The sequence below is a fragment of the Meles meles genome (genome assembly GCF_922984935.1).
Source record: "Meles meles chromosome X unlocalized genomic scaffold, mMelMel3.1 paternal haplotype SUPER_X_unloc_1, whole genome shotgun sequence".
Taxonomy (NCBI): domain Eukaryota; kingdom Metazoa; phylum Chordata; class Mammalia; order Carnivora; family Mustelidae; genus Meles; species Meles meles.
In genome coordinates, this window is record NW_025721105.1 from 5,091 (window position 1) to 77,179 (window position 72,089).

Consider the following 72,089-nt stretch of genomic DNA (forward strand, 5'->3'; position numbering starts at 1 on the left):
GGACTGGCATGATATATTTAAGGTGCTAACTGAGAAAAATATGCATCCAGGAATACTTTATCCAGCAAGCCTATCATTCAGAATAGAAGAGATTAAGAGTTTCCGGGACAAACAAAAGCTAAGGGGATTTGTGATCACTAAAACAACCCTGCACAAAATATTAAAAGGGATCCTTTGAGAGGAGAGAGAGCCCAGAAGTAACAAAGACCACAAAGGAACAGGGACAATCTACAGAAACAGCAACATTACAAGTAATTCAATTGCACTAAGTTCATATCTTTCTATAATTACTCTGAATGTAAATGGACTAAATGCTCAATCAAAAGGCAGACTGGATAAAAAAGAAAGACTCATTTGTATACTGTCTACGAGAGCCTCATTTAAGATCCAAAGAGACCTCCAGATTGCATGTGAGGGAGTGGGAATCATTTATCATGCTAACGGACATCAAAATTAAGGTGGGGTATCAATTCTTCTACCAGACAATCAAAAGACACAGACTGGATGAAAAAGCAAGACCTATCCAAATACTTTCTACAGAAGACTCATTTTAACTGACTGAGCCACCCAGGTGGCCCCAGGAGACTCATTTTAGATCCAAAGAGACCTCAAGATTGGAAGTGAGGGTGTGGGAACCATTTATCATGTTAATGGATGTCAGGAGAAAGATGGGGTAGCAATCCTTATATCAGACAAACTAGATTTTAAACCAAAGACTGTAATAAGAAGTGTAGAATATGATATAATATTATCTATATATTCTATATCTATATGATATATATATCATATATCATATATCATACTATATGATAATAAATGGGTCTATCCAACAAGAAGACCTAACAATTGTAAATATTAAGTCCCTAAAGTGGGAGCAGCCAGTTATATACACCAATTAATAACAAAATTAAAGAAACTCATTGGCAATAATACAATAACAGTAGGGGAATTTAACACCCCACTTATGGCAATGGACAAGTTATCTAAGCAGAAGATTAACAAAGAAATAAGGGCTTTGAATGACACACTGGAACAAATGGACTTCACAGATATATTCAGAGCATTTCACCCTAAAGCAACAGAATACACCTTCTTCTCAAGTGCACATGGAACATTTTCCAGAATAGATCACATACTGGGTCACAAATCAAGTCTTAACTGGTACCAAAATATTGGGATTATTCCCCACATATTTTCAGACCACAGTGTTTTATTTTTTTTTTCCATTTTATTTTATTTTATTTTATTTCTTTTCAGTGTTCCAAAATTGTTTACATTTATTTGTTTATGTTTTGCATTGTTTATGCACCATACTCAATGCTCCATGTAATATGTGCCCTCCTTAATACCCACCATGTCAGATTCACCCCCGCCCCCCCAAAACCCTCAGTTTGTTTCTCAGAGTCCACAACCTCTTATGGTTCATCTCCCCCTCTGATTTCCCCCATCTCACTTCTCCTCTCCATCTCCCAATGTCCTCCATGTTAGTCCTTATGCTCCATAAGTAAGTGAAACCATATGGTACTTGACTCTCTCTGCTTGACTTACTTCACTCAGCATAATCTCTTCCAGTCCCATCCATGTTGATATAAAAGTTGAATATTCATCATTTCTGATGGAGGCATAATACTCCATGGTACATATGGACCATATCTTCTTTATCCATTCATCCACTGAAGGGCATCTAGGTTCTTTCCACAGTTTGGCAACCGTGGACATTGCTGCTGTGAACATCGGGGTACAGGTGGTCCTGCTTTTCACTACATCTGTATCTTTGGGGTAAATACCCAGTAGTGTAATTGCAGGGTCATAGGGTAGCTCTATTTTTAATTTCTTAAGGAAGCTCCACACTGTCTTCCAAAGTGACTGCACCAACTTGCATTCCCACCAACAGTGTCTCTCCAACACTTGGTGTTTATTGTCTTGTTAACTTTGGCCATTCTAACTGTTTTAAATTTTTATCTCAATGTGGTTTTGATTTGAATCTCCCTAATTGCTAATGATGATGAACATTTTTTCATGTGCCTGTCAGCCATTTGTATGTCTCCTTTGGAGAAGTGTCTGTTCATGTCTTCTGCCCATTTTTTGACATGATTATCTGTTTAGTGTGTGTTGAGTTTGAGGAGTTCTTTATAGATCTTGGATATCAGCCCTTTTTCAGTAGTGTCATTTGAGAATATCTTCTCCCATTCCGTGGGTTGCCTCTTTGTTTTGTTGACTGTTTCCTTTGCTGTGCAGAAGCTTTGGATCTTGATGAAGTTCCAAAAGTTCATTTTTGATTCCTTTGTCTTTGAAGACATATCTTGAAAGAAGTTGCTGTGGCCAATATTGAAGAGGTTACTGCCTATGTTCTCCTCTAGGATTTTGATAGATTCCTTCCTCATGTTGAAGTCTTTTATCCATTTCAAGTTTATCTTTGTATATGGTGTAAGAGAATGTTTGAGTTTCATTCTTCTACACATAGCTGTTCAATTTCCCCAGCACCATTTATTGAAGAGACTGTCTTTTTTCCACTGTATATTTTTTCCTGCTTTGTCAAAGATTATTTGACCATAGAGTTGAGGGTCCATATCTGGGCTCTCTACTCTGTTCCACTGGTCTATGTGTCTGTTTTCATGCCAGTACCATGCTGTCTTGGTGACCACAGCTTTGTAGTAAAGCTTGAAATGGCGACATGAAGCCCCCAGTTTTGTTTTTCTTTTTCAACATTTCCTTAGCACTTCAGGATCTCTTCTGGTTCCATACAAATTTTAGGATTGTTTGTTCCAGCTCTTTGAAAAATGTCATAGACCACAGTACTTTAAAACTTAAACTCAATCATGAGAGAAAATTTGGAACACAAATGCCTGGAGGTTAATGAGCATCCTACTAAAGAATGAATGGGTCAACCAGGAAATTAAAGAAGAATTTTAAAAATTAGTGGAAACACTATTGGGTATTTACCCCAAAGATAGAGATGTAGTGAAAAGAAGGGCCATCTGTACCCCAATGTTTATAGCAGCAATGGCCACGGTCACCAAACTGTGGAAAGAACCAAGATGCCCTTCAATGGATGAATGGATATGGAAGATGTGGTCCATATACACTATGGAGTATTATGCCTCCATCAGAAAGGATGAATACCCAACTTTTGTAGCAACATGGACGGGACTGGAAGAGATTATGCTGAGTGAAATAAGTCAAGCAGAGAGAATCAATTTTCATATGGTTTCACTTATTTGTGGAGCATAACAAATAACATGGAGGACATGGGGAGATGGAGAGAGAAGGGAGTTGAGGGAAATTGGAAGGGGAAATGAACCATGAGAGACTATGGACTCTGAAAAACAACCTGAGCGTTTTGAAGTGGCGGGGGGTGGGAGGTTGGGGGGGCCAGGTGGTGGGTATTAAGGAGGGCACGTATTGTATGGAGCACTGGGTGTGGTGCAAAAACAATACTGTTATGCTGAAAAGAAATAAAAAAAAGTTGAAATAAAAAATTTAGTGGAAACAAATGAAAATGAAAGCACTACAGTTCAGAACCTTTGGGATGCAGCAAAGGCAGTCATAGCGAGAAGTGTATAACAATATAAGCCTTTCTCAAGAAACAAGAAAAGTCTCAAATATGCAACCTAAACTTACACCTAAAGGAGCTGGAAAAGAATAGTAAAGAAAACCTAAATCCAGCAGAAGAGAAATAATAAAGATCAGAGCAGAAATCAGTGACATAGACACCAAAAGAACAGTAGAAGAGATCAATGAAACTAGTAGCTGGTTTGTTGAAAGAATGAGGTCAATAAACCTCTAGCCAGACATATCAAAAAGAAAAGAGAAAGGACCCAGATTAATAAAATCATAAATGAAAGAGGAGAGATCACAAACACACTTCTGAAATACTAACAATTATAAGAGAATCTTGTGAAAAACAATATGCCAACAGATTAGGCAATCTGGAAGAAATGGATGCATTTCTAGAAACACATATACTGCCAAAACTGAAACAAGAAGAAATAGAAAACCTGAACAGATGCATAGTGAGCAATGAAATTGAAGCAATAATAAAAAATCTCCCAACAAACAAGAGTCCAGGGCCAGATGGCCTCCTGGCAGAATTCAACCAGATATTTAAAATGGAAATAATACCTACTCTAGAAATAGAACAGAAATGGAAGGAAAACTTCCAAACTCATTCTATGAGGCCAGCATTACCTTAATCCCCAAAACCAGACAAATACTCCACCAAAAAAATGGAATTACACACCAATATCCCTGATGAGCATGGATGCCAAAATTCTTCCCAAGATACTAGCCAATAGGATCCTCAGTACATTAAAGGGATTATTCATGACAACAAAGTGGGATTTATTCCTGAGCTGCAAGAGTGGTTCAAATCCACAAGTCAATCAATATGACACACCAAATTAATAGAAGAAAGGCCAAGAATCATACAATCCTCTCAATAGAGGTAGAAAAAGCAGCTGACAAAATACAGTATCCTTTCTTGATTAAAACTCTCTGCAGTATAGGGATAGAGGGAATATGCCTCAATATCATAAAAGCCATATACAAAAAACCCCACAGCAAATATCATTCTCAATGGAGAAAAATGGAGAGCTTTTCCCTTAAGATCAGGAACATGACAGATATCCACTCTCACCATTGTTGTTCAACATAGTGCTAGAAGTCCTAGCATCAACACTCAGACAACAAAAAGACATAAAAGGCAACCAAACTGGCAAAGAAGAAGCCAAATTCTTGCTCTTTGCAGATGACATGATATTTATGTGGAAAACCCAAAAGACCCCGCCCCCAAATTGTTGGAACTCATACAGGAATTCAGCAATGTGGCAGGATAGAAAATCAATGCACAGAAGTCAGTTGCATTTCTATACACTAACAATGAGACAGAAGAAAGAGAAATCAAGATTCCATTTACAATTTCACCAAAAAACACAAGATACCTAGGAATAAACCTAATCAAAGAGGTTAAGGCTCTGTACGCTGAAAACTATAGAACCCTTGTGAAAGGAATTGAGGAATACACAAAGAATTGGAAAAACATTCCATGCGCAATAGATTGGAAGAACAAGCATTGTTAAACAGTCTATGCTACCCAAAGCAATCTATACATTCAAGGCAATCCCTATCAAAATACTATTAACATTTTCACTGAGCTGAAACAAATTAAAACATGAATAGAACCAAAAAAGACTCCAAAAAGTCAAAGGCATGTAGAAGAAGAAAACCAAAGCTGTTGGTATCACAGTTCTGAACTTCAAGCTATATTACCAAATGTAATCATCAGGATAGTATGGTATTGGCACATAGATAAATGGAACAGAATAAAGAACCCCAAAATGGACCCTCAACTCTATGGACAACTAATCTCTGACAAAGCAGAAAAGATTATCCAGTGGGAAAAAGTTTCTTCAACAAATGGTGTTGGGAAAATTGCACAGCCACATGCAGAGAGACTAGACCACTTTCTTACACCCCGCACAAAAATAAACTCAAAATGGATGACAGGTCTAATTGTGAGACAGGAATCTATCAAAGTCCTAAAGAAGAATACAGGCAGCAACCTCTGTGACCAACTTCTTTCTAAACACATTTCCAAAGGCAAGGGAAACAAAGGTAAAAATAAACTATTGGGATTTCATAAAAATAAAAGCTTTTGCATAGCAAAGGAAACAGTTGACAAAACCAAAAGACAACCAGCAGAATGGGAGACAATGTTTCTAAATGCCTTATCAGATAAAGGGCTAGAATCCAAAATCTATAAAGAACTTATCAAACTCAACACCCAAAAAGAAACAATCCAATCAGGAAATGGGCAGAAGACATGAACATGTATTTCCCCAAAGAAGACATCCAAATGGCCAACAGACACATGAATAATGCCACATCACTGGACATCATGGAAATACAAATCAAAACCACAGTGAGCTACCACCTCACACCAGTCAGAGTGACTAAAATTAACAAGTCAGGAAACGACAGATGTTGGAGAGGATGAGGAAAAAGGGGAACCCACCTACACTTTTGGTGGGAATGCAAACTGGTACAGCAACTCTGGATAACACTATGGAGGTTCCTCAAAATGTTAAAAATGCACCTGCCCTATAACCCAGTAATTGTACTATTAGGTGTTTATCCAAAGGATGCAAGTATAGTGATTCAAAGGGGCACTGGTACCCCAATGTTTATAGCAGCAATGTAAAGTATCCAAAATATAGAAAGAGCCCAGAGGTCCATTGACAGCTGAATGGATACACACACACACACACACACACACACACACACACACACACACACAGTGGAATATTATTCAGCCATCAAAAATGAAATCCTGGGGCTCCTGGTTGGTTCAGTTGGTTGAATATCTAGTTCAGCTCAGGTCATGATCTCAGGGTCCTGGGATCAAATCCTGAATGGGGTTCCCTACTCAGTGAGGAGCCTGCTTCTCCCGCTCCATCTACTGTCCCCCTGATTTGTATTCTCTCTCTCTTTCACTCCTCTCTCTCTGTCAAGTGAATAAATAAAATCTTTTAAAAAAATGAAATCTTAGCATTTGCCATGATGTGGATGGAACTTGATCATCAGAGGAAGAGAAATATATATCATATATATCATATGATCTCACTTGTATGTAGAATTTAAGAAACAAAACAGATGAATATAGGGGAATGGAGGGAACATTAAAACAAGACAGAATCAGAAAGGGAGACAAACCTTAAGAGACTCTTAATTACAAGTAACAAGTTGAGAGTTGCTGGAGTGGAGGTGTGTGTGGGGATGGGGTAACGGGGTGATGATGGGCCTTAAGGAGGGCACTTATTGTAACGAACAACTGTTGAATCACTCATTAAACTCTACCTCTGAAACTAATAGTAAGCTGTATGTTAATTAATTGATTTTGAATTTTTAAAAATACCAACATTTTTTACAGAGCTAGAAGAAACCATCCCAAAATTTGTATGGAACTACAAAAGACCCCAAATAGACAAAGCAATCTTGAAAAAGAAATGCAAAGCTGGAGGCCTCACAATTCTGGACCTCAAGTTCTCTTACAGAACTGTAGTGATCAAGACAGTATGGTACTGGCACAGAAATAGACACACAGATGAATGGAACAGAATAGAAAACCCCAAAATGTACCCATACAACATGGTCAACTAGTCTTTGACAAAGAGGAAAGGACTATCCAATGTGAAAAAGACAGTCTTTTCCTGAAATGGTGTTCAGAAAACTGGACAGCAGATGAAGAAGAATGAAACTTAACCATTTTCTTAAACCATACACAAATATAAATTCAAAATGGATGAGAGACCTAAATGTGAGACAGGAAACCATCAGAATTCTAGAGGAGAACACAGGCAGTAACCTCGTTCATATTAGCTGTAACAACTTCTTTACTAGGTACGTCTCCTGAGGCAAAATGAACTACCAGGACTTCATCAAAATAAAAAGCTTCTGCACAGCAAAGAAAACAATGAAGAAAACTGAAAGGCAAGGGACGCCTGGGTGGCTCAGTGGGTTAAGCCTCTGCCTTCGGCTCAGGTCATGATCTCAGGGTCCTGGGATTGGGCCCCGCATCGGACTCTCTGCTCAGCGGGGAGCCTGCTTCCTCCTCTCTCTCTCTGCCCGCCTCTCTGCCTACCTGTGATCTCTCTCTGTCAAATAAATAAATAAAAATCTTTAAAAAAAAAAAACTGAAAGGCAACCTAAAGAATGGGAAAAGACATTTTCAAATGACACATCCAATAAAGGGTTAGTATCCAAAGTCTATAAAGAACTTATAAAACTCAACACCGAAAATATGGGCAGAAGACATGAATAGACATTTTTCCAAAGAAGATATATAGATGGCCAATAGACACATGAAAAATGCTCCACATCACTCATCATCAAGGAAATACAAATCAAAACTACAGAGATATTACCTCATGCCAATCAGAATAGCTAAAATTAACAACCCAGGAAACAACATTTTTTGATGAAGATGAGGAAAATGGGAATGCAAACTGGTGCAGTGTTGGTGGGAATGCAAACTGGTATAGCCACTCTGGAAAACAGTATGGAGTTTTCTCAAAAAAAAAAAAAAAAACCTACCCTAATTTTAAATAATTCTAGTAATTTCACTACTAGGTATTTACCAAAAGGATACAAAATACTGATTCAAAGGATACAAGCACCTCAATGGTTTTTTTTTTTAAGATTTTATTTATTTATTTGACAGAGATCACTAGTAGGCAGAGAGGCAGGCAGAGAGAGATGGGGGGGAAGCAGGATCCCCACTGAGCAGAGAGCCTGATGAGGGGCTCCATCCCAGGACCCTGGGATTATGACCTGAGCCGAAGGCAGAGGCTTAACCCACTGAGCCACCCAGGCGCCCCAGTACACCCTGATGTTTACAGCAGTATTATCAACAATAGCCATATCATGGAAAGAACCCAAATGTCCATGGAGTGGATAAAGAAGATGTGACATACATCTATCTACAAAGGAATATTGTTCAACCATTATAAAAAGAGTGAAATCTTGCCATTTGTAATGACATGGATGAAGCTAGAGAGTATTGTGCTAAGCAAAATAAGTCAGTCAAAGACAAATACCATATCATTTCACTCATACGTTCAATTTAAGAAACAAAACCATTGAACATGGAGGGAGAAAAAGGAGGCAAGGCAGGAAAAACACTCTTAACTATAGAGAACAAGCTGATGGTTACTGAAGGGGTGGTAGACGAATGGGAGAAGTGGGGAGAATGGGTTAAATTGGGTATTAAGGAGAGCATTCGTTGCCATGAACACTGGGTGTTGTATGTAAATGACGAATCACTAAATTGTACACCTGAAACTAATATTACACTGTATGTTAACCAACTGGAATTTAAATAAAAAGGTGGTGGAAATAAGTTTTAGGTGATATCATACTAAATGGTGAGAGATTGAATGCTTTCTCCCTAAGTTCAGAGACAAAGTAAAAATGTTTGATCCTACCACTGTTATTCAACATTACATTGGAAATCCTAAGCAGTGAGAAATGACAAGGAAAATAAATAAAAGTTACATAGAGGGGAAAGTATTAAACCATCTCTATTCATAGACAACTGGATTGTCTATTTAGAAAATCCCAAAGACCATAAAAAAGTCATTCCAGAAGTAGTGAATTTAGTATTACCATAGGATATAAAGTCAATGTATTAAGAAGTTTATTTGTGTGTAAATATAAAATAATGCTAATATGTTAAAATGAAATTTATATCAACTGACAATAAACATATGTAAAGTGGAAAAACTCTTTAGAGTACTATTTTAGGGGCTCCCGGGTGGCTCAGTCAGTTAAACATCCAATTCTTGATTTTGGTTCATGTCTTAATCTCAGGATCATGAGATGGAGCCCCATGTCAGCTCCAAGCTCTGCAGGGGGCCTGCTGGAGATTCCCTCTCTCTCCCTGTCCCCCTGCCCCCCTGTTCATACTCTCTCTTAAATAAATAGATAGATAAATATTTACCCTAGCACCAAACCACTTAATACTTACGTATAAATCTTACACAATATATGCATGATCCACATCTTGAAAACTGCAAACACTGATTACAGAAATCAAAGAACAAAATGGATATATATAAATCATGCATGGATGAAAGATTCAACATTGTTAAGATGTCAACTCTACCAAAACGGATCTAGAGATTGAACACCATTTCAATCAAAATTCCTTCAGGACTTCTTTGGTACAAAGTGACCATCTGATTATAAAATTTATATGTAAAGCAAAGAAATTAAAAAAAAAACAAAAACTGATTTTGGAAAAGAAAACGAAGTTAAAGGGCTCATACTACCTCGTTTCCAGACTTACTGTTAATTAAAACAGTCAGAAAAGTGTGGTATTGGAGAAAATATAGAAATATGGATCAGTACAAGAGCATAGAATAGTATATAGAGTCCAGAAATAGATCCACTAAAGTACTGCCCACCCGATTATTGACAAAGATGCAAAGACAATTTGTGGAAAATAATATTTTCAATCAGCTGCTGGAAAAACTTTATTTCCATGTGCAAAATAATAATAATAATAATAATAATAATCAATACCTCACACTCTCTACAATTCACACCTAAATATTTGTACGGGTATTAAGAAAGCCCCTCTGCCCCAGCCGGCATCCTGTTTTGTAGCATTAGAGAAGTCCCAGAGCGGGAAACAAGGAGCATGTGCAGCAGAATTCAGGTGCTAGTTGAAGTCAGTGCAGTTACCGTAGCTGTGGCTAAAACAAGAGATGAAACTGAAGAATGAATATAGAGCACGGGAAGTGTCCCACATCATTCTTATTACTATCAGGGGATGGTTTCATATAGCAGTGTTTTCACTGAATTGGAAGTTCAATTCAATGAACTTCCATCTGGACATTTTACTGTTCTTATGTGAACTGATATATAAAGATCAGGGTTGCCATTCTCCCTGAGGTGGTGATATTGATTACCAAGGGGAGTCTAGGTTGCTCTATACAATTGGGACAGATAGGACCATATCTGAAATCCTGGAGAACATTTGGGTGCCACTTAGTATTTTATCTACTTAGTGATAAATTTTAATGGAAAGTCTAATAACCTAATAAAGACAGGACCAAAAAGGGTGCATATTCCTTAGGAATGAAGGTTCCCATTATACTATGGAAAGAGCCCCATACAGCTGAGATGATGGCCAATGAGAACATAGAATGTGTAGTGAAAGAAGGAGTTATAAATGTCAACTATAGCCTTGTGATCAATTACAGTACAAGGAACAACTGAAAAATGGGCAATCTGACACTTGGGAAGAAGTAGAAATGATGGTGGTCACCGAGTTCTATAAAGGTTTTCCAAGAGAGGTAATGGTATAGAAGTACCTCAGTGAGTTTCAAATCTGAGTTTCATTTTCTATCTCTGCGTGAAGAAGAATTGAAAATAATCTGGGAGAGCTGTCTTTTATTCCAGTACTTTCTATGCATCTGCATATGATTGGGTCATAGGGATCTAATCTTTATTAGCTGCAGGTTTACCTCTCCCCTTGAGTATGTTTATGAGAAACTGGGTTGTAGTGAGAGATTATGCCACCCTGGGAATCTTTCCAAAATATGTGTCTTTCATGGCACTTTGTTCAAAGCCCACTGATGACTTCTTCTTGCCCGCAAGATAAAGCCTTTTACACTGTAAAATATTTTAGAATATTCATAGCCTGGACCCTGTCCCTTTCTATGGATTCTCTAAGCATCCTCCCTCACCTTCCAAAATGTCAGCTCCAGCCCCACAGGACTACTGTCAATTCCCTAAACAGGGAGTGATTAAGCATCCATATTATGAACATCTCTCCTTCCCCACATTCCCCCAAAGCATAGTCAGTTATGATCAGTGATGTGATCAGTCAGAGCATTTGTGCTAAGCATCCTGGATTTCTGTGTTTTGATGAGTTCCTTTAAGATCTAGACTCCTTTGGGATCCAGGGCCTCTTAGGCCCAGGGATGTATAGAACAGGAGATGTGAGGAAGGATGTTGCAGACACAGGTGACAACTACGCAGACACAGGTGACGACTACAGAAGCTGTCACTTCACATGTCTTAGTAAATAAAGGGAAACAGGACCTTAAGTTACTGTGCTGGAGTCACCCTCAGACACACTGGGTAAGTTGGGCAGAGGGTGAATGAGCTGGACCCTTAGGGTCCTTCCAATTCAAGGGTCTTGCAGAATTGTGTGATGTTCTGCAGGATGGTTCTTCAGGTATGATAACATTCCTCTTCTTCACCTCCCTGCCTTCTAAGACTTCCCTACATTCTAGAAATATTTTGATTAATGTTTACCAGTTACATTTTTGTTGGCAATAATAACATTTGTAAATGTTACCGTGTCATGTATTCTTACAAGACTGCATAATTCTGATATGATGACAGCTCTTGTGGCAGGCTTTATTGTTTTTTAAATTCAATTAGCCAACACAACATTAGTTTCAGATGTAGTGTTCCACAATTCATCAGTCGTGTCTAACACCCAGTGCTCATCACATCATGTGTCCCCCTGAATGCCCATTACCCAGTTACCCCAATTCCCCCACCCACCTCTCCTTCAACAACCCTCAGTTTGTTTCCCATAGTTAAGAATTTTCATGATTTGTCCCCTTCTCTAATTTCTTCCCATTCAGTTTTCCCTCCCTTCCCTTATGATATTCTGCACTGTTTCTTATAGTCCACATATGAGTGAAACTATGATAATTGTCTTTCTCCGATTGTCTTATTTCACTTAGTACAGTTCCATCCACATAGATGTAAATGGTAAGTATTCATCATTTCTTATGGTTGAGTAATATTCCATTATATATATATATATGATATAGATATAGATATCTTCTTTATCTGTTCAGCAGTCAAAGGAAATCTCAGCTCCTTCCATAGTTTGACTATTGTTCATACTATTGTTAGTATGAACATTAGGGTAGAGGTTCCCCTTTGTTTCATTACATCTGTATCTTTGGGGTAAATACCTAGTACTGCATTGCAGGTCATAGAGTATTTTTATTTGTAACTTCTTGAGGAACTTCCATACTGTTTTCCAGAGTGGCTGCACCAGCTTGCATTCCCGCTGACAGTGTAAGAGGGTTCCCTTTCTCCACATTCAAGTCAACATTCATTGCTTACTGTCTTGTTAATTTTAGCCATTCTGAACGGTGCAAGGTGATATCTCATTGTGGTTTTGACTTGTATTTCCCTGATGACAAGTGATGTTGAGTATTTTTTCATGTGTCTTTGGCCATTTGTATGTCTTCTTTGGAGAAATGTCTGTTCGTGTCTTGTGGTAGGCTTTAATGTAGTAGTCTGAGCCCTTGTTTTATTTTAGAATCGCCTGGTAACTTTAACATTTTTGTACAGGCCTCCTCTAAGATTGTGATTATATTTATCCGAGGGTACCCAGTAATCTTCATTTTTAAAAGCCTCATATATATTTACCATGCACTGTGTAGTCCCTGGACCACAGCACTGCAGTCACTGGGTGCTAATTAAAAATGTAGAACTATAGGACACCTAAGTGTCTGCCTTCAGCAAGGTCATGATCCCAGGGTCCAGGGATCTAGGCCTACATTGAGCCCTGCGTCAGGCTTTCTGCTTGGTGGCAAGTCTGCTTCTCCCTCTCCCTCTGCCTGTCTCTCCTCCTGCTTGTGTTCTCTCTCTCTGTGTCAAATAAATAAATAAAATCTAAAATAAAATAGAGGACCAGCCTGCTGAATCAGAATCAGCATTTTAGCAGAATGCCTGGGTGACCTGCATGGGTATTTAATTCCAGAAACACTGTGCTAGGTGATTCTTATGGGCAGTCCAGGCTGAGAACTACCGGCCATCGGTGAAAGATGAAAGGGTCATTACATAATTAGTGGTAGCATCTGCAAGTGTTGTCTCTGGCTAATGATTCCTCCTCATACCCTCAACACAAGAGATGGATCCCACTCATTTATTAGGAAGCAAAATTCTGAAAAAACAGCTGTATGATTTCCCTTAGATGTTTGTTCCCACTATAATGCCAGTATGTAATGTCCATGTGTAAAAACTGCTAATGTGGGTGGATCAAACAGCACCAGCAGGGTGTAGTCTAAGCAGGTGGATTCAGTTTGGTCTTTAATGAAGGAGCCTCCCACATCTCTTGACAGTTCTCTGCTTTGTCACCTTTTAGACACATTGAGGTGTATTAGGGTTCTCCAGAGAAATAGAACCAATGGAAGATTATATCTTTATCTATATTTATATATCTATAAATCTGATAATATATCTCTATTACCTGTATCATCTGTAGTCATGAAAAGGGTAGTCTTATCTGAGGTTCCCCAACACTTTCCATGGGTACAGTGTTACATTAATAAATCTGTAACACAGTGACAAATTTAGTGCTAAATGGTTGAAGCTAATGAGTACTTGTTCTGGAGGGTTCAATGGGTATTTTAACATAATAGAAGTTTGCTGTCTCTAAAGTTGAAGGAATGCATGTCTCAGCCTGAAGCACAGCCAGTGAATATTTACGAAACATTGGCTATAACGAGGCACTGTGCCAGGTGCTAACACTTCTGCGGTCATGAAGGCAGACGTGGCCTTTCCCCATGTTGACAGTCCAATAGGGAGAACAGCTGTAACCAATCTCCTGGGCATTCAGTGCTTGAGGGACAAGTATGGGATGCCTGGAAAACATAGTAGCAGGTTCTTACTTGGTCTGGGGAAGGGGGCCAGGAGAGATACAGCTGAGCAAATGACATGTAATATGGCTGAAGGCTAAGAAGGAACAAACCAGGTGAAGAGGGAGCAGAGAGAGGAAGATGTGAGGCAGGGGAACAGCAAGTAGAAAAGACTGGTGGCAAGAAATTGTGCCTTTCAAGCCCAGCATTTCTGGGGAGGTGAATGTGAGTGTCACTATGGGGCCAGGTGAAGCTGTGGAAGTCAGCAAGATGTTGAAGCATCTTTTGTGCAATTCCTTTGAGATGAATTTTGCCTTTTCCTTAATGGCAATGAGAATCTATGAAGACTTTAGGGAGAATGATGATCAGATTCTCATCTTACAATGCCACAGTGTGAATGAAAGATATTGAAGGAGAGAGTGTCCATGTGTGGAAGCAGGGAGAAGAGTGAAGAGGGAAGAGGTTATTCCAATAGTACAGACAAGACATGATGTCAGCCCAGCCAGAATAGTGATGGTTGAGAGAAGGAGTGGATGAATAAGAAAGAGGTTTAATGTGGCAGAATCTTAAAGACATGTTGAAAAACTGAATATTGAGGACGAGAGAAAGGATGGAAAGGAAGAAAACTCTCAGGTGTATGATTTGCATTTGATATCTTTTACCGAGATGTGGGTAAGTAGAGGAGGAAGGAATTGGAATTGGGAGAAGGCGGGGTTGAGATCCTGAGTTTCTTTTAGGATCTGCTGAGCTTTGAATGCATGTGAAAAGTCTAAGGGAAGATAATTATTAAGCAGCTAGGTACACAGTTTTATAGATTAGAGTCATTTACACCTGAGGTTTAAATGGTAATCAAATCCTTTGGAGTAGATTAGTTTTTCTTCATTCTATATGTAGCATTATAAGAGAACAGTGTTTAGGAAAAACTCCTGGGACATCAACATGAAGAGTTTGACAAAACAAACTAGAGTTACTGAAGATGCCTGGTAAGATAGGTATGAGGAAAATCAATATATAAGTGGCTCAGAAAGTAATGGATAAGAGTGTTTTATAAAAGTTGGAATATTGTTGGGGTGCCTGGGTGGCTCAGTCATTAAGTGTCTGCCTTCGGCTCAGGTTATGAACCTAGGGACCTGGGATGAAACCCCACATCAGGCTCCCTGCTGGACAGGAAGCCTGCTTCTCCTTCTCCCACTCCCTCTGCTTGTATTTCCTCTCTCGCTGTGTCTCTATCAAATAAAAAAATGAAATCTTTTTAAAAATTTTGGAACATTGTTAAAAGGAAGTGATGAAAAGTCATTTCTGATCATAGAGATTCTGTCCTTAGAGATCTGGAGTATAGAAATGGTAATTATTGTGATAAGAATTATATAAAGTATCTTTACAGAGCACCTAACAGATTATGTATCACAGAAATATGTTCAGTTTTAAATTCATGTTTTAATGGAATTTTTTTCCTCCTAAAGATACCGAAGACAGAGCATGACAAGAAAGAATCAAACTGTCATCTCAGAATTTGTCCTCCTGGGCCTGCCCATTGATCCAGATCAGCAAGACCTGTTCTATGCCCTGTTCCTGGCCATGTATGTTACCACTGTCCTGGGGAATCTTCTCATCATCATCCTCATTTGCCTGGACTCCCACCTCCACATGCCCATGTATTTGTTTCTCAGCAATTTGTCCTTCTCTGACCTCTGCTTCTCGTCTGTCACAATGCCCAAATTGCTGCAGAACATGCAGAGCCAAGTCTCCTTCATCCCCTATGCTGGCTGCCTGACCCAGATGTACTTCTTCCTGTTTTTTGGAGACCTGGAGAGCTTCCTCCTGGTGGCCATGGCCTATGACCGCTATGTGGCCATCTGCTTCCCTCTGCACTATACCACCATCATGAGCCCCAAGCTCTGTCTCTCCCTGGTGGTGCTTTCCTGGGTGCTGACCATGTTCCATGCTATGTTACACACTCTGCTCATGGCCAGATTGTGGTTTTGTGCAGACAACAAAGTCCCCCACTTTTTCTGTGATATGTCTGCTCTGTTGAAGCTGGCCTGCTCTGACACTCGAGTTAATGAGTTGGTGATATTTATCATGGGAGGGCTCATTCTTGTCATCCCATTCCTGCTCATCATCATGTCTTATGCACGGATTGTGTCCTCCATCCTCAAGGTCCCTTCTGCTAGGGGTATTCACAAAGCCTTCTCCACCTGTGGCTCCCACCTCTCTGTGGTGTCTCTCTTCTATGGGACAGTTATTGGTCTCTACTTGTGCCCATCAGCTAATAATTCTACTGTTAAGGAGACTGTCATGGCCATGATGTACACTGTGGTCACCCCCATGCTGAACCCCTTCATCTACAGCCTAAGGAACAGAGACATGAAGGGGGCCCTGGGAAGAGTTCTTTTCAAGAAGAAAATTACCTTGCCTGTATAATGGTAAAGATGGGAACTTTTACATTATTTTATCAAGTAGATACATTGATATTAATATCAGAATATTGACCCAGACCTTTTTTCACTCTGACACTTTCTGTTTAAATAACATACTATTCTGTTTCATTGATCTATATGTCTGTTTTTGTGCCAATACCATGCTGTCTTGATGATCACAGCTTTGTAATATAGCTTGAAGTCAGGGACTGTGATGCCCCCAGCTTTGGTTTTGTTTTTCAACATTCCCCTGGCAATTTGGGGTCTTTTCTGTTTCCATATAAATTTTAGGATTGTTTGTTCCAGCTCTGTGAAAAATGTTGATTGTATTTTGATAGGGATTCCACTGAAAGTGTAGATTGCTTTGGGCAGCATAGACATTTTAATAATGTTTATTCTTCTAATCCATGAACATGGAATGTTTTTCCATCTCTTTGTGTCTTTCTCAATTTCTTTCATAAGTGATCTATAGATCCTTTACCTCTTTGGCTAGGTTTATTCCTAGGTATCTTATGGTTTTGGTGCTATTTGAATGGAATTGATTCTTTAATTTCTCTTTCTTCAGTTACATTGTTAGTATATAGAAATGCAGCTGATTTCTGTGCATTTATTTTGTATCCTGCCACATTGCTGAATTGCTGTTTTAGTTCTAGTAATTTTGACGTGGAGTCTTTTGGATTTTCCACATAAAGTATCATGTCATCTGTGAAGAGAGAGAGTTTGACTTCTTCTTTGCCAATTTTAATGCCTTTTATTTCTTTTTGTTGTCTGATTGCTGATGCTAGGACTTCTAGTAATAAGTTGAACAAACGTGGTGAGAGTGGGCATCCCTGTAGTGTTCCTGACCTTAAGGAAAATCTCTCAGATTCTCCTCATTGAGAATGATATTCACTGTGGGCTTTTCATAGATGGTTTTTATGATACCAGAAATGGACTTTGAACTGCATGGTCAACTAATTTTTGACATATCAGAAATAAATATCCAATGGAAAAAAGACAGTATTTTCAATAAGTGGTGCTGGGAAAATTGTACAGCCACAGAAGAATGAAATTGGACCATTCTGTTACACTATACATAAAGACAAACTCAGAATGGATGAAAGACATGAGATGGAATCCATCAAAATCCTAGAGGAGAACATAGCCAGTAACCTCTTTGACATTGGCCACAGCAATTTCTTTCAAGACATCTCTTTAAAGGCAAGGGAAACAAAAGCAAAAATGAACTTTTGGGATTTCGTCAAGATAAAAGGCTTCTGCACAGCAAAGGAAACAGTCAACAAAACTAAGGCAACCTATGGAATGGGAGAAAATATTTGGAAATGACATTACAAATAAAGGGCTGGTATCTTGTTAATTTTGCCATTTTAACTGGTTTAAGGTGGTATGTAATTGTGGTTTTGATTTGTATTTCCCTGATGGTTAGTGATGTTGAACATTTTTTCGTGTGTCTGTTAGCCATTCGTATGTTTTCTTTGGAGAAGTGTCTGTTCATGTCTTCTGCCCCATTTCTTAACTGGATTATTTGGTTGTTGTTGGTGGTGTTTTTTTTTTGAGTTTGATAAGTTCTTTATAGATCTTGGATACCAGCCCTTTATCTGTAATGTCATTTGTCAAACTCAACACCTGAAAAAAAATTCAGTCAAGAAATGGGGCAGAAGTCATGAACAGACACTTCTCCAAAGAAAACATACAAATGGATAACAAACGCATGAAAAAATGTTCAACATCACTCACCATCAGGGGAATACAAATCAAAGCCACAATGAGAAACCACCTTACACCAGTTAAAATGGCAAAAATTAACAAGACAGTAAACAACAAATGTGGGCAAGGGTGTGGGGAAGAAAGGGGAACACTCTTACGCTGTGGTGGTAATGCAAGCTGGTACATCCACTCTGCAAAGCAGTATGGGGGTTCCTCCAAATGTTAAAAATAGAGCTACCTTACAACCCAACAATTCCCCTACTAGGTATTTACCCCATAGATACAGAGGTAGTGAAAAAGAAGGGATATATGCAAGCCATTTTTCATAGCAGTTATGTCCACAATATCCAAACTGTGGAAGGAACTGAGATGTCCTTCAACAGATGAATGGATAAAGATGTGGTTCATATATACAATGGAATATTACTCAGCCACCAGAAAGGATGAATGCCTACCATTTGCATCAACATGGATGGAACTGGAGAGGATTATGCTGTGTGAAATCAGCCAAGCAGAGAAAGACAATTATCATATGGTTTCACTCATATGTGGAACATAAGGAATAGCATGGAGAATCATATGGGCAGTGAGGGAGCTCTGAATGGGAAGAAATCAGAGAGGGGAACAAACCGTGAGAGACTCTGGACTCTGGGAACAAAATGAGGGTTTCAGAAGGGAGAGGGTTGGAGAGAAGGGGTAACCAGGTGATGGATATTAAGGAGGGCATGGGTTGTGATGAGCACTGGGTGTTATGCACAACTAATGAATCGTTGAACACTGCATCAAAAACGAATGATGTACTATATGTTGGCTAATTGAACATAATAAAAATACACAAATAAAATAAAATGACATGATAATGGTTCAATACATAAAAGAAGTGGAGTTGTGTAGTTGCTCTGCAAAAGGGAGTCTCAGTGACCTGCCAACAAGGTCTTTCTCTTTGTTATTCCAAGGTGACTGAAGAAGCATTATTTTTAAGCTTTTAATTGATCTTTCTGTCTCCAGTTGTTAAACAACTAATATGTCGTGTGCTTATTTTTTTTTTTAAACTACAACTCTGCTTTACATAATACCCTGCTCTCCCAGGTCAATATTGACTAAAACTCAAGCATCTTGCCCCTCTGCTTACCTCTGATAAACTGGACTTTCATTGTTGAATGCAGATTTTTACTTACCTCTTCCCAAACACAGGTTCACACCATTCTGTCTTTTAACCTTTTCTCCTCTGATTTATCTTCATGTCTACATTCTGACCTGACCTAAACCTAAAGTGGACCTTCTGTCTGCTACAATAGTTTAGTTTGTCTTTACCTGGGAGCTAATGTATACCTAGGACCTTGCAGGTTACTCCCACAGGTATGGGAAAGCCAGAGCCTGGTTAACAGCCTTACTGTTTAAGGGTGTCTCCCTTCTGCTTAGTATTTTGGAATTTTTAAGCAAGTTTTACAGGGTCCTGGGATCCTGGGATCGAGTCCCGCGTCGGGCTCTCTGCTTGGCGGGGAGCCTGCTTCCCTCTCACTCTCTCTGCCTGCCTCTCTGCCTACTTGTGATCTCTCTCTGTCAAATAAATAAATAAAATCTTAAAAAAAAAAAAAGATTGAATATGTGGAATTTGATGGCTTGCCAAAGTCCCAGAATTGGTCAATATTGAACTTAATTTCTCAGACTGTCTAATTTTAGGGTTTCTTCTCCTTTCCCCCCAACCTCAGCATAAAGGGCAAAGCCATTGATTTTTCAGTCTTAACCCCATGTATGGCATTGTCTAGAATCCCAACTTTGGATGGTTTGTTTCCTGTTGTCTCCCCTAGCTGATGGCATCTAAATCCATTATTTTAATCCTTTCATATATTCTACTTAGCGCCACATCTCTATCTGCAGATCTTTCACCAGTTCCCAATTTTTATTTTCATCTTCACAGTAGACATCTCCCCTTGGTGCTCCATGAGAACTTCAATCAACCTGCAAAAAAATGAACTCTTTATATTTCCCCAAGCTTTCACTGCCCTTATACTCCATTTGGTTTTTAGCTTTACAGAAGTGTAAGTGATAAAAATTGCACACATTTAATGTATACATCTTGATGAGTATAGACTTACCCCTATATCCATGATACTATCACCATAACCAAGATATTACATATATCCTTAATCTCCAAGGATTTCCTTCTGTTCCTTTGTGGTTTTTCTTTTCTTTTTTGATAAGAACACTTAACATGAAATCTATCCTCTTTATATATTTTAGAGTGTACAATACTATATTATTGACTGTAGGCACTATATTGTACATCAGATCTTTAGAACTTACTCACCTTTATAACAAAAACATCTTATACCCATTGAAAAAAAAACACAACAGTTCTCCATTTCCTTCTCCCCCTGGCCCCTGACAAGCACTATTCAATTTTTATTGTCTGCTAGTGTGGCTATTTAAATACCTCCTATCTAAAACGGAATCATGCAGTATTTGTCCTTCTGTGACTGGGTTTTTTCGCTTAGCCTAATGGCCTTTAGTTCATCCCTGTTGTCTTGAATATCAAGGTTTCTTTCTTTTTAAAGGCTGAATGATATTCCATTGTATGTATATATTACATTTTCTTTATTCATTTATCTGTCGATGGACTTTTGGATTGTTTCCGTATCTCGATTATTATAAATAATGTGCTGCAATGAACACAGAAGTGAAGATATCTTTTTGAGATCCTGATATCATTTCTTTGGATATATAACTTCATGAGATATTTACAAATATTTTCTCCCATTCAATAGGATGCCTTTTCATTCTGTTGTTTCTTTTGCTGTGCAGAAGTTTTAATACTGATGTAGAATCAAAAAGAATCAAATGGACCTATTTTTACATCAGTTGGGTAACTAGCTAGGAGCAAGATTGTTGTGCTGTATAGCAAGCCTGTATTTGCCTTTATTTAAAAATTGTCAAAATGTCTTCCAAAGTGGTGCACCTTTTTGAATAGAGTTACTTTAATTTTCAAAACTTAAATATAGTTTCTTGGATCCTTTCCATTGTTTCCCAAGCTGGTAGTCAGGAGGTCTCACTCATAAGGCAAAGAGCACTGGCTTTGCCATCCCATCTGCATTTAAATCCTGACTCCAAAAACTTAAAAACCATTCTTTTTCTTTTTACTGTAAATTTAAATTCAATTATTTAACATATACTGTACTATTTGTTTCAGGGGTATAGGTCTGTGATTCATCTGTCTTTTATAATAACCAGTGCTCATTATAACACTTACCCTCCCCAATGTCCATCACCCAGTTTCCTCATCCCTCCACCACCTCCCCTTTGTCAATCCTCAGCTTTTTTCCTAGGATTAAGAGTCTCTTATGGTTTGTTTCCCTCTCTGGTTTCATCTTGTTTTATTTTTTTTCTCTCTTCCCCTATATTCCTCTGCCTTGTTTCTTAAATTCCACATATGAGTGGGATCATATGATAATTGTTTTTCTCAGATTGACTTATTTTGCTTAGCGTAATACCCTCTAGTCCCAACCATGTCATTGCAAAGGGAAAGATTTCATTTTTTAATGGCTGCACAATATTCCAGTGTATGTATATGTGTATGTGTGTGTGTGTGTGTGTGTGTGTGTGTGTATCAATCACATCTTCTTTTTTTTTTAAAGATTTTATTTATTTATTTGACAGAGAGAGATCACAAGTAGGCAGAGAGAGAGGAAGGGAAGCAGGCTCCCTGCTGAGCAGAGAGCCTGATGCGGGACTCGATCCCAGGACCCTGAGATCATGACCTGTGCTGAAGGCAGCGGCTTAACCCACTGAGCCACCCAGGTGCCCCAATCACATCTTCTTTATCCATCCATCTGTCAGTGCAAATCTGGGCTATTTTCGTATTTTGGTTATTGTGGACATTGTTGCTATGAATATTGGGGTGCAGGTGCCCCTTTGGATCACTACGTTTGTATCTTTGGGTAAATACCCAGTAGTGCAATTGCTGGTTCATAAGGTAGCCCTATTTTCAACTTTTTGAGGAAACTACAGGCTGTTTTCCAGACTGGCTGCACTATCAGGGAAGTTGCACGAAGTAACTGTAAAGTCAAGAAAGGGGGTTAAGTGTGACTAAACTATGTACATTTAGCTGAGAGGTCATATAATTTATTGTCCAAATGAATTTAATATATAAAATTTTTCTTTTGAAATAATTATATACTCATAAGAAATTTAAAAAATAGTACAGAAAGATAATTTATACCTCATCCAGGTTCCTCCAGTGATACCACTTTATATAACTAGAATACATTAACAAAACCAGGAAACTGACTAGCACATCACCATGAACTGGAATTATTATTATTACTATTAATAATAATAATTATTATTATTATCATTTCTTTGTGTGTAATTTATGATACTCTGTTACCCACATGGATATATATAAACACCAACAAAAGAATGCTAGAACTGTCTCTTCATCATGAGGATGTCTATTGTATTGTATCTTCATAGATCAAACTGGAATATACCTTGAGAGTAAAAGGAGTCTAATAATGGGACTCTACAGGACAAACTGGTATATATAATCACCTTAATTTTAGCTTATATAAATGTGATAATAGATGTTCAGAAAGCAACAGGGAGCAGAGAGAGACAAAAATTCATGCATGCATGCATGAATGAATGAATGAATGAATGAATTATGAGTACCTCACACACCATGCAGGAGTTTAGTGTGTAGAGATATATTTTTCCCCCTTGTACAACAGGATTCCAGATACAGGCATGCATTTCATTGGTGCTGTACTAAAAAACTATATAAAGTTTTAAAATAGTATTTAAAATTACCTTAAAGTTAAGGTATTTAAAGTTACTAGCTTTTAAAGAATGGGGGGGAAAAGTGGCTGCCTTTGACCTACTGGTAGACAATATGTCACTATGTAATGAGGCCCCTTGCTAGGGGATATTCTTTTTTTAAAATTTCAATATAGTTAACATACAGTGTTGTGTTAGTTTGACTTGTACAATATAGTGTTTCAACAATTCCATGCAACACCCATTGCCTGACAAGTGTACTCCTTATTCCCCATCAACTATTTTGCCCATCCCCACACCCACATCCCATCTGGTAACCATCAGTTTGTTTACTATAGAGGTCTCTCTCTCTCTTTTCTCTCTCTCTTTTTTTCTCCTTCCTTCTCTCCATTTGTTTCGTTGTTTTGTTTCTTAAATTCCACATAGGAGTGAAGTCATATGGTATGTGTCTTTCTCCTATTAACTTACTTGGCTTAGCATAATACTCTCTAGCTCCATCCATGTTGTTGCAAATGACAAGATCTCATTCTTTTTATGGCTGAGTGATATTGCATTGTTTGTGATACACATACATACACACACATGCACACACATACACACACACACACACTCACACTACATCTTCTTTATCCATTCACCAGTCCGTGGACATTTGGACTGTTTTCATAATTGAAGTATGGTAAATAATGCTGCTATAAACATAAGGAGCATGTATTACTTTGTATTAACATTTTTGTATTTTTCTGGTAAATCTGTTTAAAAAATGCTGGATCATAGGGGTAGTTATATTTTTAACTTTTTGAGGAACCTCCATACTGTTTCCCATGGTAACAGAATGGAGGTAACAGGACAGAAACAGCACCAGCTTGCATTCCTACCAACAGTTAAAAAAAAAAGGGTTCCCCTTTCACCACATCCTTGCCAAGAACTGTTGTGTCTTATATTGTTGATTTTAGCCATTCTGACAGATGTGAGGTGATATCTCAAAGTACTTTGATTTGTATTTCCCTGATGACAAGTGATGTTGAGGATATTTTCATGTGTCTGTTGATCGACTGTATATCTTCTTTGGAGAAATGTCTGTTTATGTCTTCTGTTCATTTTTTAATTGGATTATTCATTTTTGGGGTGTTGAATTTGATAGGTTCTTTATATATTTGGATACTAACTGTTTATCGGCTGTGTCATTTGAAGATATCTTCTCCCATTCTGTAGGTTGCCTTTTAGTTTCCTTGATTGTTCCTTCACGGTGCAGAAGTTTTTATTTTGATGAAGTCCCAATAGTTTATTTTTTATTATGTTTCCCCTGACTCAGGAGACATATTTAGTAAGAAATTGTAAAGGACAGTGTGAAAGAGATTACTGCCTGTGACCTCTTTGTAGTATAATGGGAACCTTCATTCCTAGGGAATATGCACCCTTTTTGGTCCTGTATTTATTAGGTTATTAGACTTTCCATTAAGATTTATTATTAAGTAGATAAAATACTAAGTGGCATCCAAGTGTTCTCCAGGATTCCAGACATGGTCCTATCTGTCCCATTATACCATGGAAAGAGCCCCATACAGCCCCACACAGCTCATTTTAATGATTCCCCAATCTCAGATTTTATTCTTTAATCCATTTTGAACTTATTTTTGTGTACAGTGTAAGAAAATGGTCCAGTTTCATTCTTCATGTTGCTGTCCAGTTTTCCCAACACTATTTGTTGAAAATACTGTCTTTTCCATTGGATATTCTTTCCTGCTTTGTTGAAGAGTTAGTGACCATATAATTGTGGGTTTATTTCTGGGTTTTCTATTCTGTCCCATTGATCTATGTGTCTGCATTTGTCCCAGTACCGTACTGCCCTGATCACTACAACATTGTAATATAACTTGAGGTCTGGATATGTGATGCCTCCAGCCTTCCTTGTTTGGGGTCTTTTGTGGTTCCACACAAATTTTAGGATCGTTTGTTCTAGCGCTGTGAAAAATGCTAGCGGTATTTTGATTGGGATTGCATATAATGTGTAGATGTCTTTGGGTAGTATAGACAATTTAACAATGCTTGTTCTTCTGATCCATGGGCATGGTACGTTTTTCCATTCCAATGTCTTTCCTCTTCCATTTCTTTCATCAGTGTTTTATACATTTGAGAATACAGGTCTTTCACTTCTTTGGTTAGGATTATTCCTATGTGTCTTATGGGTGTTGGTACAATTGTAAATGGGGTTGATTCCTTGATTTCTCTTTTTGAGGTTTCATTACCAGTGTCTAGAAATGCAACAGATTTCTGGATGTTGATTTTTATATCCTGTGACTTTACTGAATTTGGGTAACTGCTCTCACAATTTTTTGGTGAAGTCTTTCATGTATCATGTCATCTGTAAATAGTGAAAGTTTGACTTCTTCCTTGCTCATTTGGATGCCTTTTATTTTTGTTGTTGTCTGATTGTCAAGGCTAGGATTTCCAGTATTTGTTAAATAACAATGGTGAGAGGGGACATCCCTGTCTTATTATCCCTGACCATAGAGGAAAATCTTTTCAGTATTTCCCCATTGAGGATGATATTAGCTGTGGGTTTTTCATATATGGTCTTTATTATGTTGAAGTATATCCTCTCTATCCCCACTTGTTGAGGGTTATTTTTAAATCATGAATGGATATTGTACTTTGTCAAATGTTTTTTCTGCATCTATTAAAAGAATCATATGGTTCTTATCCTTTCTTTCATTAACATGGTGTTTCACATTGATTTGTGAATATTGAACCACCCTTATAACCCAAGAATAAATCCCATTTGATCATGGTGAATGATTCTTTTAATGTTCTGTTGAATTGCTACGATTCTACGAATAGAAAAGTGACCACTTTTTGCAAGGTAGGAGGTATGGAGATGTGAGTCCAAGGTAATATATTGGAAGATAAACTGTGGTGGGAGAGAACTTCCTTAAACTGGCTATTGGAAAGTAGTATAAGCAGCAGAGTGCAAAATTGGAACTTTCAGAAGTCTGCTGCAGAGCGGGACATTCCTGCCTGAAAGGGGCTCAAGTGGCAAAGTAGGGCAGAATCCCAGGTGGGATAGTATGGCCTCAGGATCCCCAGGCTCACAAAAAGAATGGGGGTGCCAAAGTGTGGCAGAGTTTGCAAGTGTTGTAGAGCTGCATACAGCAAGTCTAGGTTCTAGCTTTCTGCTTGGTGTTTCTGTAAACCATGAACGACTGCACCATCGGATAAATGCTCTTCAAGCAGCGTCCCAGCAATAGGCAGCATGGTAAGATCCCCATTCCCTCCTCTGGGAGGAGCATGGGTGTGCACCACAGGAGTTCATGAAGTTTGGAGACTCAAAAGGGGGTTGTGTGCCTGAGATAAAAACACTTGGTCACAGGCTGGGTGAACACCGAGTTTGGACAGAAATCAGGGAGGCAAAAGTGAGTGACTGCTTTTTTGTGATGGCTCACTGAAGAGTGGGGGGCAGGAGCTTTCAGCTCTGGAGCTAGATATGGAGGCACTGCCATTTTCATCACCCCCAATCGGTGCTGACAGCCTTCCGGGAGCAAAACAGCACCACATGGTACAATCTGGAGCCACTTACACTGACCCTGGCCCCCTGCAAGGGCGGTGGATTCCGTTTTGGCAAAGACATCTGAGAATCAGCTCAACAGGCCCCTCTTCCAGAAGACCAGCAAGAACATCCCTCTAACAATAAGTTTACTGATGATAGAGAACTGAAAATTTCGGCTGTTGGGGAAAACAATACATACCATTCATAGGGTTGTGTGTTTTTTTTTTTAAATTATTATTTCGATACTTTAATTTTTACTTTTTTCATTTTCAGCTATTTTCTTTCTTGTTTTTATCAATTCTTTCTTTGTCTCTTCAGTTTTTATTTTTATATTTACATGATATATATATATATATATATATATATATATATATATATATATATTTATCTTTGGTTTCCTTTCATTGTATTCAATTTTATTTTTGTATATATATAAATTTTTCTCTCTTTCCTACTCCAGCATCTAGTTTCTTCTGACAAACAGACCAAAATACACCCAGGATCTAGTTTATTGTTTTGTTCTCTTTTACTTTTATTTGATTTTTTCTCTCTCTTTTTTTTTGTTTCACCTTTTTCTTCTGATTGGTTTGTATTTTTCTGGTGGTGTTGTTTATATTTTTGTCTTTTCTCTCTCTTTCATCTCCTCTTTTCTGGATACAACAATGACACAGAGCAACTCACCACAAAGGAAAGAACAAGAGGCAGTACTGACAGCCAGGGATTTAATCAATATGGGTATAAGTAAGATGTCAGAACTAGAATTCAAAGCAATAATTATAAAGAGAACAGTTGGGCTTGAAAAAGCATAGAAGACATAGAGAATCCCTTTCTGGATATATAAAAGAACTAAAATCTAATCAGGCCAAAATTTAAAAGGCTATTAGTCAGATGCAGCTCTCACTGCTGCGATAAATGAGGCAGAAGAGAGAGTCAGTGATACAGAAGAGAAAAAAAGATAAAAACAACTACTGGATCGCCAAAGGTGGATTCAAGAGATTGGCAATACAATAAAGTGAAATAAAATTAGAAAATAGGGGTCCCAGAAGAGGATAAAGAGAGAGAAGGAAAAAGTTTATTTGGACAAATTTTAGCTGAGAACTTCCCTAATCTGGTGAAGGAAACAGGCATTCAAGTCTAGGAGGCACAGAGAATCCCCCTCAAAATCAATAAAAATAGGTCAACACCTCTGCATATAATAGTGAAACTGGTGCATTTCAGAGATAAAGAGAAAATCCTGAAAGCAGCTCAGGACAAGATGTTCTTAACCTACAAGGGTAGGAACTTAAGACTGCAGCAGTCCTGTCCACAAGACCTGGCAGGCCAGAAAGGACTGGCATGATATATTTAAGGTGCTAACTGAGAAAAATATGCATCCAGGAATACTTTATCCAGCAAGCCTATCATTCAGAATAGAAGAGATTAAGAGTTTCCGGGACAAACAAAAGCTAAGGGGATTTGTGATCACTAAAACAACCCTGCACAAAATATTAAAAGGGATCCTTTGAGAGGAGAGAGAGCCCAGAAGTAACAAAGACCACAAAGGAACAGGGACAATCTACAGAAACAGCAACATTACAAGTAATTCAATTGCACTAAGTTCATATCTTTCTATAATTACTCTGAATGTAAATGGACTAAATGCTCAATCAAAAGGCAGACTGGATAAAAAAGAAAGACTCATTTGTATACTGTCTACGAGAGCCTCATTTAAGATCCAAAGAGACCTCCAGATTGCATGTGAGGGAGTGGGAATCATTTATCATGCTAACGGACATCAAAATTAAGGTGGGGTATCAATTCTTCTACCAGACAATCAAAAGACACAGACTGGATGAAAAAGCAAGACCTATCCAAATACTTTCTACAGAAGACTCATTTTAACTGACTGAGCCACCCAGGTGGCCCCAGGAGACTCATTTTAGATCCAAAGAGACCTCAAGATTGGAAGTGAGGGTGTGGGAACCATTTATCATGTTAATGGATGTCAGGAGAAAGATGGGGTAGCAATCCTTATATCAGACAAACTAGATTTTAAACCAAAGACTGTAATAAGAAGTGTAGAATATGATATAATATTATCTATATATTCTATATCTATATGATATATATATCATATATCATATATCATACTATATGATAATAAATGGGTCTATCCAACAAGAAGACCTAACAATTGTAAATATTAAGTCCCTAAAGTGGGAGCAGCCAGTTATATACACCAATTAATAACAAAATTAAAGAAACTCATTGGCAATAATACAATAACAGTAGGGGAATTTAACACCCCACTTATGGCAATGGACAAGTTATCTAAGCAGAAGATTAACAAAGAAATAAGGGCTTTGAATGACACACTGGAACAAATGGACTTCACAGATATATTCAGAGCATTTCACCCTAAAGCAACAGAATACACCTTCTTCTCAAGTGCACATGGAACATTTTCCAGAATAGATCACATACTGGGTCACAAATCAAGTCTTAACTGGTACCAAAATATTGGGATTATTCCCCACATATTTTCAGACCACAGTGTTTTATTTTTTTTTTCCATTTTATTTTATTTTATTTTATTTCTTTTCAGTGTTCCAAAATTGTTTACATTTATTTGTTTATGTTTTGCATTGTTTATGCACCATACTCAATGCTCCATGTAATATGTGCCCTCCTTAATACCCACCATGTCAGATTCACCCCCGCCCCCCCAAAACCCTCAGTTTGTTTCTCAGAGTCCACAACCTCTTATGGTTCATCTCCCCCTCTGATTTCCCCCATCTCACTTCTCCTCTCCATCTCCCAATGTCCTCCATGTTAGTCCTTATGCTCCATAAGTAAGTGAAACCATATGGTACTTGACTCTCTCTGCTTGACTTACTTCACTCAGCATAATCTCTTCCAGTCCCATCCATGTTGATATAAAAGTTGAATATTCATCATTTCTGATGGAGGCATAATACTCCATGGTACATATGGACCATATCTTCTTTATCCATTCATCCACTGAAGGGCATCTAGGTTCTTTCCACAGTTTGGCAACCGTGGACATTGCTGCTGTGAACATCGGGGTACAGGTGGTCCTGCTTTTCACTACATCTGTATCTTTGGGGTAAATACCCAGTAGTGTAATTGCAGGGTCATAGGGTAGCTCTATTTTTAATTTCTTAAGGAAGCTCCACACTGTCTTCCAAAGTGACTGCACCAACTTGCATTCCCACCAACAGTGTCTCTCCAACACTTGGTGTTTATTGTCTTGTTAACTTTGGCCATTCTAACTGTTTTAAATTTTTATCTCAATGTGGTTTTGATTTGAATCTCCCTAATTGCTAATGATGATGAACATTTTTTCATGTGCCTGTCAGCCATTTGTATGTCTCCTTTGGAGAAGTGTCTGTTCATGTCTTCTGCCCATTTTTTGACATGATTATCTGTTTAGTGTGTGTTGAGTTTGAGGAGTTCTTTATAGATCTTGGATATCAGCCCTTTTTCAGTAGTGTCATTTGAGAATATCTTCTCCCATTCCGTGGGTTGCCTCTTTGTTTTGTTGACTGTTTCCTTTGCTGTGCAGAAGCTTTGGATCTTGATGAAGTTCCAAAAGTTCATTTTTGATTCCTTTGTCTTTGAAGACATATCTTGAAAGAAGTTGCTGTGGCCAATATTGAAGAGGTTACTGCCTATGTTCTCCTCTAGGATTTTGATAGATTCCTTCCTCATGTTGAAGTCTTTTATCCATTTCAAGTTTATCTTTGTATATGGTGTAAGAGAATGTTTGAGTTTCATTCTTCTACACATAGCTGTTCAATTTCCCCAGCACCATTTATTGAAGAGACTGTCTTTTTTCCACTGTATATTTTTTCCTGCTTTGTCAAAGATTATTTGACCATAGAGTTGAGGGTCCATATCTGGGCTCTCTACTCTGTTCCACTGGTCTATGTGTCTGTTTTCATGCCAGTACCATGCTGTCTTGGTGACCACAGCTTTGTAGTAAAGCTTGAAATGGCGACATGAAGCCCCCAGTTTTGTTTTTCTTTTTCAACATTTCCTTAGCACTTCAGGATCTCTTCTGGTTCCATACAAATTTTAGGATTGTTTGTTCCAGCTCTTTGAAAAATGTCATAGACCACAGTACTTTAAAACTTAAACTCAATCATGAGAGAAAATTTGGAACACAAATGCCTGGAGGTTAATGAGCATCCTACTAAAGAATGAATGGGTCAACCAGGAAATTAAAGAAGAATTTTAAAAATTAGTGGAAACACTATTGGGTATTTACCCCAAAGATAGAGATGTAGTGAAAAGAAGGGCCATCTGTACCCCAATGTTTATAGCAGCAATGGCCACGGTCACCAAACTGTGGAAAGAACCAAGATGCCCTTCAATGGATGAATGGATATGGAAGATGTGGTCCATATACACTATGGAGTATTATGCCTCCATCAGAAAGGATGAATACCCAACTTTTGTAGCAACATGGACGGGACTGGAAGAGATTATGCTGAGTGAAATAAGTCAAGCAGAGAGAATCAATTTTCATATGGTTTCACTTATTTGTGGAGCATAACAAATAACATGGAGGACATGGGGAGATGGAGAGAGAAGGGAGTTGAGGGAAATTGGAAGGGGAAATGAACCATGAGAGACTATGGACTCTGAAAAACAACCTGAGCGTTTTGAAGTGGCGGGGGGTGGGAGGTTGGGGGGGCCAGGTGGTGGGTATTAAGGAGGGCACGTATTGTATGGAGCACTGGGTGTGGTGCAAAAACAATACTGTTATGCTGAAAAGAAATAAAAAAAAGTTGAAATAAAAAATTTAGTGGAAACAAATGAAAATGAAAGCACTACAGTTCAGAACCTTTGGGATGCAGCAAAGGCAGTCATAGCGAGAAGTGTATAACAATATAAGCCTTTCTCAAGAAACAAGAAAAGTCTCAAATATGCAACCTAAACTTACACCTAAAGGAGCTGGAAAAGAATAGTAAAGAAAACCTAAATCCAGCAGAAGAGAAATAATAAAGATCAGAGCAGAAATCAGTGACATAGACACCAAAAGAACAGTAGAAGAGATCAATGAAACTAGTAGCTGGTTTGTTGAAAGAATGAGGTCAATAAACCTCTAGCCAGACATATCAAAAAGAAAAGAGAAAGGACCCAGATTAATAAAATCATAAATGAAAGAGGAGAGATCACAAACACACTTCTGAAATACTAACAATTATAAGAGAATCTTGTGAAAAACAATATGCCAACAGATTAGGCAATCTGGAAGAAATGGATGCATTTCTAGAAACACATATACTGCCAAAACTGAAACAAGAAGAAATAGAAAACCTGAACAGATGCATAGTGAGCAATGAAATTGAAGCAATAATAAAAAATCTCCCAACAAACAAGAGTCCAGGGCCAGATGGCCTCCTGGCAGAATTCAACCAGATATTTAAAATGGAAATAATACCTACTCTAGAAATAGAACAGAAATGGAAGGAAAACTTCCAAACTCATTCTATGAGGCCAGCATTACCTTAATCCCCAAAACCAGACAAATACTCCACCAAAAAAATGGAATTACACACCAATATCCCTGATGAGCATGGATGCCAAAATTCTTCCCAAGATACTAGCCAATAGGATCCTCAGTACATTAAAGGGATTATTCATGACAACAAAGTGGGATTTATTCCTGAGCTGCAAGAGTGGTTCAAATCCACAAGTCAATCAATATGACACACCAAATTAATAGAAGAAAGGCCAAGAATCATACAATCCTCTCAATAGAGGTAGAAAAAGCAGCTGACAAAATACAGTATCCTTTCTTGATTAAAACTCTCTGCAGTATAGGGATAGAGGGAATATGCCTCAATATCATAAAAGCCATATACAAAAAACCCCACAGCAAATATCATTCTCAATGGAGAAAAATGGAGAGCTTTTCCCTTAAGATCAGGAACATGACAGATATCCACTCTCACCATTGTTGTTCAACATAGTGCTAGAAGTCCTAGCATCAACACTCAGACAACAAAAAGACATAAAAGGCAACCAAACTGGCAAAGAAGAAGCCAAATTCTTGCTCTTTGCAGATGACATGATATTTATGTGGAAAACCCAAAAGACCCCGCCCCCAAATTGTTGGAACTCATACAGGAATTCAGCAATGTGGCAGGATAGAAAATCAATGCACAGAAGTCAGTTGCATTTCTATACACTAACAATGAGACAGAAGAAAGAGAAATCAAGATTCCATTTACAATTTCACCAAAAAACACAAGATACCTAGGAATAAACCTAATCAAAGAGGTTAAGGCTCTGTACGCTGAAAACTATAGAACCCTTGTGAAAGGAATTGAGGAATACACAAAGAATTGGAAAAACATTCCATGCGCAATAGATTGGAAGAACAAGCATTGTTAAACAGTCTATGCTACCCAAAGCAATCTATACATTCAAGGCAATCCCTATCAAAATACTATTAACATTTTCACTGAGCTGAAACAAATTAAAACATGAATAGAACCAAAAAAGACTCCAAAAAGTCAAAGGCATGTAGAAGAAGAAAACCAAAGCTGTTGGTATCACAGTTCTGAACTTCAAGCTATATTACCAAATGTAATCATCAGGATAGTATGGTATTGGCACATAGATAAATGGAACAGAATAAAGAACCCCAAAATGGACCCTCAACTCTATGGACAACTAATCTCTGACAAAGCAGAAAAGATTATCCAGTGGGAAAAAGTTTCTTCAACAAATGGTGTTGGGAAAATTGCACAGCCACATGCAGAGAGACTAGACCACTTTCTTACACCCCGCACAAAAATAAACTCAAAATGGATGACAGGTCTAATTGTGAGACAGGAATCTATCAAAGTCCTAAAGAAGAATACAGGCAGCAACCTCTGTGACCAACTTCTTTCTAAACACATTTCCAAAGGCAAGGGAAACAAAGGTAAAAATAAACTATTGGGATTTCATAAAAATAAAAGCTTTTGCATAGCAAAGGAAACAGTTGACAAAACCAAAAGACAACCAGCAGAATGGGAGACAATGTTTCTAAATGCCTTATCAGATAAAGGGCTAGAATCCAAAATCTATAAAGAACTTATCAAACTCAACACCCAAAAAGAAACAATCCAATCAGGAAATGGGCAGAAGACATGAACATGTATTTCCCCAAAGAAGACATCCAAATGGCCAACAGACACATGAATAATGCCACATCACTGGACATCATGGAAATACAAATCAAAACCACAGTGAGCTACCACCTCACACCAGTCAGAGTGACTAAAATTAACAAGTCAGGAAACGACAGATGTTGGAGAGGATGAGGAAAAAGGGGAACCCACCTACACTTTTGGTGGGAATGCAAACTGGTACAGCAACTCTGGATAACACTATGGAGGTTCCTCAAAATGTTAAAAATGCACCTGCCCTATAACCCAGTAATTGTACTATTAGGTGTTTATCCAAAGGATGCAAGTATAGTGATTCAAAGGGGCACTGGTACCCCAATGTTTATAGCAGCAATGTAAAGTATCCAAAATATAGAAAGAGCCCAGAGGTCCATTGACAGCTGAATGGATACACACACACACACACACACACACACACACACACACACACACACACAGTGGAATATTATTCAGCCATCAAAAATGAAATCCTGGGGCTCCTGGTTGGTTCAGTTGGTTGAATATCTAGTTCAGCTCAGGTCATGATCTCAGGGTCCTGGGATCAAATCCTGAATGGGGTTCCCTACTCAGTGAGGAGCCTGCTTCTCCCGCTCCATCTACTGTCCCCCTGATTTGTATTCTCTCTCTCTTTCACTCCTCTCTCTCTGTCAAGTGAATAAATAAAATCTTTTAAAAAAATGAAATCTTAGCATTTGCCATGATGTGGATGGAACTTGATCATCAGAGGAAGAGAAATATATATCATATATATCATATGATCTCACTTGTATGTAGAATTTAAGAAACAAAACAGATGAATATAGGGGAATGGAGGGAACATTAAAACAAGACAGAATCAGAAAGGGAGACAAACCTTAAGAGACTCTTAATTACAAGTAACAAGTTGAGAGTTGCTGGAGTGGAGGTGTGTGTGGGGATGGGGTAACGGGGTGATGATGGGCCTTAAGGAGGGCACTTATTGTAACGAACAACTGTTGAATCACTCATTAAACTCTACCTCTGAAACTAATAGTAAGCTGTATGTTAATTAATTGATTTTGAATTTTTAAAAATACCAACATTTTTTACAGAGCTAGAAGAAACCATCCCAAAATTTGTATGGAACTACAAAAGACCCCAAATAGACAAAGCAATCTTGAAAAAGAAATGCAAAGCTGGAGGCCTCACAATTCTGGACCTCAAGTTCTCTTACAGAACTGTAGTGATCAAGACAGTATGGTACTGGCACAGAAATAGACACACAGATGAATGGAACAGAATAGAAAACCCCAAAATGTACCCATACAACATGGTCAACTAGTCTTTGACAAAGAGGAAAGGACTATCCAATGTGAAAAAGACAGTCTTTTCCTGAAATGGTGTTCAGAAAACTGGACAGCAGATGAAGAAGAATGAAACTTAACCATTTTCTTAAACCATACACAAATATAAATTCAAAATGGATGAGAGACCTAAATGTGAGACAGGAAACCATCAGAATTCTAGAGGAGAACACAGGCAGTAACCTCGTTCATATTAGCTGTAACAACTTCTTTACTAGGTACGTCTCCTGAGGCAAAATGAACTACCAGGACTTCATCAAAATAAAAAGCTTCTGCACAGCAAAGAAAACAATGAAGAAAACTGAAAGGCAAGGGACGCCTGGGTGGCTCAGTGGGTTAAGCCTCTGCCTTCGGCTCAGGTCATGATCTCAGGGTCCTGGGATTGGGCCCCGCATCGGACTCTCTGCTCAGCGGGGAGCCTGCTTCCTCCTCTCTCTCTCTGCCCGCCTCTCTGCCTACCTGTGATCTCTCTCTGTCAAATAAATAAATAAAAATCTTTAAAAAAAAAAAACTGAAAGGCAACCTAAAGAATGGGAAAAGACATTTTCAAATGACACATCCAATAAAGGGTTAGTATCCAAAGTCTATAAAGAACTTATAAAACTCAACACCGAAAATATGGGCAGAAGACATGAATAGACATTTTTCCAAAGAAGATATATAGATGGCCAATAGACACATGAAAAATGCTCCACATCACTCATCATCAAGGAAATACAAATCAAAACTACAGAGATATTACCTCATGCCAATCAGAATAGCTAAAATTAACAACCCAGGAAACAACATTTTTTGATGAAGATGAGGAAAATGGGAATGCAAACTGGTGCAGTGTTGGTGGGAATGCAAACTGGTATAGCCACTCTGGAAAACAGTATGGAGTTTTCTCAAAAAAAAAAAAAAAAACCTACCCTAATTTTAAATAATTCTAGTAATTTCACTACTAGGTATTTACCAAAAGGATACAAAATACTGATTCAAAGGATACAAGCACCTCAATGGTTTTTTTTTTTAAGATTTTATTTATTTATTTGACAGAGATCACTAGTAGGCAGAGAGGCAGGCAGAGAGAGATGGGGGGGAAGCAGGATCCCCACTGAGCAGAGAGCCTGATGAGGGGCTCCATCCCAGGACCCTGGGATTATGACCTGAGCCGAAGGCAGAGGCTTAACCCACTGAGCCACCCAGGCGCCCCAGTACACCCTGATGTTTACAGCAGTATTATCAACAATAGCCATATCATGGAAAGAACCCAAATGTCCATGGAGTGGATAAAGAAGATGTGACATACATCTATCTACAAAGGAATATTGTTCAACCATTATAAAAAGAGTGAAATCTTGCCATTTGTAATGACATGGATGAAGCTAGAGAGTATTGTGCTAAGCAAAATAAGTCAGTCAAAGACAAATACCATATCATTTCACTCATACGTTCAATTTAAGAAACAAAACCATTGAACATGGAGGGAGAAAAAGGAGGCAAGGCAGGAAAAACACTCTTAACTATAGAGAACAAGCTGATGGTTACTGAAGGGGTGGTAGACGAATGGGAGAAGTGGGGAGAATGGGTTAAATTGGGTATTAAGGAGAGCATTCGTTGCCATGAACACTGGGTGTTGTATGTAAATGACGAATCACTAAATTGTACACCTGAAACTAATATTACACTGTATGTTAACCAACTGGAATTTAAATAAAAAGGTGGTGGAAATAAGTTTTAGGTGATATCATACTAAATGGTGAGAGATTGAATGCTTTCTCCCTAAGTTCAGAGACAAAGTAAAAATGTTTGATCCTACCACTGTTATTCAACATTACATTGGAAATCCTAAGCAGTGAGAAATGACAAGGAAAATAAATAAAAGTTACATAGAGGGGAAAGTATTAAACCATCTCTATTCATAGACAACTGGATTGTCTATTTAGAAAATCCCAAAGACCATAAAAAAGTCATTCCAGAAGTAGTGAATTTAGTATTACCATAGGATATAAAGTCAATGTATTAAGAAGTTTATTTGTGTGTAAATATAAAATAATGCTAATATGTTAAAATGAAATTTATATCAACTGACAATAAACATATGTAAAGTGGAAAAACTCTTTAGAGTACTATTTTAGGGGCTCCCGGGTGGCTCAGTCAGTTAAACATCCAATTCTTGATTTTGGTTCATGTCTTAATCTCAGGATCATGAGATGGAGCCCCATGTCAGCTCCAAGCTCTGCAGGGGGCCTGCTGGAGATTCCCTCTCTCTCCCTGTCCCCCTGCCCCCCTGTTCATACTCTCTCTTAAATAAATAGATAGATAAATATTTACCCTAGCACCAAACCACTTAATACTTACGTATAAATCTTACACAATATATGCATGATCCACATCTTGAAAACTGCAAACACTGATTACAGAAATCAAAGAACAAAATGGATATATATAAATCATGCATGGATGAAAGATTCAACATTGTTAAGATGTCAACTCTACCAAAACGGATCTAGAGATTGAACACCATTTCAATCAAAATTCCTTCAGGACTTCTTTGGTACAAAGTGACCATCTGATTATAAAATTTATATGTAAAGCAAAGAAATTAAAAAAAAAACAAAAACTGATTTTGGAAAAGAAAACGAAGTTAAAGGGCTCATACTACCTCGTTTCCAGACTTACTGTTAATTAAAACAGTCAGAAAAGTGTGGTATTGGAGAAAATATAGAAATATGGATCAGTACAAGAGCATAGAATAGTATATAGAGTCCAGAAATAGATCCACTAAAGTACTGCCCACCCGATTATTGACAAAGATGCAAAGACAATTTGTGGAAAATAATATTTTCAATCAGCTGCTGGAAAAACTTTATTTCCATGTGCAAAATAATAATAATAATAATAATAATAATCAATACCTCACACTCTCTACAATTCACACCTAAATATTTGTACGGGTATTAAGAAAGCCCCTCTGCCCCAGCCGGCATCCTGTTTTGTAGCATTAGAGAAGTCCCAGAGCGGGAAACAAGGAGCATGTGCAGCAGAATTCAGGTGCTAGTTGAAGTCAGTGCAGTTACCGTAGCTGTGGCTAAAACAAGAGATGAAACTGAAGAATGAATATAGAGCACGGGAAGTGTCCCACATCATTCTTATTACTATCAGGGGATGGTTTCATATAGCAGTGTTTTCACTGAATTGGAAGTTCAATTCAATGAACTTCCATCTGGACATTTTACTGTTCTTATGTGAACTGATATATAAAGATCAGGGTTGCCATTCTCCCTGAGGTGGTGATATTGATTACCAAGGGGAGTCTAGGTTGCTCTATACAATTGGGACAGATAGGACCATATCTGAAATCCTGGAGAACATTTGGGTGCCACTTAGTATTTTATCTACTTAGTGATAAATTTTAATGGAAAGTCTAATAACCTAATAAAGACAGGACCAAAAAGGGTGCATATTCCTTAGGAATGAAGGTTCCCATTATACTATGGAAAGAGCCCCATACAGCTGAGATGATGGCCAATGAGAACATAGAATGTGTAGTGAAAGAAGGAGTTATAAATGTCAACTATAGCCTTGTGATCAATTACAGTACAAGGAACAACTGAAAAATGGGCAATCTGACACTTGGGAAGAAGTAGAAATGATGGTGGTCACCGAGTTCTATAAAGGTTTTCCAAGAGAGGTAATGGTATAGAAGTACCTCAGTGAGTTTCAAATCTGAGTTTCATTTTCTATCTCTGCGTGAAGAAGAATTGAAAATAATCTGGGAGAGCTGTCTTTTATTCCAGTACTTTCTATGCATCTGCATATGATTGGGTCATAGGGATCTAATCTTTATTAGCTGCAGGTTTACCTCTCCCCTTGAGTATGTTTATGAGAAACTGGGTTGTAGTGAGAGATTATGCCACCCTGGGAATCTTTCCAAAATATGTGTCTTTCATGGCACTTTGTTCAAAGCCCACTGATGACTTCTTCTTGCCCGCAAGATAAAGCCTTTTACACTGTAAAATATTTTAGAATATTCATAGCCTGGACCCTGTCCCTTTCTATGGATTCTCTAAGCATCCTCCCTCACCTTCCAAAATGTCAGCTCCAGCCCCACAGGACTACTGTCAATTCCCTAAACAGGGAGTGATTAAGCATCCATATTATGAACATCTCTCCTTCCCCACATTCCCCCAAAGCATAGTCAGTTATGATCAGTGATGTGATCAGTCAGAGCATTTGTGCTAAGCATCCTGGATTTCTGTGTTTTGATGAGTTCCTTTAAGATCTAGACTCCTTTGGGATCCAGGGCCTCTTAGGCCCAGGGATGTATAGAACAGGAGATGTGAGGAAGGATGTTGCAGACACAGGTGACAACTACGCAGACACAGGTGACGACTACAGAAGCTGTCACTTCACATGTCTTAGTAAATAAAGGGAAACAGGACCTTAAGTTACTGTGCTGGAGTCACCCTCAGACACACTGGGTAAGTTGGGCAGAGGGTGAATGAGCTGGACCCTTAGGGTCCTTCCAATTCAAGGGTCTTGCAGAATTGTGTGATGTTCTGCAGGATGGTTCTTCAGGTATGATAACATTCCTCTTCTTCACCTCCCTGCCTTCTAAGACTTCCCTACATTCTAGAAATATTTTGATTAATGTTTACCAGTTACATTTTTGTTGGCAATAATAACATTTGTAAATGTTACCGTGTCATGTATTCTTACAAGACTGCATAATTCTGATATGATGACAGCTCTTGTGGCAGGCTTTATTGTTTTTTAAATTCAATTAGCCAACACAACATTAGTTTCAGATGTAGTGTTCCACAATTCATCAGTCGTGTCTAACACCCAGTGCTCATCACATCATGTGTCCCCCTGAATGCCCATTACCCAGTTACCCCAATTCCCCCACCCACCTCTCCTTCAACAACCCTCAGTTTGTTTCCCATAGTTAAGAATTTTCATGATTTGTCCCCTTCTCTAATTTCTTCCCATTCAGTTTTCCCTCCCTTCCCTTATGATATTCTGCACTGTTTCTTATAGTCCACATATGAGTGAAACTATGATAATTGTCTTTCTCCGATTGTCTTATTTCACTTAGTACAGTTCCATCCACATAGATGTAAATGGTAAGTATTCATCATTTCTTATGGTTGAGTAATATTCCATTATATATATATATATGATATAGATATAGATATCTTCTTTATCTGTTCAGCAGTCAAAGGAAATCTCAGCTCCTTCCATAGTTTGACTATTGTTCATACTATTGTTAGTATGAACATTAGGGTAGAGGTTCCCCTTTGTTTCATTACATCTGTATCTTTGGGGTAAATACCTAGTACTGCATTGCAGGTCATAGAGTATTTTTATTTGTAACTTCTTGAGGAACTTCCATACTGTTTTCCAGAGTGGCTGCACCAGCTTGCATTCCCGCTGACAGTGTAAGAGGGTTCCCTTTCTCCACATTCAAGTCAACATTCATTGCTTACTGTCTTGTTAATTTTAGCCATTCTGAACGGTGCAAGGTGATATCTCATTGTGGTTTTGACTTGTATTTCCCTGATGACAAGTGATGTTGAGTATTTTTTCATGTGTCTTTGGCCATTTGTATGTCTTCTTTGGAGAAATGTCTGTTCGTGTCTTGTGGTAGGCTTTAATGTAGTAGTCTGAGCCCTTGTTTTATTTTAGAATCGCCTGGTAACTTTAACATTTTTGTACAGGCCTCCTCTAAGATTGTGATTATATTTATCCGAGGGTACCCAGTAATCTTCATTTTTAAAAGCCTCATATATATTTACCATGCACTGTGTAGTCCCTGGACCACAGCACTGCAGTCACTGGGTGCTAATTAAAAATGTAGAACTATAGGACACCTAAGTGTCTGCCTTCAGCAAGGTCATGATCCCAGGGTCCAGGGATCTAGGCCTACATTGAGCCCTGCGTCAGGCTTTCTGCTTGGTGGCAAGTCTGCTTCTCCCTCTCCCTCTGCCTGTCTCTCCTCCTGCTTGTGTTCTCTCTCTCTGTGTCAAATAAATAAATAAAATCTAAAATAAAATAGAGGACCAGCCTGCTGAATCAGAATCAGCATTTTAGCAGAATGCCTGGGTGACCTGCATGGGTATTTAATTCCAGAAACACTGTGCTAGGTGATTCTTATGGGCAGTCCAGGCTGAGAACTACCGGCCATCGGTGAAAGATGAAAGGGTCATTACATAATTAGTGGTAGCATCTGCAAGTGTTGTCTCTGGCTAATGATTCCTCCTCATACCCTCAACACAAGAGATGGATCCCACTCATTTATTAGGAAGCAAAATTCTGAAAAAACAGCTGTATGATTTCCCTTAGATGTTTGTTCCCACTATAATGCCAGTATGTAATGTCCATGTGTAAAAACTGCTAATGTGGGTGGATCAAACAGCACCAGCAGGGTGTAGTCTAAGCAGGTGGATTCAGTTTGGTCTTTAATGAAGGAGCCTCCCACATCTCTTGACAGTTCTCTGCTTTGTCACCTTTTAGACACATTGAGGTGTATTAGGGTTCTCCAGAGAAATAGAACCAATGGAAGATTATATCTTTATCTATATTTATATATCTATAAATCTGATAATATATCTCTATTACCTGTATCATCTGTAGTCATGAAAAGGGTAGTCTTATCTGAGGTTCCCCAACACTTTCCATGGGTACAGTGTTACATTAATAAATCTGTAACACAGTGACAAATTTAGTGCTAAATGGTTGAAGCTAATGAGTACTTGTTCTGGAGGGTTCAATGGGTATTTTAACATAATAGAAGTTTGCTGTCTCTAAAGTTGAAGGAATGCATGTCTCAGCCTGAAGCACAGCCAGTGAATATTTACGAAACATTGGCTATAACGAGGCACTGTGCCAGGTGCTAACACTTCTGCGGTCATGAAGGCAGACGTGGCCTTTCCCCATGTTGACAGTCCAATAGGGAGAACAGCTGTAACCAATCTCCTGGGCATTCAGTGCTTGAGGGACAAGTATGGGATGCCTGGAAAACATAGTAGCAGGTTCTTACTTGGTCTGGGGAAGGGGGCCAGGAGAGATACAGCTGAGCAAATGACATGTAATATGGCTGAAGGCTAAGAAGGAACAAACCAGGTGAAGAGGGAGCAGAGAGAGGAAGATGTGAGGCAGGGGAACAGCAAGTAGAAAAGACTGGTGGCAAGAAATTGTGCCTTTCAAGCCCAGCATTTCTGGGGAGGTGAATGTGAGTGTCACTATGGGGCCAGGTGAAGCTGTGGAAGTCAGCAAGATGTTGAAGCATCTTTTGTGCAATTCCTTTGAGATGAATTTTGCCTTTTCCTTAATGGCAATGAGAATCTATGAAGACTTTAGGGAGAATGATGATCAGATTCTCATCTTACAATGCCACAGTGTGAATGAAAGATATTGAAGGAGAGAGTGTCCATGTGTGGAAGCAGGGAGAAGAGTGAAGAGGGAAGAGGTTATTCCAATAGTACAGACAAGACATGATGTCAGCCCAGCCAGAATAGTGATGGTTGAGAGAAGGAGTGGATGAATAAGAAAGAGGTTTAATGTGGCAGAATCTTAAAGACATGTTGAAAAACTGAATATTGAGGACGAGAGAAAGGATGGAAAGGAAGAAAACTCTCAGGTGTATGATTTGCATTTGATATCTTTTACCGAGATGTGGGTAAGTAGAGGAGGAAGGAATTGGAATTGGGAGAAGGCGGGGTTGAGATCCTGAGTTTCTTTTAGGATCTGCTGAGCTTTGAATGCATGTGAAAAGTCTAAGGGAAGATAATTATTAAGCAGCTAGGTACACAGTTTTATAGATTAGAGTCATTTACACCTGAGGTTTAAATGGTAATCAAATCCTTTGGAGTAGATTAGTTTTTCTTCATTCTATATGTAGCATTATAAGAGAACAGTGTTTAGGAAAAACTCCTGGGACATCAACATGAAGAGTTTGACAAAACAAACTAGAGTTACTGAAGATGCCTGGTAAGATAGGTATGAGGAAAATCAATATATAAGTGGCTCAGAAAGTAATGGATAAGAGTGTTTTATAAAAGTTGGAATATTGTTGGGGTGCCTGGGTGGCTCAGTCATTAAGTGTCTGCCTTCGGCTCAGGTTATGAACCTAGGGACCTGGGATGAAACCCCACATCAGGCTCCCTGCTGGACAGGAAGCCTGCTTCTCCTTCTCCCACTCCCTCTGCTTGTATTTCCTCTCTCGCTGTGTCTCTATCAAATAAAAAAATGAAATCTTTTTAAAAATTTTGGAACATTGTTAAAAGGAAGTGATGAAAAGTCATTTCTGATCATAGAGATTCTGTCCTTAGAGATCTGGAGTATAGAAATGGTAATTATTGTGATAAGAATTATATAAAGTATCTTTACAGAGCACCTAACAGATTATGTATCACAGAAATATGTTCAGTTTTAAATTCATGTTTTAATGGAATTTTTTTCCTCCTAAAGATACCGAAGACAGAGCATGACAAGAAAGAATCAAACTGTCATCTCAGAATTTGTCCTCCTGGGCCTGCCCATTGATCCAGATCAGCAAGACCTGTTCTATGCCCTGTTCCTGGCCATGTATGTTACCACTGTCCTGGGGAATCTTCTCATCATCATCCTCATTTGCCTGGACTCCCACCTCCACATGCCCATGTATTTGTTTCTCAGCAATTTGTCCTTCTCTGACCTCTGCTTCTCGTCTGTCACAATGCCCAAATTGCTGCAGAACATGCAGAGCCAAGTCTCCTTCATCCCCTATGCTGGCTGCCTGACCCAGATGTACTTCTTCCTGTTTTTTGGAGACCTGGAGAGCTTCCTCCTGGTGGCCATGGCCTATGACCGCTATGTGGCCATCTGCTTCCCTCTGCACTATACCACCATCATGAGCCCCAAGCTCTGTCTCTCCCTGGTGGTGCTTTCCTGGGTGCTGACCATGTTCCATGCTATGTTACACACTCTGCTCATGGCCAGATTGTGGTTTTGTGCAGACAACAAAGTCCCCCACTTTTTCTGTGATATGTCTGCTCTGTTGAAGCTGGCCTGCTCTGACACTCGAGTTAATGAGTTGGTGATATTTATCATGGGAGGGCTCATTCTTGTCATCCCATTCCTGCTCATCATCATGTCTTATGCACGGATTGTGTCCTCCATCCTCAAGGTCCCTTCTGCTAGGGGTATTCACAAAGCCTTCTCCACCTGTGGCTCCCACCTCTCTGTGGTGTCTCTCTTCTATGGGACAGTTATTGGTCTCTACTTGTGCCCATCAGCTAATAATTCTACTGTTAAGGAGACTGTCATGGCCATGATGTACACTGTGGTCACCCCCATGCTGAACCCCTTCATCTACAGCCTAAGGAACAGAGACATGAAGGGGGCCCTGGGAAGAGTTCTTTTCAAGAAGAAAATTACCTTGCCTGTATAATGGTAAAGATGGGAACTTTTACATTATTTTATCAAGTAGATACATTGATATTAATATCAGAATATTGACCCAGACCTTTTTTCACTCTGACACTTTCTGTTTAAATAACATACTATTCTGTTTCATTGATCTATATGTCTGTTTTTGTGCCAATACCATGCTGTCTTGATGATCACAGCTTTGTAATATAGCTTGAAGTCAGGGACTGTGATGCCCCCAGCTTTGGTTTTGTTTTTCAACATTCCCCTGGCAATTTGGGGTCTTTTCTGTTTCCATATAAATTTTAGGATTGTTTGTTCCAGCTCTGTGAAAAATGTTGATTGTATTTTGATAGGGATTCCACTGAAAGTGTAGATTGCTTTGGGCAGCATAGACATTTTAATAATGTTTATTCTTCTAATCCATGAACATGGAATGTTTTTCCATCTCTTTGTGTCTTTCTCAATTTCTTTCATAAGTGATCTATAGATCCTTTACCTCTTTGGCTAGGTTTATTCCTAGGTATCTTATGGTTTTGGTGCTATTTGAATGGAATTGATTCTTTAATTTCTCTTTCTTCAGTTACATTGTTAGTATATAGAAATGCAGCTGATTTCTGTGCATTTATTTTGTATCCTGCCACATTGCTGAATTGCTGTTTTAGTTCTAGTAATTTTGACGTGGAGTCTTTTGGATTTTCCACATAAAGTATCATGTCATCTGTGAAGAGAGAGAGTTTGACTTCTTCTTTGCCAATTTTAATGCCTTTTATTTCTTTTTGTTGTCTGATTGCTGATGCTAGGACTTCTAGTAATAAGTTGAACAAACGTGGTGAGAGTGGGCATCCCTGTAGTGTTCCTGACCTTAAGGAAAATCTCTCAGATTCTCCTCATTGAGAATGATATTCACTGTGGGCTTTTCATAGATGGTTTTTATGATACCAGAAATGGACTTTGAACTGCATGGTCAACTAATTTTTGACATATCAGAAATAAATATCCAATGGAAAAAAGACAGTATTTTCAATAAGTGGTGCTGGGAAAATTGTACAGCCACAGAAGAATGAAATTGGACCATTCTGTTACACTATACATAAAGACAAACTCAGAATGGATGAAAGACATGAGATGGAATCCATCAAAATCCTAGAGGAGAACATAGCCAGTAACCTCTTTGACATTGGCCACAGCAATTTCTTTCAAGACATCTCTTTAAAGGCAAGGGAAACAAAAGCAAAAATGAACTTTTGGGATTTCGTCAAGATAAAAGGCTTCTGCACAGCAAAGGAAACAGTCAACAAAACTAAGGCAACCTATGGAATGGGAGAAAATATTTGGAAATGACATTACAAATAAAGGGCTGGTATCTTGTTAATTTTGCCATTTTAACTGGTTTAAGGTGGTATGTAATTGTGGTTTTGATTTGTATTTCCCTGATGGTTAGTGATGTTGAACATTTTTTCGTGTGTCTGTTAGCCATTCGTATGTTTTCTTTGGAGAAGTGTCTGTTCATGTCTTCTGCCCCATTTCTTAACTGGATTATTTGGTTGTTGTTGGTGGTGTTTTTTTTTTGAGTTTGATAAGTTCTTTATAGATCTTGGATACCAGCCCTTTATCTGTAATGTCATTTGTCAAACTCAACACCTGAAAAAAAATTCAGTCAAGAAATGGGGCAGAAGTCATGAACAGACACTTCTCCAAAGAAAACATACAAATGGATAACAAACGCATGAAAAAATGTTCAACATCACTCACCATCAGGGGAATACAAATCAAAGCCACAATGAGAAACCACCTTACACCAGTTAAAATGGCAAAAATTAACAAGACAGTAAACAACAAATGTGGGCAAGGGTGTGGGGAAGAAAGGGGAACACTCTTACGCTGTGGTGGTAATGCAAGCTGGTACATCCACTCTGCAAAGCAGTATGGGGGTTCCTCCAAATGTTAAAAATAGAGCTACCTTACAACCCAACAATTCCCCTACTAGGTATTTACCCCATAGATACAGAGGTAGTGAAAAAGAAGGGATATATGCAAGCCATTTTTCATAGCAGTTATGTCCACAATATCCAAACTGTGGAAGGAACTGAGATGTCCTTCAACAGATGAATGGATAAAGATGTGGTTCATATATACAATGGAATATTACTCAGCCACCAGAAAGGATGAATGCCTACCATTTGCATCAACATGGATGGAACTGGAGAGGATTATGCTGTGTGAAATCAGCCAAGCAGAGAAAGACAATTATCATATGGTTTCACTCATATGTGGAACATAAGGAATAGCATGGAGAATCATATGGGCAGTGAGGGAGCTCTGAATGGGAAGAAATCAGAGAGGGGAACAAACCGTGAGAGACTCTGGACTCTGGGAACAAAATGAGGGTTTCAGAAGGGAGAGGGTTGGAGAGAAGGGGTAACCAGGTGATGGATATTAAGGAGGGCATGGGTTGTGATGAGCACTGGGTGTTATGCACAACTAATGAATCGTTGAACACTGCATCAAAAACGAATGATGTACTATATGTTGGCTAATTGAACATAATAAAAATACACAAATAAAATAAAATGACATGATAATGGTTCAATACATAAAAGAAGTGGAGTTGTGTAGTTGCTCTGCAAAAGGGAGTCTCAGTGACCTGCCAACAAGGTCTTTCTCTTTGTTATTCCAAGGTGACTGAAGAAGCATTATTTTTAAGCTTTTAATTGATCTTTCTGTCTCCAGTTGTTAAACAACTAATATGTCGTGTGCTTATTTTTTTTTTTAAACTACAACTCTGCTTTACATAATACCCTGCTCTCCCAGGTCAATATTGACTAAAACTCAAGCATCTTGCCCCTCTGCTTACCTCTGATAAACTGGACTTTCATTGTTGAATGCAGATTTTTACTTACCTCTTCCCAAACACAGGTTCACACCATTCTGTCTTTTAACCTTTTCTCCTCTGATTTATCTTCATGTCTACATTCTGACCTGACCTAAACCTAAAGTGGACCTTCTGTCTGCTACAATAGTTTAGTTTGTCTTTACCTGGGAGCTAATGTATACCTAGGACCTTGCAGGTTACTCCCACAGGTATGGGAAAGCCAGAGCCTGGTTAACAGCCTTACTGTTTAAGGGTGTCTCCCTTCTGCTTAGTATTTTGGAATTTTTAAGCAAGTTTTACAGGGTCCTGGGATCCTGGGATCGAGTCCCGCGTCGGGCTCTCTGCTTGGCGGGGAGCCTGCTTCCCTCTCACTCTCTCTGCCTGCCTCTCTGCCTACTTGTGATCTCTCTCTGTCAAATAAATAAATAAAATCTTAAAAAAAAAAAAAGATTGAATATGTGGAATTTGATGGCTTGCCAAAGTCCCAGAATTGGTCAATATTGAACTTAATTTCTCAGACTGTCTAATTTTAGGGTTTCTTCTCCTTTCCCCCCAACCTCAGCATAAAGGGCAAAGCCATTGATTTTTCAGTCTTAACCCCATGTATGGCATTGTCTAGAATCCCAACTTTGGATGGTTTGTTTCCTGTTGTCTCCCCTAGCTGATGGCATCTAAATCCATTATTTTAATCCTTTCATATATTCTACTTAGCGCCACATCTCTATCTGCAGATCTTTCACCAGTTCCCAATTTTTATTTTCATCTTCACAGTAGACATCTCCCCTTGGTGCTCCATGAGAACTTCAATCAACCTGCAAAAAAATGAACTCTTTATATTTCCCCAAGCTTTCACTGCCCTTATACTCCATTTGGTTTTTAGCTTTACAGAAGTGTAAGTGATAAAAATTGCACACATTTAATGTATACATCTTGATGAGTATAGACTTACCCCTATATCCATGATACTATCACCATAACCAAGATATTACATATATCCTTAATCTCCAAGGATTTCCTTCTGTTCCTTTGTGGTTTTTCTTTTCTTTTTTGATAAGAACACTTAACATGAAATCTATCCTCTTTATATATTTTAGAGTGTACAATACTATATTATTGACTGTAGGCACTATATTGTACATCAGATCTTTAGAACTTACTCACCTTTATAACAAAAACATCTTATACCCATTGAAAAAAAAACACAACAGTTCTCCATTTCCTTCTCCCCCTGGCCCCTGACAAGCACTATTCAATTTTTATTGTCTGCTAGTGTGGCTATTTAAATACCTCCTATCTAAAACGGAATCATGCAGTATTTGTCCTTCTGTGACTGGGTTTTTTCGCTTAGCCTAATGGCCTTTAGTTCATCCCTGTTGTCTTGAATATCAAGGTTTCTTTCTTTTTAAAGGCTGAATGATATTCCATTGTATGTATATATTACATTTTCTTTATTCATTTATCTGTCGATGGACTTTTGGATTGTTTCCGTATCTCGATTATTATAAATAATGTGCTGCAATGAACACAGAAGTGAAGATATCTTTTTGAGATCCTGATATCATTTCTTTGGATATATAACTTCATGAGATATTTACAAATATTTTCTCCCATTCAATAGGATGCCTTTTCATTCTGTTGTTTCTTTTGCTGTGCAGAAGTTTTAATACTGATGTAGAATCAAAAAGAATCAAATGGACCTATTTTTACATCAGTTGGGTAACTAGCTAGGAGCAAGATTGTTGTGCTGTATAGCAAGCCTGTATTTGCCTTTATTTAAAAATTGTCAAAATGTCTTCCAAAGTGGTGCACCTTTTTGAATAGAGTTACTTTAATTTTCAAAACTTAAATATAGTTTCTTGGATCCTTTCCATTGTTTCCCAAGCTGGTAGTCAGGAGGTCTCACTCATAAGGCAAAGAGCACTGGCTTTGCCATCCCATCTGCATTTAAATCCTGACTCCAAAAACTTAAAAACCATTCTTTTTCTTTTTACTGTAAATTTAAATTCAATTATTTAACATATACTGTACTATTTGTTTCAGGGGTATAGGTCTGTGATTCATCTGTCTTTTATAATAACCAGTGCTCATTATAACACTTACCCTCCCCAATGTCCATCACCCAGTTTCCTCATCCCTCCACCACCTCCCCTTTGTCAATCCTCAGCTTTTTTCCTAGGATTAAGAGTCTCTTATGGTTTGTTTCCCTCTCTGGTTTCATCTTGTTTTATTTTTTTTCTCTCTTCCCCTATATTCCTCTGCCTTGTTTCTTAAATTCCACATATGAGTGGGATCATATGATAATTGTTTTTCTCAGATTGACTTATTTTGCTTAGCGTAATACCCTCTAGTCCCAACCATGTCATTGCAAAGGGAAAGATTTCATTTTTTAATGGCTGCACAATATTCCAGTGTATGTATATGTGTATGTGTGTGTGTGTGTGTGTGTGTGTGTGTGTATCAATCACATCTTCTTTTTTTTTTAAAGATTTTATTTATTTATTTGACAGAGAGAGATCACAAGTAGGCAGAGAGAGAGGAAGGGAAGCAGGCTCCCTGCTGAGCAGAGAGCCTGATGCGGGACTCGATCCCAGGACCCTGAGATCATGACCTGTGCTGAAGGCAGCGGCTTAACCCACTGAGCCACCCAGGTGCCCCAATCACATCTTCTTTATCCATCCATCTGTCAGTGCAAATCTGGGCTATTTTCGTATTTTGGTTATTGTGGACATTGTTGCTATGAATATTGGGGTGCAGGTGCCCCTTTGGATCACTACGTTTGTATCTTTGGGTAAATACCCAGTAGTGCAATTGCTGGTTCATAAGGTAGCCCTATTTTCAACTTTTTGAGGAAACTACAGGCTGTTTTCCAGACTGGCTGCACTATCAGGGAAGTTGCACGAAGTAACTGTAAAGTCAAGAAAGGGGGTTAAGTGTGACTAAACTATGTACATTTAGCTGAGAGGTCATATAATTTATTGTCCAAATGAATTTAATATATAAAATTTTTCTTTTGAAATAATTATATACTCATAAGAAATTTAAAAAATAGTACAGAAAGATAATTTATACCTCATCCAGGTTCCTCCAGTGATACCACTTTATATAACTAGAATACATTAACAAAACCAGGAAACTGACTAGCACATCACCATGAACTGGAATTATTATTATTACTATTAATAATAATAATTATTATTATTATCATTTCTTTGTGTGTAATTTATGATACTCTGTTACCCACATGGATATATATAAACACCAACAAAAGAATGCTAGAACTGTCTCTTCATCATGAGGATGTCTATTGTATTGTATCTTCATAGATCAAACTGGAATATACCTTGAGAGTAAAAGGAGTCTAATAATGGGACTCTACAGGACAAACTGGTATATATAATCACCTTAATTTTAGCTTATATAAATGTGATAATAGATGTTCAGAAAGCAACAGGGAGCAGAGAGAGACAAAAATTCATGCATGCATGCATGAATGAATGAATGAATGAATGAATTATGAGTACCTCACACACCATGCAGGAGTTTAGTGTGTAGAGATATATTTTTCCCCCTTGTACAACAGGATTCCAGATACAGGCATGCATTTCATTGGTGCTGTACTAAAAAACTATATAAAGTTTTAAAATAGTATTTAAAATTACCTTAAAGTTAAGGTATTTAAAGTTACTAGCTTTTAAAGAATGGGGGGGAAAAGTGGCTGCCTTTGACCTACTGGTAGACAATATGTCACTATGTAATGAGGCCCCTTGCTAGGGGATATTCTTTTTTTAAAATTTCAATATAGTTAACATACAGTGTTGTGTTAGTTTGACTTGTACAATATAGTGTTTCAACAATTCCATGCAACACCCATTGCCTGACAAGTGTACTCCTTATTCCCCATCAACTATTTTGCCCATCCCCACACCCACATCCCATCTGGTAACCATCAGTTTGTTTACTATAGAGGTCTCTCTCTCTCTTTTCTCTCTCTCTTTTTTTCTCCTTCCTTCTCTCCATTTGTTTCGTTGTTTTGTTTCTTAAATTCCACATAGGAGTGAAGTCATATGGTATGTGTCTTTCTCCTATTAACTTACTTGGCTTAGCATAATACTCTCTAGCTCCATCCATGTTGTTGCAAATGACAAGATCTCATTCTTTTTATGGCTGAGTGATATTGCATTGTTTGTGATACACATACATACACACACATGCACACACACACACACACACACACACTCACACTACATCTTCTTTATCCATTCACCAGTCCGTGGACATTTGGACTGTTTTCATAATTGAAGTATGGTAAATAATGCTGCTATAAACATAAGGAGCATGTATTACTTTGTATTAACATTTTTGTATTTTTCTGGTAAATCTGTTTAAAAAATGCTGGATCATAGGGGTAGTTATATTTTTAACTTTTTGAGGAACCTCCATACTGTTTCCCATGGTAACAGAATGGAGGTAACAGGACAGAAACAGCACCAGCTTGCATTCCTACCAACAGTTAAAAAAAAAAGGGTTCCCCTTTCACCACATCCTTGCCAAGAACTGTTGTGTCTTATATTGTTGATTTTAGCCATTCTGACAGATGTGAGGTGATATCTCAAAGTACTTTGATTTGTATTTCCCTGATGACAAGTGATGTTGAGGATATTTTCATGTGTCTGTTGATCGACTGTATATCTTCTTTGGAGAAATGTCTGTTTATGTCTTCTGTTCATTTTTTAATTGGATTATTCATTTTTGGGGTGTTGAATTTGATAGGTTCTTTATATATTTGGATACTAACTGTTTATCGGCTGTGTCATTTGAAGATATCTTCTCCCATTCTGTAGGTTGCCTTTTAGTTTCCTTGATTGTTCCTTCACGGTGCAGAAGTTTTTATTTTGATGAAGTCCCAATAGTTTATTTTTTATTATGTTTCCCCTGACTCAGGAGACATATTTAGTAAGAAATTGTAAAGGACAGTGTGAAAGAGATTACTGCCTGTGACCTCTTTGTAGTATAATGGGAACCTTCATTCCTAGGGAATATGCACCCTTTTTGGTCCTGTATTTATTAGGTTATTAGACTTTCCATTAAGATTTATTATTAAGTAGATAAAATACTAAGTGGCATCCAAGTGTTCTCCAGGATTCCAGACATGGTCCTATCTGTCCCATTATACCATGGAAAGAGCCCCATACAGCCCCACACAGCTCATTTTAATGATTCCCCAATCTCAGATTTTATTCTTTAATCCATTTTGAACTTATTTTTGTGTACAGTGTAAGAAAATGGTCCAGTTTCATTCTTCATGTTGCTGTCCAGTTTTCCCAACACTATTTGTTGAAAATACTGTCTTTTCCATTGGATATTCTTTCCTGCTTTGTTGAAGAGTTAGTGACCATATAATTGTGGGTTTATTTCTGGGTTTTCTATTCTGTCCCATTGATCTATGTGTCTGCATTTGTCCCAGTACCGTACTGCCCTGATCACTACAACATTGTAATATAACTTGAGGTCTGGATATGTGATGCCTCCAGCCTTCCTTGTTTGGGGTCTTTTGTGGTTCCACACAAATTTTAGGATCGTTTGTTCTAGCGCTGTGAAAAATGCTAGCGGTATTTTGATTGGGATTGCATATAATGTGTAGATGTCTTTGGGTAGTATAGACAATTTAACAATGCTTGTTCTTCTGATCCATGGGCATGGTACGTTTTTCCATTCCAATGTCTTTCCTCTTCCATTTCTTTCATCAGTGTTTTATACATTTGAGAATACAGGTCTTTCACTTCTTTGGTTAGGATTATTCCTATGTGTCTTATGGGTGTTGGTACAATTGTAAATGGGGTTGATTCCTTGATTTCTCTTTTTGAGGTTTCATTACCAGTGTCTAGAAATGCAACAGATTTCTGGATGTTGATTTTTATATCCTGTGACTTTACTGAATTTGGGTAACTGCTCTCACAATTTTTTGGTGAAGTCTTTCATGTATCATGTCATCTGTAAATAGTGAAAGTTTGACTTCTTCCTTGCTCATTTGGATGCCTTTTATTTTTGTTGTTGTCTGATTGTCAAGGCTAGGATTTCCAGTATTTGTTAAATAACAATGGTGAGAGGGGACATCCCTGTCTTATTATCCCTGACCATAGAGGAAAATCTTTTCAGTATTTCCCCATTGAGGATGATATTAGCTGTGGGTTTTTCATATATGGTCTTTATTATGTTGAAGTATATCCTCTCTATCCCCACTTGTTGAGGGTTATTTTTAAATCATGAATGGATATTGTACTTTGTCAAATGTTTTTTCTGCATCTATTAAAAGAATCATATGGTTCTTATCCTTTCTTTCATTAACATGGTGTTTCACATTGATTTGTGAATATTGAACCACCCTTATAACCCAAGAATAAATCCCATTTGATCATGGTGAATGATTCTTTTAATGTTCTGTTGAATTGCTACGATTCTACGAATAGAAAAGTGACCACTTTTTGCAAGGTAGGAGGTATGGAGATGTGAGTCCAAGGTAATATATTGGAAGATAAACTGTGGTGGGAGAGAACTTCCTTAAACTGGCTATTGGAAAGTAGTATAAGCAGCAGAGTGCAAAATTGGAACTTTCAGAAGTCTGCTGCAGAGCGGGACATTCCTGCCTGAAAGGGGCTCAAGTGGCAAAGTAGGGCAGAATCCCAGGTGGGATAGTATGGCCTCAGGATCCCCAGGCTCACAAAAAGAATGGGGGTGCCAAAGTGTGGCAGAGTTTGCAAGTGTTGTAGAGCTGCATACAGCAAGTCTAGGTTCTAGCTTTCTGCTTGGTGTTTCTGTAAACCATGAACGACTGCACCATCGGATAAATGCTCTTCAAGCAGCGTCCCAGCAATAGGCAGCATGGTAAGATCCCCATTCCCTCCTCTGGGAGGAGCATGGGTGTGCACCACAGGAGTTCATGAAGTTTGGAGACTCAAAAGGGGGTTGTGTGCCTGAGATAAAAACACTTGGTCACAGGCTGGGTGAACACCGAGTTTGGACAGAAATCAGGGAGGCAAAAGTGAGTGACTGCTTTTTTGTGATGGCTCACTGAAGAGTGGGGGGCAGGAGCTTTCAGCTCTGGAGCTAGATATGGAGGCACTGCCATTTTCATCACCCCCAATCGGTGCTGACAGCCTTCCGGGAGCAAAACAGCACCACATGGTACAATCTGGAGCCACTTACACTGACCCTGGCCCCCTGCAAGGGCGGTGGATTCCGTTTTGGCAAAGACATCTGAGAATCAGCTCAACAGGCCCCTCTTCCAGAAGACCAGCAAGAACATCCCTCTAACAATAAGTTTACTGATGATAGAGAACTGAAAATTTCGGCTGTTGGGGAAAACAATACATACCATTCATAGGGTTGTGTGTTTTTTTTTTTAAATTATTATTTCGATACTTTAATTTTTACTTTTTTCATTTTCAGCTATTTTCTTTCTTGTTTTTATCAATTCTTTCTTTGTCTCTTCAGTTTTTATTTTTATATTTACATGATATATATATATATATATATATATATATATATATATATATATATTATCTTTGGTTTCCTTTCATTGTATTCAATTTTATTTTTGTATATATATAAATTTTTCTCTCTTTCCTACTCCAGCATCTAGTTTCTTCTGACAAACAGACCAAAATACACCCAGGATCTAGTTTATTGTTTTGTTCTCTTTTACTTTTATTTGATTTTTTCTCTCTCTTTTTTTTTGTTTCACCTTTTTCTTCTGATTGGTTTGTATTTTTCTGGTGGTGTTGTTTATATTTTTGTCTTTTCTCTCTCTTTCATCTCCTCTTTTCTGGATACAACAATGACACAGAGCAACTCACCACAAAGGAAAGAACAAGAGGCAGTACTGACAGCCAGGGATTTAATCAATATGGGTATAAGTAAGATGTCAGAACTAGAATTCAAAGCAATAATTATAAAGAGAACAGTTGGGCTTGAAAAAGCATAGAAGACATAGAGAATCCCTTTCTGGATATATAAAAGAACTAAAATCTAATCAGGCCAAAATTTAAAAGGCTATTAGTCAGATGCAGCTCTCACTGCTGCGATAAATGAGGCAGAAGAGAGAGTCAGTGATACAGAAGAGAAAAAAAGATAAAAACAACTACTGGATCGCCAAAGGTGGATTCAAGAGATTGGCAATACAATAAAGTGAAATAAAATTAGAAAATAGGGGTCCCAGAAGAGGATAAAGAGAGAGAAGGAAAAAGTTTATTTGGACAAATTTTAGCTGAGAACTTCCCTAATCTGGTGAAGGAAACAGGCATTCAAGTCTAGGAGGCACAGAGAATCCCCCTCAAAATCAATAAAAATAGGTCAACACCTCTGCATATAATAGTGAAACTGGTGCATTTCAGAGATAAAGAGAAAATCCTGAAAGCAGCTCAGGACAAGATGTTCTTAACCTACAAGGGTAGGAACTTAAGACTGCAGCAGTCCTGTCCACAAGACCTGGCAGGCCAGAAAGGACTGGCATGATATATTTAAGGTGCTAACTGAGAAAAATATGCATCCAGGAATACTTTATCCAGCAAGCCTATCATTCAGAATAGAAGAGATTAAGAGTTTCCGGGACAAACAAAAGCTAAGGGGATTTGTGATCACTAAAACAACCCTGCACAAAATATTAAAAGGGATCCTTTGAGAGGAGAGAGAGCCCAGAAGTAACAAAGACCACAAAGGAACAGGGACAATCTACAGAAACAGCAACATTACAAGTAATTCAATTGCACTAAGTTCATATCTTTCTATAATTACTCTGAATGTAAATGGACTAAATGCTCAATCAAAAGGCAGACTGGATAAAAAAGAAAGACTCATTTGTATACTGTCTACGAGAGCCTCATTTAAGATCCAAAGAGACCTCCAGATTGCATGTGAGGGAGTGGGAATCATTTATCATGCTAACGGACATCAAAATTAAGGTGGGGTATCAATTCTTCTACCAGACAATCAAAAGACACAGACTGGATGAAAAAGCAAGACCTATCCAAATACTTTCTACAGAAGACTCATTTTAACTGACTGAGCCACCCAGGTGGCCCCAGGAGACTCATTTTAGATCCAAAGAGACCTCAAGATTGGAAGTGAGGGTGTGGGAACCATTTATCATGTTAATGGATGTCAGGAGAAAGATGGGGTAGCAATCCTTATATCAGACAAACTAGATTTTAAACCAAAGACTGTAATAAGAAGTGTAGAATATGATATAATATTATCTATATATTCTATATCTATATGATATATATATCATATATCATATATCATACTATATGATAATAAATGGGTCTATCCAACAAGAAGACCTAACAATTGTAAATATTAAGTCCCTAAAGTGGGAGCAGCCAGTTATATACACCAATTAATAACAAAATTAAAGAAACTCATTGGCAATAATACAATAACAGTAGGGGAATTTAACACCCCACTTATGGCAATGGACAAGTTATCTAAGCAGAAGATTAACAAAGAAATAAGGGCTTTGAATGACACACTGGAACAAATGGACTTCACAGATATATTCAGAGCATTTCACCCTAAAGCAACAGAATACACCTTCTTCTCAAGTGCACATGGAACATTTTCCAGAATAGATCACATACTGGGTCACAAATCAAGTCTTAACTGGTACCAAAATATTGGGATTATTCCCCACATATTTTCAGACCACAGTGTTTTATTTTTTTTTTCCATTTTATTTTATTTTATTTTATTTCTTTTCAGTGTTCCAAAATTGTTTACATTTATTTGTTTATGTTTTGCATTGTTTATGCACCATACTCAATGCTCCATGTAATATGTGCCCTCCTTAATACCCACCATGTCAGATTCACCCCCGCCCCCCCAAAACCCTCAGTTTGTTTCTCAGAGTCCACAACCTCTTATGGTTCATCTCCCCCTCTGATTTCCCCCATCTCACTTCTCCTCTCCATCTCCCAATGTCCTCCATGTTAGTCCTTATGCTCCATAAGTAAGTGAAACCATATGGTACTTGACTCTCTCTGCTTGACTTACTTCACTCAGCATAATCTCTTCCAGTCCCATCCATGTTGATATAAAAGTTGAATATTCATCATTTCTGATGGAGGCATAATACTCCATGGTACATATGGACCATATCTTCTTTATCCATTCATCCACTGAAGGGCATCTAGGTTCTTTCCACAGTTTGGCAACCGTGGACATTGCTGCTGTGAACATCGGGGTACAGGTGGTCCTGCTTTTCACTACATCTGTATCTTTGGGGTAAATACCCAGTAGTGTAATTGCAGGGTCATAGGGTAGCTCTATTTTTAATTTCTTAAGGAAGCTCCACACTGTCTTCCAAAGTGACTGCACCAACTTGCATTCCCACCAACAGTGTCTCTCCAACACTTGGTGTTTATTGTCTTGTTAACTTTGGCCATTCTAACTGTTTTAAATTTTTATCTCAATGTGGTTTTGATTTGAATCTCCCTAATTGCTAATGATGATGAACATTTTTTCATGTGCCTGTCAGCCATTTGTATGTCTCCTTTGGAGAAGTGTCTGTTCATGTCTTCTGCCCATTTTTTGACATGATTATCTGTTTAGTGTGTGTTGAGTTTGAGGAGTTCTTTATAGATCTTGGATATCAGCCCTTTTTCAGTAGTGTCATTTGAGAATATCTTCTCCCATTCCGTGGGTTGCCTCTTTGTTTTGTTGACTGTTTCCTTTGCTGTGCAGAAGCTTTGGATCTTGATGAAGTTCCAAAAGTTCATTTTTGATTCCTTTGTCTTTGAAGACATATCTTGAAAGAAGTTGCTGTGGCCAATATTGAAGAGGTTACTGCCTATGTTCTCCTCTAGGATTTTGATAGATTCCTTCCTCATGTTGAAGTCTTTTATCCATTTCAAGTTTATCTTTGTATATGGTGTAAGAGAATGTTTGAGTTTCATTCTTCTACACATAGCTGTTCAATTTCCCCAGCACCATTTATTGAAGAGACTGTCTTTTTTCCACTGTATATTTTTTCCTGCTTTGTCAAAGATTATTTGACCATAGAGTTGAGGGTCCATATCTGGGCTCTCTACTCTGTTCCACTGGTCTATGTGTCTGTTTTCATGCCAGTACCATGCTGTCTTGGTGACCACAGCTTTGTAGTAAAGCTTGAAATGGCGACATGAAGCCCCCAGTTTTGTTTTTCTTTTTCAACATTTCCTTAGCACTTCAGGATCTCTTCTGGTTCCATACAAATTTTAGGATTGTTTGTTCCAGCTCTTTGAAAAATGTCATAGACCACAGTACTTTAAAACTTAAACTCAATCATGAGAGAAAATTTGGAACACAAATGCCTGGAGGTTAATGAGCATCCTACTAAAGAATGAATGGGTCAACCAGGAAATTAAAGAAGAATTTTAAAAATTAGTGGAAACACTATTGGGTATTTACCCCAAAGATAGAGATGTAGTGAAAAGAAGGGCCATCTGTACCCCAATGTTTATAGCAGCAATGGCCACGGTCACCAAACTGTGGAAAGAACCAAGATGCCCTTCAATGGATGAATGGATATGGAAGATGTGGTCCATATACACTATGGAGTATTATGCCTCCATCAGAAAGGATGAATACCCAACTTTTGTAGCAACATGGACGGGACTGGAAGAGATTATGCTGAGTGAAATAAGTCAAGCAGAGAGAATCAATTTTCATATGGTTTCACTTATTTGTGGAGCATAACAAATAACATGGAGGACATGGGGAGATGGAGAGAGAAGGGAGTTGAGGGAAATTGGAAGGGGAAATGAACCATGAGAGACTATGGACTCTGAAAAACAACCTGAGCGTTTTGAAGTGGCGGGGGGTGGGAGGTTGGGGGGGCCAGGTGGTGGGTATTAAGGAGGGCACGTATTGTATGGAGCACTGGGTGTGGTGCAAAAACAATACTGTTATGCTGAAAAGAAATAAAAAAAAGTTGAAATAAAAAATTTAGTGGAAACAAATGAAAATGAAAGCACTACAGTTCAGAACCTTTGGGATGCAGCAAAGGCAGTCATAGCGAGAAGTGTATAACAATATAAGCCTTTCTCAAGAAACAAGAAAAGTCTCAAATATGCAACCTAAACTTACACCTAAAGGAGCTGGAAAAGAATAGTAAAGAAAACCTAAATCCAGCAGAAGAGAAATAATAAAGATCAGAGCAGAAATCAGTGACATAGACACCAAAAGAACAGTAGAAGAGATCAATGAAACTAGTAGCTGGTTTGTTGAAAGAATGAGGTCAATAAACCTCTAGCCAGACATATCAAAAAGAAAAGAGAAAGGACCCAGATTAATAAAATCATAAATGAAAGAGGAGAGATCACAAACACACTTCTGAAATACTAACAATTATAAGAGAATCTTGTGAAAAACAATATGCCAACAGATTAGGCAATCTGGAAGAAATGGATGCATTTCTAGAAACACATATACTGCCAAAACTGAAACAAGAAGAAATAGAAAACCTGAACAGATGCATAGTGAGCAATGAAATTGAAGCAATAATAAAAAATCTCCCAACAAACAAGAGTCCAGGGCCAGATGGCCTCCTGGCAGAATTCAACCAGATATTTAAAATGGAAATAATACCTACTCTAGAAATAGAACAGAAATGGAAGGAAAACTTCCAAACTCATTCTATGAGGCCAGCATTACCTTAATCCCCAAAACCAGACAAATACTCCACCAAAAAAATGGAATTACACACCAATATCCCTGATGAGCATGGATGCCAAAATTCTTCCCAAGATACTAGCCAATAGGATCCTCAGTACATTAAAGGGATTATTCATGACAACAAAGTGGGATTTATTCCTGAGCTGCAAGAGTGGTTCAAATCCACAAGTCAATCAATATGACACACCAAATTAATAGAAGAAAGGCCAAGAATCATACAATCCTCTCAATAGAGGTAGAAAAAGCAGCTGACAAAATACAGTATCCTTTCTTGATTAAAACTCTCTGCAGTATAGGGATAGAGGGAATATGCCTCAATATCATAAAAGCCATATACAAAAAACCCCACAGCAAATATCATTCTCAATGGAGAAAAATGGAGAGCTTTTCCCTTAAGATCAGGAACATGACAGATATCCACTCTCACCATTGTTGTTCAACATAGTGCTAGAAGTCCTAGCATCAACACTCAGACAACAAAAAGACATAAAAGGCAACCAAACTGGCAAAGAAGAAGCCAAATTCTTGCTCTTTGCAGATGACATGATATTTATGTGGAAAACCCAAAAGACCCCGCCCCCAAATTGTTGGAACTCATACAGGAATTCAGCAATGTGGCAGGATAGAAAATCAATGCACAGAAGTCAGTTGCATTTCTATACACTAACAATGAGACAGAAGAAAGAGAAATCAAGATTCCATTTACAATTTCACCAAAAAACACAAGATACCTAGGAATAAACCTAATCAAAGAGGTTAAGGCTCTGTACGCTGAAAACTATAGAACCCTTGTGAAAGGAATTGAGGAATACACAAAGAATTGGAAAAACATTCCATGCGCAATAGATTGGAAGAACAAGCATTGTTAAACAGTCTATGCTACCCAAAGCAATCTATACATTCAAGGCAATCCCTATCAAAATACTATTAACATTTTCACTGAGCTGAAACAAATTAAAACATGAATAGAACCAAAAAAGACTCCAAAAAGTCAAAGGCATGTAGAAGAAGAAAACCAAAGCTGTTGGTATCACAGTTCTGAACTTCAAGCTATATTACCAAATGTAATCATCAGGATAGTATGGTATTGGCACATAGATAAATGGAACAGAATAAAGAACCCCAAAATGGACCCTCAACTCTATGGACAACTAATCTCTGACAAAGCAGAAAAGATTATCCAGTGGGAAAAAGTTTCTTCAACAAATGGTGTTGGGAAAATTGCACAGCCACATGCAGAGAGACTAGACCACTTTCTTACACCCCGCACAAAAATAAACTCAAAATGGATGACAGGTCTAATTGTGAGACAGGAATCTATCAAAGTCCTAAAGAAGAATACAGGCAGCAACCTCTGTGACCAACTTCTTTCTAAACACATTTCCAAAGGCAAGGGAAACAAAGGTAAAAATAAACTATTGGGATTTCATAAAAATAAAAGCTTTTGCATAGCAAAGGAAACAGTTGACAAAACCAAAAGACAACCAGCAGAATGGGAGACAATGTTTCTAAATGCCTTATCAGATAAAGGGCTAGAATCCAAAATCTATAAAGAACTTATCAAACTCAACACCCAAAAAGAAACAATCCAATCAGGAAATGGGCAGAAGACATGAACATGTATTTCCCCAAAGAAGACATCCAAATGGCCAACAGACACATGAATAATGCCACATCACTGGACATCATGGAAATACAAATCAAAACCACAGTGAGCTACCACCTCACACCAGTCAGAGTGACTAAAATTAACAAGTCAGGAAACGACAGATGTTGGAGAGGATGAGGAAAAAGGGGAACCCACCTACACTTTTGGTGGGAATGCAAACTGGTACAGCAACTCTGGATAACACTATGGAGGTTCCTCAAAATGTTAAAAATGCACCTGCCCTATAACCCAGTAATTGTACTATTAGGTGTTTATCCAAAGGATGCAAGTATAGTGATTCAAAGGGGCACTGGTACCCCAATGTTTATAGCAGCAATGTAAAGTATCCAAAATATAGAAAGAGCCCAGAGGTCCATTGACAGCTGAATGGATACACACACACACACACACACACACACACACACACACACACACACAGTGGAATATTATTCAGCCATCAAAAATGAAATCCTGGGGCTCCTGGTTGGTTCAGTTGGTTGAATATCTAGTTCAGCTCAGGTCATGATCTCAGGGTCCTGGGATCAAATCCTGAATGGGGTTCCCTACTCAGTGAGGAGCCTGCTTCTCCCGCTCCATCTACTGTCCCCCTGATTTGTATTCTCTCTCTCTTTCACTCCTCTCTCTCTGTCAAGTGAATAAATAAAATCTTTTAAAAAAATGAAATCTTAGCATTTGCCATGATGTGGATGGAACTTGATCATCAGAGGAAGAGAAATATATATCATATATATCATATGATCTCACTTGTATGTAGAATTTAAGAAACAAAACAGATGAATATAGGGGAATGGAGGGAACATTAAAACAAGACAGAATCAGAAAGGGAGACAAACCTTAAGAGACTCTTAATTACAAGTAACAAGTTGAGAGTTGCTGGAGTGGAGGTGTGTGTGGGGATGGGGTAACGGGGTGATGATGGGCCTTAAGGAGGGCACTTATTGTAACGAACAACTGTTGAATCACTCATTAAACTCTACCTCTGAAACTAATAGTAAGCTGTATGTTAATTAATTGATTTTGAATTTTTAAAAATACCAACATTTTTTACAGAGCTAGAAGAAACCATCCCAAAATTTGTATGGAACTACAAAAGACCCCAAATAGACAAAGCAATCTTGAAAAAGAAATGCAAAGCTGGAGGCCTCACAATTCTGGACCTCAAGTTCTCTTACAGAACTGTAGTGATCAAGACAGTATGGTACTGGCACAGAAATAGACACACAGATGAATGGAACAGAATAGAAAACCCCAAAATGTACCCATACAACATGGTCAACTAGTCTTTGACAAAGAGGAAAGGACTATCCAATGTGAAAAAGACAGTCTTTTCCTGAAATGGTGTTCAGAAAACTGGACAGCAGATGAAGAAGAATGAAACTTAACCATTTTCTTAAACCATACACAAATATAAATTCAAAATGGATGAGAGACCTAAATGTGAGACAGGAAACCATCAGAATTCTAGAGGAGAACACAGGCAGTAACCTCGTTCATATTAGCTGTAACAACTTCTTTACTAGGTACGTCTCCTGAGGCAAAATGAACTACCAGGACTTCATCAAAATAAAAAGCTTCTGCACAGCAAAGAAAACAATGAAGAAAACTGAAAGGCAAGGGACGCCTGGGTGGCTCAGTGGGTTAAGCCTCTGCCTTCGGCTCAGGTCATGATCTCAGGGTCCTGGGATTGGGCCCCGCATCGGACTCTCTGCTCAGCGGGGAGCCTGCTTCCTCCTCTCTCTCTCTGCCCGCCTCTCTGCCTACCTGTGATCTCTCTCTGTCAAATAAATAAATAAAAATCTTTAAAAAAAAAAAACTGAAAGGCAACCTAAAGAATGGGAAAAGACATTTTCAAATGACACATCCAATAAAGGGTTAGTATCCAAAGTCTATAAAGAACTTATAAAACTCAACACCGAAAATATGGGCAGAAGACATGAATAGACATTTTTCCAAAGAAGATATATAGATGGCCAATAGACACATGAAAAATGCTCCACATCACTCATCATCAAGGAAATACAAATCAAAACTACAGAGATATTACCTCATGCCAATCAGAATAGCTAAAATTAACAACCCAGGAAACAACATTTTTTGATGAAGATGAGGAAAATGGGAATGCAAACTGGTGCAGTGTTGGTGGGAATGCAAACTGGTATAGCCACTCTGGAAAACAGTATGGAGTTTTCTCAAAAAAAAAAAAAAAAACCTACCCTAATTTTAAATAATTCTAGTAATTTCACTACTAGGTATTTACCAAAAGGATACAAAATACTGATTCAAAGGATACAAGCACCTCAATGGTTTTTTTTTTTAAGATTTTATTTATTTATTTGACAGAGATCACTAGTAGGCAGAGAGGCAGGCAGAGAGAGATGGGGGGGAAGCAGGATCCCCACTGAGCAGAGAGCCTGATGAGGGGCTCCATCCCAGGACCCTGGGATTATGACCTGAGCCGAAGGCAGAGGCTTAACCCACTGAGCCACCCAGGCGCCCCAGTACACCCTGATGTTTACAGCAGTATTATCAACAATAGCCATATCATGGAAAGAACCCAAATGTCCATGGAGTGGATAAAGAAGATGTGACATACATCTATCTACAAAGGAATATTGTTCAACCATTATAAAAAGAGTGAAATCTTGCCATTTGTAATGACATGGATGAAGCTAGAGAGTATTGTGCTAAGCAAAATAAGTCAGTCAAAGACAAATACCATATCATTTCACTCATACGTTCAATTTAAGAAACAAAACCATTGAACATGGAGGGAGAAAAAGGAGGCAAGGCAGGAAAAACACTCTTAACTATAGAGAACAAGCTGATGGTTACTGAAGGGGTGGTAGACGAATGGGAGAAGTGGGGAGAATGGGTTAAATTGGGTATTAAGGAGAGCATTCGTTGCCATGAACACTGGGTGTTGTATGTAAATGACGAATCACTAAATTGTACACCTGAAACTAATATTACACTGTATGTTAACCAACTGGAATTTAAATAAAAAGGTGGTGGAAATAAGTTTTAGGTGATATCATACTAAATGGTGAGAGATTGAATGCTTTCTCCCTAAGTTCAGAGACAAAGTAAAAATGTTTGATCCTACCACTGTTATTCAACATTACATTGGAAATCCTAAGCAGTGAGAAATGACAAGGAAAATAAATAAAAGTTACATAGAGGGGAAAGTATTAAACCATCTCTATTCATAGACAACTGGATTGTCTATTTAGAAAATCCCAAAGACCATAAAAAAGTCATTCCAGAAGTAGTGAATTTAGTATTACCATAGGATATAAAGTCAATGTATTAAGAAGTTTATTTGTGTGTAAATATAAAATAATGCTAATATGTTAAAATGAAATTTATATCAACTGACAATAAACATATGTAAAGTGGAAAAACTCTTTAGAGTACTATTTTAGGGGCTCCCGGGTGGCTCAGTCAGTTAAACATCCAATTCTTGATTTTGGTTCATGTCTTAATCTCAGGATCATGAGATGGAGCCCCATGTCAGCTCCAAGCTCTGCAGGGGGCCTGCTGGAGATTCCCTCTCTCTCCCTGTCCCCCTGCCCCCCTGTTCATACTCTCTCTTAAATAAATAGATAGATAAATATTTACCCTAGCACCAAACCACTTAATACTTACGTATAAATCTTACACAATATATGCATGATCCACATCTTGAAAACTGCAAACACTGATTACAGAAATCAAAGAACAAAATGGATATATATAAATCATGCATGGATGAAAGATTCAACATTGTTAAGATGTCAACTCTACCAAAACGGATCTAGAGATTGAACACCATTTCAATCAAAATTCCTTCAGGACTTCTTTGGTACAAAGTGACCATCTGATTATAAAATTTATATGTAAAGCAAAGAAATTAAAAAAAAAACAAAAACTGATTTTGGAAAAGAAAACGAAGTTAAAGGGCTCATACTACCTCGTTTCCAGACTTACTGTTAATTAAAACAGTCAGAAAAGTGTGGTATTGGAGAAAATATAGAAATATGGATCAGTACAAGAGCATAGAATAGTATATAGAGTCCAGAAATAGATCCACTAAAGTACTGCCCACCCGATTATTGACAAAGATGCAAAGACAATTTGTGGAAAATAATATTTTCAATCAGCTGCTGGAAAAACTTTATTTCCATGTGCAAAATAATAATAATAATAATAATAATAATCAATACCTCACACTCTCTACAATTCACACCTAAATATTTGTACGGGTATTAAGAAAGCCCCTCTGCCCCAGCCGGCATCCTGTTTTGTAGCATTAGAGAAGTCCCAGAGCGGGAAACAAGGAGCATGTGCAGCAGAATTCAGGTGCTAGTTGAAGTCAGTGCAGTTACCGTAGCTGTGGCTAAAACAAGAGATGAAACTGAAGAATGAATATAGAGCACGGGAAGTGTCCCACATCATTCTTATTACTATCAGGGGATGGTTTCATATAGCAGTGTTTTCACTGAATTGGAAGTTCAATTCAATGAACTTCCATCTGGACATTTTACTGTTCTTATGTGAACTGATATATAAAGATCAGGGTTGCCATTCTCCCTGAGGTGGTGATATTGATTACCAAGGGGAGTCTAGGTTGCTCTATACAATTGGGACAGATAGGACCATATCTGAAATCCTGGAGAACATTTGGGTGCCACTTAGTATTTTATCTACTTAGTGATAAATTTTAATGGAAAGTCTAATAACCTAATAAAGACAGGACCAAAAAGGGTGCATATTCCTTAGGAATGAAGGTTCCCATTATACTATGGAAAGAGCCCCATACAGCTGAGATGATGGCCAATGAGAACATAGAATGTGTAGTGAAAGAAGGAGTTATAAATGTCAACTATAGCCTTGTGATCAATTACAGTACAAGGAACAACTGAAAAATGGGCAATCTGACACTTGGGAAGAAGTAGAAATGATGGTGGTCACCGAGTTCTATAAAGGTTTTCCAAGAGAGGTAATGGTATAGAAGTACCTCAGTGAGTTTCAAATCTGAGTTTCATTTTCTATCTCTGCGTGAAGAAGAATTGAAAATAATCTGGGAGAGCTGTCTTTTATTCCAGTACTTTCTATGCATCTGCATATGATTGGGTCATAGGGATCTAATCTTTATTAGCTGCAGGTTTACCTCTCCCCTTGAGTATGTTTATGAGAAACTGGGTTGTAGTGAGAGATTATGCCACCCTGGGAATCTTTCCAAAATATGTGTCTTTCATGGCACTTTGTTCAAAGCCCACTGATGACTTCTTCTTGCCCGCAAGATAAAGCCTTTTACACTGTAAAATATTTTAGAATATTCATAGCCTGGACCCTGTCCCTTTCTATGGATTCTCTAAGCATCCTCCCTCACCTTCCAAAATGTCAGCTCCAGCCCCACAGGACTACTGTCAATTCCCTAAACAGGGAGTGATTAAGCATCCATATTATGAACATCTCTCCTTCCCCACATTCCCCCAAAGCATAGTCAGTTATGATCAGTGATGTGATCAGTCAGAGCATTTGTGCTAAGCATCCTGGATTTCTGTGTTTTGATGAGTTCCTTTAAGATCTAGACTCCTTTGGGATCCAGGGCCTCTTAGGCCCAGGGATGTATAGAACAGGAGATGTGAGGAAGGATGTTGCAGACACAGGTGACAACTACGCAGACACAGGTGACGACTACAGAAGCTGTCACTTCACATGTCTTAGTAAATAAAGGGAAACAGGACCTTAAGTTACTGTGCTGGAGTCACCCTCAGACACACTGGGTAAGTTGGGCAGAGGGTGAATGAGCTGGACCCTTAGGGTCCTTCCAATTCAAGGGTCTTGCAGAATTGTGTGATGTTCTGCAGGATGGTTCTTCAGGTATGATAACATTCCTCTTCTTCACCTCCCTGCCTTCTAAGACTTCCCTACATTCTAGAAATATTTTGATTAATGTTTACCAGTTACATTTTTGTTGGCAATAATAACATTTGTAAATGTTACCGTGTCATGTATTCTTACAAGACTGCATAATTCTGATATGATGACAGCTCTTGTGGCAGGCTTTATTGTTTTTTAAATTCAATTAGCCAACACAACATTAGTTTCAGATGTAGTGTTCCACAATTCATCAGTCGTGTCTAACACCCAGTGCTCATCACATCATGTGTCCCCCTGAATGCCCATTACCCAGTTACCCCAATTCCCCCACCCACCTCTCCTTCAACAACCCTCAGTTTGTTTCCCATAGTTAAGAATTTTCATGATTTGTCCCCTTCTCTAATTTCTTCCCATTCAGTTTTCCCTCCCTTCCCTTATGATATTCTGCACTGTTTCTTATAGTCCACATATGAGTGAAACTATGATAATTGTCTTTCTCCGATTGTCTTATTTCACTTAGTACAGTTCCATCCACATAGATGTAAATGGTAAGTATTCATCATTTCTTATGGTTGAGTAATATTCCATTATATATATATATATGATATAGATATAGATATCTTCTTTATCTGTTCAGCAGTCAAAGGAAATCTCAGCTCCTTCCATAGTTTGACTATTGTTCATACTATTGTTAGTATGAACATTAGGGTAGAGGTTCCCCTTTGTTTCATTACATCTGTATCTTTGGGGTAAATACCTAGTACTGCATTGCAGGTCATAGAGTATTTTTATTTGTAACTTCTTGAGGAACTTCCATACTGTTTTCCAGAGTGGCTGCACCAGCTTGCATTCCCGCTGACAGTGTAAGAGGGTTCCCTTTCTCCACATTCAAGTCAACATTCATTGCTTACTGTCTTGTTAATTTTAGCCATTCTGAACGGTGCAAGGTGATATCTCATTGTGGTTTTGACTTGTATTTCCCTGATGACAAGTGATGTTGAGTATTTTTTCATGTGTCTTTGGCCATTTGTATGTCTTCTTTGGAGAAATGTCTGTTCGTGTCTTGTGGTAGGCTTTAATGTAGTAGTCTGAGCCCTTGTTTTATTTTAGAATCGCCTGGTAACTTTAACATTTTTGTACAGGCCTCCTCTAAGATTGTGATTATATTTATCCGAGGGTACCCAGTAATCTTCATTTTTAAAAGCCTCATATATATTTACCATGCACTGTGTAGTCCCTGGACCACAGCACTGCAGTCACTGGGTGCTAATTAAAAATGTAGAACTATAGGACACCTAAGTGTCTGCCTTCAGCAAGGTCATGATCCCAGGGTCCAGGGATCTAGGCCTACATTGAGCCCTGCGTCAGGCTTTCTGCTTGGTGGCAAGTCTGCTTCTCCCTCTCCCTCTGCCTGTCTCTCCTCCTGCTTGTGTTCTCTCTCTCTGTGTCAAATAAATAAATAAAATCTAAAATAAAATAGAGGACCAGCCTGCTGAATCAGAATCAGCATTTTAGCAGAATGCCTGGGTGACCTGCATGGGTATTTAATTCCAGAAACACTGTGCTAGGTGATTCTTATGGGCAGTCCAGGCTGAGAACTACCGGCCATCGGTGAAAGATGAAAGGGTCATTACATAATTAGTGGTAGCATCTGCAAGTGTTGTCTCTGGCTAATGATTCCTCCTCATACCCTCAACACAAGAGATGGATCCCACTCATTTATTAGGAAGCAAAATTCTGAAAAAACAGCTGTATGATTTCCCTTAGATGTTTGTTCCCACTATAATGCCAGTATGTAATGTCCATGTGTAAAAACTGCTAATGTGGGTGGATCAAACAGCACCAGCAGGGTGTAGTCTAAGCAGGTGGATTCAGTTTGGTCTTTAATGAAGGAGCCTCCCACATCTCTTGACAGTTCTCTGCTTTGTCACCTTTTAGACACATTGAGGTGTATTAGGGTTCTCCAGAGAAATAGAACCAATGGAAGATTATATCTTTATCTATATTTATATATCTATAAATCTGATAATATATCTCTATTACCTGTATCATCTGTAGTCATGAAAAGGGTAGTCTTATCTGAGGTTCCCCAACACTTTCCATGGGTACAGTGTTACATTAATAAATCTGTAACACAGTGACAAATTTAGTGCTAAATGGTTGAAGCTAATGAGTACTTGTTCTGGAGGGTTCAATGGGTATTTTAACATAATAGAAGTTTGCTGTCTCTAAAGTTGAAGGAATGCATGTCTCAGCCTGAAGCACAGCCAGTGAATATTTACGAAACATTGGCTATAACGAGGCACTGTGCCAGGTGCTAACACTTCTGCGGTCATGAAGGCAGACGTGGCCTTTCCCCATGTTGACAGTCCAATAGGGAGAACAGCTGTAACCAATCTCCTGGGCATTCAGTGCTTGAGGGACAAGTATGGGATGCCTGGAAAACATAGTAGCAGGTTCTTACTTGGTCTGGGGAAGGGGGCCAGGAGAGATACAGCTGAGCAAATGACATGTAATATGGCTGAAGGCTAAGAAGGAACAAACCAGGTGAAGAGGGAGCAGAGAGAGGAAGATGTGAGGCAGGGGAACAGCAAGTAGAAAAGACTGGTGGCAAGAAATTGTGCCTTTCAAGCCCAGCATTTCTGGGGAGGTGAATGTGAGTGTCACTATGGGGCCAGGTGAAGCTGTGGAAGTCAGCAAGATGTTGAAGCATCTTTTGTGCAATTCCTTTGAGATGAATTTTGCCTTTTCCTTAATGGCAATGAGAATCTATGAAGACTTTAGGGAGAATGATGATCAGATTCTCATCTTACAATGCCACAGTGTGAATGAAAGATATTGAAGGAGAGAGTGTCCATGTGTGGAAGCAGGGAGAAGAGTGAAGAGGGAAGAGGTTATTCCAATAGTACAGACAAGACATGATGTCAGCCCAGCCAGAATAGTGATGGTTGAGAGAAGGAGTGGATGAATAAGAAAGAGGTTTAATGTGGCAGAATCTTAAAGACATGTTGAAAAACTGAATATTGAGGACGAGAGAAAGGATGGAAAGGAAGAAAACTCTCAGGTGTATGATTTGCATTTGATATCTTTTACCGAGATGTGGGTAAGTAGAGGAGGAAGGAATTGGAATTGGGAGAAGGCGGGGTTGAGATCCTGAGTTTCTTTTAGGATCTGCTGAGCTTTGAATGCATGTGAAAAGTCTAAGGGAAGATAATTATTAAGCAGCTAGGTACACAGTTTTATAGATTAGAGTCATTTACACCTGAGGTTTAAATGGTAATCAAATCCTTTGGAGTAGATTAGTTTTTCTTCATTCTATATGTAGCATTATAAGAGAACAGTGTTTAGGAAAAACTCCTGGGACATCAACATGAAGAGTTTGACAAAACAAACTAGAGTTACTGAAGATGCCTGGTAAGATAGGTATGAGGAAAATCAATATATAAGTGGCTCAGAAAGTAATGGATAAGAGTGTTTTATAAAAGTTGGAATATTGTTGGGGTGCCTGGGTGGCTCAGTCATTAAGTGTCTGCCTTCGGCTCAGGTTATGAACCTAGGGACCTGGGATGAAACCCCACATCAGGCTCCCTGCTGGACAGGAAGCCTGCTTCTCCTTCTCCCACTCCCTCTGCTTGTATTTCCTCTCTCGCTGTGTCTCTATCAAATAAAAAAATGAAATCTTTTTAAAAATTTTGGAACATTGTTAAAAGGAAGTGATGAAAAGTCATTTCTGATCATAGAGATTCTGTCCTTAGAGATCTGGAGTATAGAAATGGTAATTATTGTGATAAGAATTATATAAAGTATCTTTACAGAGCACCTAACAGATTATGTATCACAGAAATATGTTCAGTTTTAAATTCATGTTTTAATGGAATTTTTTTCCTCCTAAAGATACCGAAGACAGAGCATGACAAGAAAGAATCAAACTGTCATCTCAGAATTTGTCCTCCTGGGCCTGCCCATTGATCCAGATCAGCAAGACCTGTTCTATGCCCTGTTCCTGGCCATGTATGTTACCACTGTCCTGGGGAATCTTCTCATCATCATCCTCATTTGCCTGGACTCCCACCTCCACATGCCCATGTATTTGTTTCTCAGCAATTTGTCCTTCTCTGACCTCTGCTTCTCGTCTGTCACAATGCCCAAATTGCTGCAGAACATGCAGAGCCAAGTCTCCTTCATCCCCTATGCTGGCTGCCTGACCCAGATGTACTTCTTCCTGTTTTTTGGAGACCTGGAGAGCTTCCTCCTGGTGGCCATGGCCTATGACCGCTATGTGGCCATCTGCTTCCCTCTGCACTATACCACCATCATGAGCCCCAAGCTCTGTCTCTCCCTGGTGGTGCTTTCCTGGGTGCTGACCATGTTCCATGCTATGTTACACACTCTGCTCATGGCCAGATTGTGGTTTTGTGCAGACAACAAAGTCCCCCACTTTTT

The 72,089-nt window shown here is 38.4% G+C and overlaps 3 protein-coding genes across 3 annotated transcripts in view; all 3 read left to right on the top strand.

Annotated features, from left to right (window-relative positions):
• Positions 1–15,653: 15,653 nt before the first annotated feature.
• LOC123935971 (olfactory receptor-like protein DTMT) lies at positions 15,654–16,822 on the top strand. The gene has a single exon (XM_045996800.1). It carries the CDS (start codon positions 15,654–15,656, stop codon positions 16,596–16,598), a length of 945 nt encoding a protein of 314 aa, XP_045852756.1. The 3' UTR covers positions 16,599–16,822.
• Positions 16,823–43,606: 26,784 nt separating this feature from the next.
• Positions 43,607–44,775, top strand: LOC123935972 (olfactory receptor-like protein DTMT). Its single transcript, XM_045996801.1, has one exon. It carries the CDS (start codon positions 43,607–43,609, stop codon positions 44,549–44,551), a length of 945 nt encoding a protein of 314 aa, XP_045852757.1. The 3' UTR covers positions 44,552–44,775.
• Positions 44,776–71,556: 26,781 nt separating this feature from the next.
• The window catches only part of LOC123935973 (olfactory receptor-like protein DTMT), a 1,169-nt gene continuing 636 nt past the window's right edge, over positions 71,557–72,089 (top strand). Inside the window, exon 1 of the mRNA XM_045996802.1 lies at positions 71,557–72,089. This exon is cut by the window's right edge and continues 636 nt beyond it. Coding sequence (XP_045852758.1) covers positions 71,557–72,089 — 533 coding nt within the window.

Excerpts from the sequence above, each read along its gene's own strand:
- LOC123935972 (XM_045996801.1), top strand. The coding sequence starts at position 43,607 with ATGACAAGAAAGAATCAAACTGTCATCTCAGAATTTGTCCTCCTGGGC.
- LOC123935971 (XM_045996800.1), top strand. The coding sequence starts at position 15,654 with ATGACAAGAAAGAATCAAACTGTCATCTCAGAATTTGTCCTCCTGGGC.